At 47.9% G+C, this 66224-nt stretch overlaps 1 protein-coding gene across 2 annotated transcripts; it reads left to right on the top strand.

Annotated features, from left to right (window-relative positions):
• The first annotated feature begins 17811 nt into the window (after window positions 1–17811).
• On the top strand, window positions 17812–49719 carry LOC137309805 (NACHT, LRR and PYD domains-containing protein 3-like). 2 transcript variants are annotated; one of them, XM_067977836.1, is made up of 10 exons: window positions 19049–19132; window positions 34309–34441; window positions 35813–35908; window positions 37941–38107; window positions 40813–40981; window positions 41087–41152; window positions 44075–45812; window positions 47374–47460; window positions 47936–48103; window positions 48277–49719. In XM_067977836.1, the coding sequence occupies exons 3-10, from the start codon at window positions 35845–35847 to the stop codon at window positions 48362–48364; spliced, it is 2547 nt and encodes an 848-aa protein (XP_067833937.1). In that variant the 5' UTR covers window positions 19049–19132; window positions 34309–34441; window positions 35813–35844; the 3' UTR covers window positions 48365–49719. The 2 variants fall into 2 exon arrangements, with proteins under 2 accessions (XP_067833936.1, XP_067833937.1); XM_067977835.1 differs by lacking the exon at window positions 34309–34441 and having other exon boundaries at window positions 17812–19132.
• The last annotated feature ends 16505 nt before the right edge of the window (window positions 49720–66224 follow it).

Here is a 66224-nt window from a genome sequence, read left to right as displayed (position 1 = left end):
CCACCGCCATCATCTCAATCCACCGCCATCCTCCCCCTGGAGAGGATCAGCCAGTCCCCATCCACCGCCATCATCTCAATCCACCGCCATCCTCTCCCTGGAGAGGATCAACCGGTCCCCATCCATCGCCATCATTTCAATCCACCGCCATCCTCTCCCTGGAGAGGGTCAACCGGTCCCCATCCATCGCCATCATCTCAATCCACTGCCCTCCTCCCCCGGATATGAGTGTGAATCAGACGGTTAATCAGACTCATCCATTCCTTTTTCCACCTCCAGTCTCCACTATTCCAATACTCTCCTGCCCGGCCTCCCATCTTCCACCCTCCATAAACATCTGAAACTCTACTGCCCGTATCTGAACTCACACCAAGTCCCATTCACCCTTCACCCCCTGTGCTCACTGATCTACATTGGCTCAAGTCCGGGAACGCCTCCATTTAAAAATTCTTATCCTGGTTTTCAAATCCCGACATGACCCTCGCCCCTCTCCCTCTCTCTGCAACCTCCTCCAGCCCTCCAACCTTCCGAGATCTCTGCACTCCTCCAATTCTGGCCTCTTGCCGATCCCCAGATTTCCATCACTCCACCATTGGCGGCCGTGCCTTCACCTGCCTGGACTCCAAGCTCTGGAATTCCCTCCCTAAACCTCTCCACCTCTCTCTCTCTCCCCTCCTTTAAGACGCTCCTTAAAACCTACCTCATTGACCGAGCACTGGATGGGCTCTGACCGGAGCTCTGTACAGCTGTAACATAACTTCCTCCACTTTATATTCCATCCCTTGAGATAAAGGCCAACACTCCATTAGCCTTTTAGATAACTTCTTGTACCTGCCCACTGGGATTTAGAGATGTGTGTACTTGGAGCCGTAAATTTCTGTGCTCATCCACAGTTCCCACACTCTTCCCATTCAGGAAATATTCCGATTTGTCTTTTTCTGATCAAAGTGGATGACGTCACACTTGCCCACATTAAACACCATCTCCCACAGTTTTCCTCACTCACTCACTCTGTCTGTGTCCCTGGTTTCCAGTTTCCCCAATAGGGTCAGATTCTGTTTTCAGTACAAAGTAACAGGTAATCAAATCTACCCTTTTATTCGGTATATCGAGGTGATATGGAGTTGAGGTACAGATCAGCTACGATATAATAGAGTGGCGGAACAGGCTCGAGGGGCTGGATGGACCCTCCTGTTCCCATGTAACGGGCTCGAGGGGCTGGACGGCCCCCTCCTGTTCCTGTGCACTGTTTATTGGGTGGGGTGTGAAACAAACGGGTAATGACACAGTGTCACACACTTTGCGGAAGGCAATGAACCATGTGAGAGAGACAGTGAGAGAGGATGCCTCTGTATATCAGTGTGTGTGTGAGAGAGGATGCCTCTGTATATCAGTGAGTGTGTGAGAGAGAGGATGCCTCTGTATATCAGTGAGTGTGTGTGTGAGAGAGGATGCCTCTGTATATCAGTGAGTGTGTGAGAGAGAGGATGCCTCTGTATATCAGTGAGTGTGTGAGAGAGAGGATGCCTCTGTATATCAGTGAGTGTGTGAGAGAGAGGATGCCTCTGTATATCAGTGAGTGTGAGAGAGAGGATGCCTCTGTATATCAGTGAGTTTGTGAGAGAGAGGATGCCTCTGTATATCAGTGAGTGTGTGAGAGAGAGGCTGCCTCTGTATATCAGTGAGTGTGTGAGAGAGAGGATGCCCCTGTATGTCAGTGAGTGTGTGAGAGAGATGGGATGCCCCTGTATATCAGTGAGTGTGTGAGAGAGATGGGATGCCCCTGTATATCAGTGAGTGTGTGTGAGAGAGAGGATGCCCCTATGTTTCAGTGAGTGAGTGTGAGAGAGAGAGGATGCCCCTGTCTATCAGTGAGTGTGTGTGAGAGAGAGAGGATGCCCCTGCCTATCAGTGAGTGTGTGTGTGAGAGAGAGAGGATGCCCCTGTCTATCAGTGAGTGTGTGTGAGAGAGAGAGGATGCTCCTGTCTATCAGTGAGTGTGTGTGAGAGAGAGATGATGCCCCTGTATATCAGTGAGTTACTCTGAGTGAGTGTGAGAGAGAGACGCTGTCTCTGTGTTTCAGTTAATGACTCTGAGTGAGTGTGTGTGAGAGAGAGGATGCCCCTGTATATCAGTGAGTGATTCTGAGTGAGTGAGAGAGAGAGAGGATGCCCCTGTATATCAGTGAGTGATTCTGAGTGAGTGAATGTGAGAGAGGATTCCTCTGTTTTTCAGTGAATGACTCTGAATGAGTGTGAGAGAGAGAGGATGCCTCTGTATATCAGTGAGTGAGTGTGTGTGAGAGAGGATGCCCCTGTATATCAGTGAGTGATTCTGAGTGTGTGTGAGGGGGAAGATGCCTCTATACATCAGTGAGTGAGTGTGAGAGAGAGAGAGAGGAAGACTCTGTATATCACTGAGTGACTCTGAGTGAGTGTGTGAGAGAGAGGATGCCTCTGCACATCATTGAGTGGCTGTGAGCGAGGATGCCTCTGTTTTTCAGTGAGTGACTCTGAGTAAGTGTGAGTGTGAGAGGATGCCCCTGTATATCAGTGAGTGTGTGTGTGAGCGAGGATGCCCCTGTATATCGCTGAGTGAGTGTGTGAGCGAGGATGCCCCTGTATATCAGTGAGTGACTCTGAGTGAGTGAGTGAGAGAGAGAGAGGATGCCTCTGTATATCAGTGAGTGTGTGTGTGAGAGAGGATGCCTCTGTTTTTCAGTGAGTGACTCTGAGTGAGTGTGTGTGTGAGAGAGAGGATGCTCCTCTATATCAGTGAGTGTGTGTGTGAGAGAGAGGATGCCCCTGTATATCAGTGAGTGTGTGTGTGAGAGAGAGGATGCCCCTCTATATCAGTGAGTGTGTGTGAGAGAGAGGATGTCCCTGTATATCAGTGAGTGACTTTGAGTGTGTGTGTGTGTGTGTGTGTGTGTGTGTGTGAGATGATGTCTCTGTACATCAGTGAGTGACTCTGAGTGAGTGTGTGAGAGAGAGGATGCCTCTGTATATCAGTGAGTGACTCTGAGTGTGTGGGAGAGAGGATGCCTCTGTATATCAGTGAGTGAGTGTGTGAGAGAGAGGATGTCTCTGTATATCAGTGAGTGACTCTGAGTATCCGTGTGTATTTTGTGTTGGGGACAAGCGGCAGGATGATGAAACCCGACCTTTAACTATCAACAACTTGGAAAATCCTACACAGACTGGGACTGAACAAGTTAAATTGCCAGAAGACACGTGTCCATATCACAGGTTGGATCAGACTCAGCGAGTGGTGTCTCCGTGCAAAGTGCAGAAAGCTCTTCCTCATATCAGCCCAAAGTTTGAGGAAGTGAGTTCCCACAAACGGAAACCGTTCGCTTCTGTCTCTGCAAGTTTCAGCATTTTGCTGTTACTTTGTGTCACTCAGGGGCAGACATTTTGAGACCCACTCAGTTCCCCCTTCAGTTTGATTTTTTTACCAGAAGGTTTATTCAATCCCTGTGTTTTTTAATTAAAGGAGCACTGGGTTTCAATTCAACCCTAACATCCATCTGAGAATAATGGGGTCACCCGCATTTGGTGTTGATTAATTCTCTGCATTAGGTTTTATCTTTAATTCTCATCACCATCTGGTTTCCACCCAGAATCTCATTTCCGTTCCCTGAGCTTGCTGACAACTTACAGCCGCCAAGTGGAAAAAAGTGCTTTGAACTTTGTGTCTCTGCACTTATACTTGTTTTGCATAGAACATATTATAACCCCGCCATTTCTCAACAACGGTATTACTTATGATGATCACTTTGTAATATGAAAGTTACATGACACGCCAGACATGTTCATTAATCTAAAGGGCCTGCTTCTCACTGATGTTTTGAAATCACACATTAAAACACAGTCCTCTATTTACACTGCTAAGTAAAATTAAATATATTTATTAATCGATAAACGGATGGTTAGAATAATCCTTTTAAGATTAATATGCGTCGATAATCTGTATCTGTCTTCACAGCAGAAGACACTAAAAGCATACCGGAAATAGTGGGGAACAAAGAGGCAAATGAGAGTGAGGAACTGAAAACAATTAATATCAGTGGAGAAAAAGTACTGAGAAACTAATGGGACTGAAGCTGATAAATCCCCTGGACATGATGGTCGACATCCGAGGGTTCTAGAAGAGGTGGCTGCAGAGAGAGTGGATGCATTGGTTATGATCTTCCAAAATTCCCTCGATTCTCGAGCGGTCCCAGCGGATCGGAAGGTAGCAAATGTAACCCCGCTATTAAAGAAAGGAGGGAGAGAAAAAACAGGGAACGACAGGCCAGTTAGCCTGACATCAGTCATCAGGAAAATGCTGAAATCCATTAAGGCAGTGGTAACACGGCACTTAGAAAATCATAATATGATTAGGAAGAGTAAACATGGTTTTATGAAAGTAAATTTGTTCAACACGATTTTCCTAAGAGTTCTTTGAAGATATAACTGGCAGGGTAGATAAAGGGGAACCAGTGGATGTAGTATACTTGGATTTCCAAAAGTCATTCGATAAGGTGTCACATAAAAGGTTGTTACTTAAGTTAAGGGGGTTGGGGTTAATAAATTGGCATGGACAGAGGGTTGGTTAATGGACAGAAAACAGAGAGTCGGGATAAACGGGCCATTTTCAGGTTGGCAGGTTGTAACAAGTGGGGTGCTGCAGGGATCGGTGCTTGGCCCTCAGCTATTAACAATCTATATTAGTGTTACGTGGATCGAATGGAGAAGCTGGGGTTGTTCTCCTTAGAACAGAGACGGTTGAGAGGAGATCTGATTGAGGTATTCAAAATCATGGAGGGACTATACAGATAGAGAGAATCTGTTCCCATTGGCGGAAGGGTCAAGAATCAGAGGACATCGATTTAAAGTGATTGGCAAAAGAACCAAAAGCGACATGAGGAAAAACCTTTTTACGCAGTGAGTGGTTATGATCTGGAATGCACTGCCCGAGGGGGTGGTGGAAGCAGATTCAATCATGGCCTTCAAAAGGGAATTGGATAAACGCTTGAAGGGAAAAAAAAATTCGGCCTACGGGGATAGGGCGGGGGAGTGGGACTAGCTGGATTGCTCTTGCATGGAGCCGGTGCAGAGTCGACCGGCCGAATGGCCTCCTTCCGTGTTGTAACCATTCTATGATTTTATGAATTGGAGGAAGGGACCGAGTGTAATGTCTCCAAGTTTGATACAAAGGGTAGGTGGGAAAGTAAGCTGTGAAGAGGACACAAAGAGTCTGTAAGGAAATAATGTGGGGAAATGTGAGGTCATTCACTTTAGTAGGAAGAATAGAAAAAGAGAATATTTTTTAAATGATGAGAAACTATTGAATGTTGGTTTTCAGAGAGATTTGGGCGTCCTCGTTCCATGGTCTGAATACATAGAAACGAGTTTACACTGAATGTTTCATGCTCTGAATATATCGATAGGAGTTTTACACTGAATATTTCATGGTCTGAATATATAGATAGGAGTTTACACTGAATGTTTCATGGTCTGAATATATCGATAGGAGTTTACACTGAATGTTTCATGGTCTGAATATATAGATAGGAGTTTACACTGAATGTTTCATGGACTGAATATATAGATAGGAGCTTACACTGAATGTTTCATGGTCTGAATATATCGATAGGAGTTTACACTGAATGTTTCATGGTCTGAATATATCGATAGGAGTTTACACTGAATGTTTCAAGAACTGAATATATAGATAGGAGTTTACACTGAATGTTTCATGGACTGAATATATAGATAGGAGCTTACACTGAATGTTTCATGGTCTGAATATATCGATAGGAGTTTACACTGAATGTTTCATGGACTGAATATATAGATCGGAGTTCACACTGAATGTTTCATGGTCTGAATATATAGATAGGAGTTCACACTGAATGTTTCGTGGACTGAATATATAGATAGGAGTTTACACTGAATGTTTCATGGTCTGAATATATCGATAGGAGTTTACATTGATTGTTTCATGATCTGAATATATAGAGAGGAGTTTACACTGAATGTTTCATGGTCTGAATATATAGAGACGAGTTTACACTGAACGTTTCATGGTCTTTCGGATATAAATTGGAACCAACGCCTCTTGTACTGAGATCTGACAGATTGTTACCCTGGCAATAGAGGAAATCACTCAACGAAAATAACTGAAACGGAAATAACAAAAACCACCTTCGTGTTGGGAGTTTAGTTCAGATGAAGATTAACCCTGAACAGTCAGACACTTTTTCTAACCATGAAGCTGCGATTCCAATAACGGATTTTTTACACCACAAGACCTGATACTGGGGATTCAGTGAATTCACCATCAGTTTGAGCTCGACAGAACATTAAGCAGCACCGCATCTACAGAAGGACATCGATAAAACAGTCACATTATTAAAAACAGACCCCGTCTGCTCTGAAAATCTGGTTGTCTTAATCACTGCAAACCTGTAACTGTTAGCAGTGACCATTTAAATTACTGCCACAATACTGAATTCGATGGCGAAACATCTGGTCGTCACATTCTTTATACATCTGGAATGTAACAAAATTTGGATAAACGACATTTCTGCAAACTCCAGTTAGTGTTTAAAGGGCTGAAAGACGGTGTTTATATTTTCTGCTAAAAGCAGATTCCCATGACAAGAATATAAGAAATCGCAGCAGGAGTAGGCCATACGGCCCCTCAAGCCTGCTCCACCATTCAATAAGGTCATGGCTGATCTTCAATCGCATCTCCACTTTCCCGCCCGATTCCCATTTCCGTTGATTCCCCTCGAGTCCAAAAATCTGTCGAACTCAGCCTTGAATATATTCAATGACTCAGCATCCACAGCCCTCTGGGGTAGAGAATTCCAAAGATTCACAACCCTGTGAGTGAAGAAATTCCTCCTCATCTCAGTCCTAAATGGCCGATCCCTTATCCTGAGACTACACTCCTTCGTTCTAGATTCTCCGGCCACGGGAAGCAGCCTCTCGGCATCTACCCTGTCAAGCCCCCTCAGAATCATATGTTTCAATGAGATCACCTTTCATTCTTCTAAACTCCAGAGAGTATAGGCCCATTCTACTCAATCTCGCCTCATAGGACAGCCCTGTCATCCCAGGAGTCAATCTCGTGAAACTTCATTGCACTCCAGCTGAGACAAGTGTACCCTTCCTTAGATAAGGAGACCAAAACTGTACACAGTACTCCAGGTGTGGTCTCGCCAAAGCCCTATACAATTGCAGCAAGACTTTCTTATTCTTGTACTCCAACCCCCTTACAATAATCAGCTGATTGTGTTGAAAGAGCAGGGAAATGAATCTGGATTCTATGGGGAAATACATTGCTCTCAGTTTAATAAAAAGAACCCTCGGCCGAGGCCGGGAGCTGGATCAGGTGATCACCCAGAACATTATTCTGATACAAAACACAAAATAATCAATTGGAAGAAATTTTACAAATCACTATTTTAAAAAAAGTAAGATTTACGTCTTATTTTATCACCAGTTTATATTTAAATTATCATTTAATTCAACTGCAATTGTGAAATCCAGGTATAGATTTACTGATGGGAAATAACATTATGTAAAACCCAGTATCCAGTTCAGAATTGTAAGATGATTGATTTTGATAGTTGGATATGAAATATATTTGAATTCAGTAACACTGTCTGGTACTACATTAACACATAATGTAATATCGATATTATGTGGACCACAAAGGTGGGTTCTTTCTGACATGGTGCTGGGGGCGGGGAGACACTGTATATCTGCTGGGCTCTGCCTCAGACTGGAGTCACCTCTTCGATCAAACCCTTTCACTCTAAAACACACACAAGATTAATTTGTGACTGTGTGATGAAGCACAGAATGCATTGTGAACCGAGTGGGAACTTGAGAATTTGGAAAGAGGGGGACTCTGTTCAAGTAGCGGGTGAATTGAAATTAAAAATTTAGTTTAAAATTTAACACAGAACTTTAAAACTTTAGAAGAAACTGCAAGTTCGGTAACAGTTAACAGAAACTGTGATTTAGTGGCAGTTAACGGTCAATCAGCTGTAGGTGATTGTCTGAATAGAGGGTAATTACTGTGAACTGAAAGTTAACTAAGCAGTTGTAAGTGCTGTTCTCAAAAGGTTTATAAAGTAGAAGGTTAACTGCTGAAGCACAGAGTGTATTGTGGACTGAGTGGGAAATTGAGGAGGGGGGAAGGCCAGTGCACAGAGAGGAAGTGCTCTGAGATACCTGAAATAAAAGCATAGGTTAATCGGGATAAGTGAATTAATAATAGAGCATCTATTGGGAGATAAGATAAAAAAAGATTTCTAAATATAATGGAGGGGCAGCAGAGACCCATTGCCTGTAATTTCTGTGCCATGTGGGAACTTCAGGACTTTTCATGTATTCTGGAGGGCCACGTGTGCAGGAAATGCCTCTAGTTGCTCGTGCTCAAGCTGAGGGTTTCTCAGCTTGAGGGGCAGCTGGACTCACTGCAGAGCATAAGGAAGGCTGAAGGTTTCCTGGATCGTACGTTCCAGGAGGTGGTCACCACACATCCACAGAGAGTTCGGGATAGCAAGTGGGTGGCCATCCGAAAGGGTAGGAATAGGCAGGCAGTGCAGGAATCTGCTGGGTGTGAGCCACTCTCAAACCAGTATTAATACCAGTGAGGGTAATAATACCTCGAAGGAGTGCAGTCCTGAGCCTGGCGCAATGGGGCAATGGACTGCACGGGGGGGTGGGGGGCACAGTGAAGTGTAGAAATTCAGTAGTCATCGGGAATTTGATAGTCAGGGGGACACACAGGCGTTTCTGTGACCGCTGACATGAGTCCTGCCAGGGTAAAGGACATCACAGAGAGGGTGCAGAACAGTCTGAGGAGGGAAGGGGAACAGCCAGAATTTGTGGTCCATTTGGGAACCAACGACACAGGAAAGGAAAGGGATGAGTCCGGCGGCTCGAGTTTCAGGAGCTCGGGAGGAAGTTAAAAAGCAGGACCTCAACGTTAGTAATCTCTGGATTACTCCCAGTGCCACGTGCTAGTGAGTATAGGAATAGGAAGATAAGGCAGGTTATTGTGTGGCTGGAGACATGGTGCAAGAGGGAGGGCGCCAGATTGTTGGGGCATTGGGACCAGTTTTGGGGCAGGAGGGACCAGTTCAAGATGGACGGGTTGCATCTCAAAAGAGCTGGGACTAATGTCCTCGCAGGGAGATTCCCTAGTACTGTCGGCGGGGTGGGGGGGGGGGGGTGGTGAAACTAATTTGGCAGGGGGATGGGCATCAGGATGTAGCATTAGAAAGGAGGAACAAGGTGCACATAGGATTGGGAGAGACAGATAGCACTAGAATAAGAAATAGTACAGGATTAGGGGGATCAGACTAAGAGAGAATACGAGAAGGTCTACGATAGGTTTACAGTGCATGTGTGTAAATGCATGAAGCGTGGTAAATAAGGTTGGTGAGCTGCAGGCGCAAATAGCCACATGGAACATGATGTCATGGCGATAAGAGAGACCTGGCTCAAAAAACGGCAGGATTGGGTGCTAAATATTCCTGGATACAAGGTGTTCATGAAAGATAGGGAAGGAAAAATGGAGGGGGGTGGTGGAAGTATTGGTTCAGGAGAATATTGCAGTGCTGGAGAGAGAGGATGTCCTGGAGGGGTCAAGGACAGAATCTATTTGGATTGAGTGAAGAGACAATAGAGGCGCCATTACACTACTGGGTGTATTCTATAGGCCACCAACTAGTAGGAAGGATACAGAAGAGCAAATTTGCAGGGAAATTACAGAGTGGTTGAAGAACTATAGAGTAGTGATTATCGGGGACTTCGACTATCCTAATATAGACTGGGTGAGTAATAGTGTAAATGGCAAAGAGGGGGAGGAATTTCTGAAGTGTGTTTGAGAAAACTTTCTTGATCAGTATGCTTCTGGCCCAGAGGAAGGAGGCATACTGGTTCTGGGGAATGAGGTGGAGCAAGTGTCAGTGGGGGAGCATTCAGGAAATAGTGATCATAGTATCATAACATTTAGATTCGTTATAGAAAAAGACAAAGAACAATCTAAAGTAAAAATACTTAATTGGAGGAGGGCCAATTTCAGTGGGTTGAGATCAGATCTGGCCCGGGTAAATTGGAATCAAAGATTGACAGGCAAAACTGTAATCGAACAATGGGTGGCCTTTAAAGAGGAGATGGTTCAAGTACATTCCCACGAGGGCAACAAAAGCCAGCGCTCCCTGGATGACGAAAGAGATAGAGAGTAAGATGAAGCAGAAAAAGCGGGTGTATGACAGATGTCAGGTTGATAATACAAGTGAGAATCAGGCTGAATTGCAAATGTTACACCCTTGTTCAAAAAAGCGTAAGGATAAACCTGGCAACTACAGGCCAGTCAACCTCGGTGGTGGGGAAGCTTTTCGAAACGATAATTCGGGAAAAAATTATCGTCACTTTGACAAGTGTAGATTAGTTAAGGAAAGCCAGCACGGATTTGTTAAAGGCAAATTGTCTTTAACTAACATGATTGAGTTTCTTGATGAGGTAACAAAGAGGGTTGATGGAATCATAGAAATTTACAGCACAGAAGGAGGCCATTCAGCCCTTCGTGTCCTTGCCAGCCGAAAAAGAGCCATCCGGCTCTTGTTCCGTAGCCCTGTAGGTTAAGGCACTTCAAGTGCACATCCAAGCACCTTTTTAAATGAGTTGAGGGCTTCTACCTCTGCCACCCTTTCAGGCAGTGAGTTCCAGACCCCCACCACCCTCTGGATGAAAAAAGTTCTCCTCAGCTCCCCTCTAATCCTTCTACCAATTACTTCAAATCTATGCCCCCTGGTTATTGACTCCCCTGTTAAGGGAAATAGGTCCTTCCTATCCACTCATAATTTTTTTACACCTCAATTAAATCTCCTGTCGGTCTCCTCTGTTCCAAAGAAAATAACACCGGCCTATGCAACCTATAGCTTTGATTCTCCAGTCCTGGCAATGCCGTCGTAAATCTCCTCTGTACCCTCTCTAGTGCAATCAACATCTTTCCTGTGATGTAGTGACCAAAACTGTACACAGTACTCAAGCTATGGCCTAACCAATGTTTTATACATTTCTAGCATAACCTCCCTGCTCTTAAATTCTCTGCCTTGGTTAATAAAGGAAAGTATCCTGTTTGCCTTCTTAACCACCTTATCTATCTGACCTGTTACCTTCAGGGATCTATGGGCATGCACTCCAAGTTTCCTCTACACCTCTCAGTATCTTCCCATTTATTGTGTACTCCCTTGCCTTATTTGATCTCCCCAAATGCATTACCTCACACTTCTCCGGATTGAATTCCATTTGCCACCTTTCTGCCCTCCTGACCAGTCCATTGATATCTTCCTGCAATTTACAGTTCTCCTCCTCACCATCAACTACATGGCCAATTTTTGTATCATCTGCAAACTTCTTAATCATGCTCCCTACATTTAATTCGAAATCCTCGATATATACCACAAAAAGCAAGGGAACTAGTACTGAGCCCTGCGGAACCCCACTGGAAACAGCCTTCTAGTCACAAAAACACCGGTCGACCATTACCCTTGCTTCCTGCCACCGAGCCAATTTTCGACCCAACTTGCCACTTTCCCTTGGATCCGATGGGCTTTTACTTTCCTGACCAGTCTGCCATGTGGGACCTTGTCAAAAGCCTTGCTAAAATCCATGTAGACTACATCAAATGCGCTACGTTCATCGATCTTTCTTGTTACCGCCTCAAAAAATTCAATCAAGTTAGTCAGACACGACCTTCCCTTAAATCCATGCTGACTGTCCTTGATTAATCCGTGCTTTTCTAAATGATGATTAATGCTGTCCCTCAGAATTGATTCCAATAATTTGCCCACCACCAAGATTAGGCTGACTGGCTTGTAATTACTCGGTCTATCCCTTTCTCCCTTTTTAAACAATGGTACAACATTTCAGTCCGCCATTCCTCCAGCACCACGCATGTAGCCAGAGAGGATTGGAAAATGATGGTCAGAGCCTCCGCTATTTCCTTCCTTCGCCGGGCCTGGCGATCTATCTAATTTCAAAGTTGCGAATCCCTTTAATATTTCCCCCCACACTATGTTTACCCCATCCAATATTTCACACTCCTCCTCCTTAACTACAATCTCTGCATCGTCCCCCTCTTTTGTGAAGACAGATGCAAAGTATTCATTAAGAACCATATCCACATTTTCCATCTCCACACAAAGGTTACCTTTTTGGTCTCTAATAGGCCCTACTCTTTCCTTAGTTACCATTTTGCTCTTTATGTATTTATAAAACACCATTGGGTTTTCCTTGATTTTACTTGCCAATATTCTTTCATACCCTCTCTTTGTTTCCCTAATTTCCTTTTTTATTTCACCCCTGCACTTTTGATACTCCTCTCGGCTTTCTGCAGTATTGAGCTTTCGGCTTTCTGCAGTATTGAGCTTCCCTTTTTTGCTTTATCCTAACCTGTATGCTCCTTGACACCCAGGGGGCTCTAGATTTGTGAGTGCCACCCTTTTTTATGTGGGAACGTATTTGCTCTGAACCCTCACTATCTCCTCCTTGAATGCCTCCCATTGCTCTGACTCTGATTTACCTTGAAGTAACTGTTTCCAGTCCACTTTTGCTAAATCACTTCTCAGCTTAGTAAAATTGGTTTTCCCCCAATTGAAAACTTGTACTCCTATTCTATCTTTGTCCTTTTCCATAACTGCTCTTAATCTAACTGAGTTATGAGGAAGGCAATGCAGTTGATGTTTTGTATCTGGACTTTCAAAAGGTGTTTGATAAAATGCCACATCATAGGCTTATCAGCAAAATTGAAGCCCATGGAATAAAAGGGGCAGTGGCAGCATGGATAGGAAATTGGCGAAGTGACAGGAAACAGAGAGTAGTGGTGAACGGTTGTTTTTCGGACTGGAAGAAGATATACAGTGGTGTTCCCCAGGGTCGGTGCTGGGACAACTGCTTTTCTTGATACATATTAATGACTTGGACTTGGGTGTTCAGGGTACAATTTCAAAATTTGCAGATGACACAAAACTTGGAAGTGTAGTAAACAGTGAGGAGGATAGTGATAGACTTCAAGAGGATATAAACAGGCTGGTGGAATGGGCGGACGCATAACAGATGAAATTTAATGCAGAGAAGTGCGAAGTGATATATTTTGGCAGGAAGAACGAGGAGAGGCAATATAAACTAACTGGTACAATTCTAACACGGGTGCAGGAACACATCAGGGGGTATATGTGCACAAATCTTTGGTGGCAGGACAGGTTGAGAAAGTGGTTAAAAAAGCAAATGGAATCCTGGGCTTTCATCACAAATGACATCCTCTATGACTGTGACCGTGGTAAACTATCTCTCCTCATCCTTCTCGACCTGTCAACAACCTTTGACACGCTGACCCCACCATCCTCCTCCTATGCCCCTCCTCCATCGTCCAGCTGGTTGGGACTGCGCTTATCTGGTTCCATTCTTATCTATCCTGTCGTAGCCAGAGAATCACCTGCAATGGCTGCTCTTCCCGCTCTCGCACCGTTAACTCTGGAGTCCCCCGAGGATCTATCATTGACCCCATCTCTATCCTCATCTACATACTGCCCCTCAGCAACATCATCCGAAAACACGTCAGATTACTCATGTACACTGACGACACCCAGTTCTACCTCACCACCACCTCCCTCAACACCTCCACTGTCTCTCATTTGTCACATTGCTTGTCCACATACTAGATGAGCAAAAATTTGCTCCAACTAAATATTGGGAAGACTGAAGCCCTTGTCTTTGGTCCCCGCTGCAAACTCCATTCCTTAGCCACCGACTCCATATCTCTCTCTGGCCACTGTCTGAGGATGAACCAGACCGTTCACAACCTTGGCGACCTGAGATGAGTTTCTGACCACATTTCTGCTCCATCACCAAGACCGCCCACTTCCACCTCTGTAACATCGCCCGTCTCTGCCCCGGCTCAGCTCATCTGCTGCTGAAACCCTAGTCCATGCATTTGTTACCTCCAGGCTCCACTATTCCAATACTCTCCTGCCCGGCCTCCCATTTTCCAGCCTCATCAGCTCATCCAAAACTCTGTTGCCCGTATCGGAACTCGCACCAATTCCCGTTCACCCATCACCCCCTGTGCTCACTGACCTACATTGGCTTCCGGTCCGGGAATGCCTCGATTTTAAAATTCTTATCCTTGTTTTCAAATCCCTCCATGACCCTCGCCCCTCCCTATCTCTGTAACTTCCTCCAGCCCTACAACCAATGTTCCCTCTATTTTTTTTGGCCATGTGCGGAATGAATTTGGGTTTGTGCACCGATATAAAGGCCGTGTGCACCACCGTAAAAAAAAATCACAACTTTGAACACAAATCTTTTTAGAAAACATTATTCAGGGTATGTAACAAACAGATCAATTTACAAAATAATGGATAATTCTAACAATTTAATGTTATATTGGCTGATACATTTATATAATTTATGAAAAGGGTTTAAGTTGCATTCGGATTGAGCAGACCAGTCTCATTATATTTTAAAAATCAGATGGGAACGATTCCAATCAGCATTTTTTTTGAATCAGCTTAATGACTCTGATTCAAACAGAAATAAATTGTTTGCCATCAGAATTTTTAAATTGAGTTAGAAATACAAAACAGCTGTCAAATCAGTCAGTGTGAATTTGGAGAGGGGCAACAGTTTAATTAAAGATTTCCGCCCCGCCCCATTGAATCCTCAGCAGGGTTTGAACAAATATTGCATTACAGTTGTACATCTTGCAGGTCTCATTTATTCTGGCTGCCTCTGTGTAAGGCAGGGAGCAGTTTGTTCATGAGGAACCTGAACTGAGGGAGGCAACAGACAAAGATAAAAAGTGACAATCCTTGGGGCAACTGATGACTTTTGGATAGTGATTGTATAAAACAATTTAAATCAACTTCATTGTTTTGTTTACAATGTACCAATGTGATTGGAAACTATATTTTAGCACAATCGTAGAAGGATCTTTAATAACAGATGATCTGTCAGAATAACTTAATTTGTAAATATGAAATATGGAAATCGATAAACAATTATTACAATATGCCGGGTAATTTGGGTTCATTTGTAGTTTACTTCAGAAGCTAACGTTGAATAGGATGGTGACAAAAACTGTTAATTGCACTAATCGGAGACTCCCTCCAATGTTATTTGCTACCAATGCCTTAAATGTCTTTGTCTTGAGACTAAAATAATAGTTCTCCACAATTCGCACTGGAGGTGAAAAGCTTTCATTTAATTGAACACATCTCCTCATTATATCTTTACTGAATCCTCGTGTGCTCAAGTTTTCTGATTGGAAACTCAAGTCAGTTATATAATGAAGGGACGAAAATATGTGTATTTATTTATCCAATATACACATGTTTACACTTTAGTCAAGTTAGTATATAATTTTACAATATCTATAAATTTTTACATTTTTTCTTCTGTATCTATAAACTTTAACACTATTTCTTCGATGTATATAAACTTTTACACGATTTCTTCTATATCCATACATTTTTACACTATTTCTTCGACATGCATAAACTTTTACACTATTCTGTCTATATCTCTAAACTTTTAGACTATTTCTGCTTTATCTCTAAACTTTTACACTATTTCTTCTATATCTAAAACTTTTACAATATTTCTTCAATATCTATAAACTTTTAAGCTATTTCTTCTATATCTAAACTTTTGCACTATTTCTTCTCTATCCATCTAAACTTTTACATATATCTATTGATCTATATCTATCTCTCCATCGGACTGTACACTATTTGTGGAGACCGGTCTCTGAGCAGCTGTACCACTGACCCACACCAGACGCCGACATCTGCAGTCCAACACTCCCGTCCGACCTAACTTGAACTCCAACTCCCGCCCTTGCGACAAATTGATTGGTAGCTGACGTCACCTCAGCAGCATCCCCACCAGAGAGCACTGGTTTGGTTAGCAGACGGAATGATGATATGCGTGGCAAACAACAAACTGATGCGCAGCCGCGCCCACCGCAGTTAAGGTGGAATCGTGCCTGCAACCCTCCGAGATCTCTGCGCTATTCCAATTCTGGCCTCTTGCCTATCCCCCGATTTCCATCACTCCACCATTGGCGGCCGTGCCTTCAGCTGCCTGGACCCCAAGCTCTGGAATTCCGTCCCTAAACCTCTCCACCTCCCTCTCCTCATTTAAGATGCTCCTTAAAACCTACCTCATCGACCAGGATTTTGGTCATTTGTCCCAATATATCCTTATCACAATATTGTGAAATTTTGTTTGATAATCGCTCCTTGGGACATTTTACTATGTTAGAGGTGATATATTAATGCATGTTCTTGTTCTAAATAGAGGCATAGAGTACAAAAGCATGGAAGATATGTTGAACTTTTAAAAACATTGGTTTGACCACAACTGGAGTACTGTGTCTAGTTCTGGCCATTCGACTTCAGGAAAGATGTGAAGGCCTGAGAGAGGGTGCAGAAAAGATTTACGAGAATGATTCCACGAATGAGGGACTTCAGTTACGTGGATAAGTTGGAGAAGCTGGCGTTACCCCACTTCCCCCCCACGCCCGGCCCCGTTACCCCACTTCCCCCCGACGCCCCCCTCTCCCCCCAACACGCCCGCTTTCACCCACCACGCCCTGTCCCGGTACCCCACTCCCAACCCACGCCCTGTCCCATTAGCCCACTCCCCCACCACGCCCCCCTCCCCCCACCACGCCCCTCTCTCCCCCACAACGTCCTGCCCCGTTACCCATCTCACCCCACCACGCCCCCTCTCCCCCACCACGCCCTGTCCCGTTACCCCTCACACCCACCACGCCCTGTCCCGTTACCTCACTCCCCCCCACGCCCAGTCACGTTACACCACTCCCCCCACCACGCCCCCCTTTCCCCCACCACGCCCTGTCCCGTTACACCACACCCCCCCACGCACGGTCCCGTTACCCCACTCCCCCCCACGCCCGGTCCAGTTACCCCTCTCCCCCGCACGCCCTGTCCCGTTACCCCACTCCCCCCACGCCCTGTCCAGTTACCGCACTCCCCCCACGCCCTGTCCCGTAACCCCACTACCCCCCACGCCCAGTCCCGTTACCACACTCCCCACCCACGCCCAGTCCCATTAGCCCACTACCCCACCACGCCCCCTCTCCCCCACCACGCCCTCCTCTCCCCCACCACGCCCTGTCCCGTTAACCATCTCACCCCACCACGCCCTGTCCCGTTACCCCACTCACCCCATGCCCTGTCCCGTTACCCCACTCCCCCCACGCCCAGTCACGTTACACCACTCCCCCCACCACGCCCCCCTCTCCCCCACCACGCCCTGTCCCGTTACACCACCCCCCCCCATGCACGGTCCCGTTACCCCACTCCCCCCCTACGCCCGGTCCCGTTACACCACTCTCCCCCACGCCCGGTCCAGTTACCCCTCTCCCCCGCACGCCCTGTCCCGTTACCCCACTCCCCCCGCCCTGTCACGTTACCCCACTCCCCCCACGCCCTGTCCCGTTACCCCACTCACCCCCCAAGCCCTGTCCCGTTACCCCACTCCCCCCACGCCCTGTCCCGTTACCGCACTCCACCCCACGCCCTGTCCCGTTACCCCTCCCCTTCACCACGACCCCTTCCCGCACCACGCCCTGTCCCGTTACCCCACTCCCCCACCACGTCCCCCTCTCCCCCCACCACGCCCTGTCCCTTTACCCCTCTCCCCCACCACGCCCCCTCTCCGCCCACCACGCCCCCTCTCCCCCCACCACAGCCCTCGGTCACGTTATTAACGTGTAAGGAATCTTACAACACCAGGTTATAGTCCAACAGTTTTATTTGAAAAGCACAAGCTTTCGGAGGCTTTCTCCTTCGTTAGGTGAGTTTGGGATTCCACGGAAGGTGCCGCATTTATATTCAGAGAACAATGCCAGGTGATTACAGATAATCTTTCCAACTGCCCGTTGTCAAGGCAATCAGACAGACAGACATTACATACAGGACGACTGAATATACAAACGGTCCGAACCCAAAGACAGACAGAGAGAGAGAGCGAAACATCCGAAAGGAAGTGAAAGACAGAGAATGACCCGTTGTACTAAAAACAGAAAACTTTTTTTTCGCTGGTGGGGTTACGTGTAGCGTGACATGAACCCAAGATCCCGATTGAGGCCGTCCTCATGGGTGCGGAACTTGGCTATCAATTTCTGCTCGACGATTTTGCGTTGTCGTGTGTCTCGAAGGCTGCCTTGGAGAACACTTACCCGAAGATCGGAGGCTGAATGTCCCTGACTGCTGAAGTGTTCCTCGACTGGGAGGGAACCCTCCTGTCTGGCGATTGTTGCGCCGTGTCGTTCATCCGTTGTCGCAGTGCCTGCATGGTCTCGCCAATGTACCATGCTCTGGGGCATCCTTTCCTGAAAGCTTGTGATCTGATATAAAACTGTTGGACTATAACCTGGTGTTGTAAGACTCCTGACATTTCACCACCCCAGTCCATCACCAGCATCTCCACGTCATCTTTATTCACGGGACGGGGCTGTGTTGTGCGCAGGCGCACTGCCTCTTACGGGCGGAGTTTGCTCCGTGCGATCACTGGCGGCCATTTTGTGATCGCGGCCGGCCCGGGTGGAGGGTCGGGCGGGGAGCCGTGATGGCGGCGGCAGAGGATCGGATACAAGCCGTGGAACAGCAGTTCCAGGTCTTGGAGCGGCGGTTCCGGACCATGGTGGAGCGGCAGAAGGCGGCGGTGAAGAGGGGCGGCGGTGAGCAGTGGTTCCAGACCGTGGAGGGGTGGTTGCAGGTGGCGGAGGAGCGGTTCCGAGAAGCGGAGCGGGCCCAGGCCGAGGAGGAGCAGCGGTTCCAGGTCATGATCGGCGATGATGAGGATTGGTTCTTGGATGATGAGGTTTGGTTCTTGGACGATGGGGATTGGTTCCAGGTCTTTCCGAATTTGTACTCGTTCGTGAAGGAGAGGCGGTTCCAGCCCAGGATGCCCAAAGTGGCGGTGATGATGGGCGGCGATGAGGAGCGGAGGGTCCGGGCCAGGGGGCTGATCTCCAGATCGCTGAATCGAAGGCCGCGCGGCATGTGGTTGAATAAAGTGGCAGGTTGGTGCTGCAGGACGGGGAGTGGTCAGTACTGAGAGTGAGGGTGATGAAGCGGGTCAGTTCAGAGAGTGAGGGTGATGGAGCGGGTCAGGACTGAGAGTGAGGGTGATGGAGCGGATCAGCACTGAGAGTGAGGGTGATGGAGCGGGTCAGGACTGAGAGTGAGGGTGATGGAGCGGATCAGCACTGAGAGTGAGGGTGATGGAGCGGGTCAGCACTGAGAGTGAGGGTGATGGAGCGGATCAGCACTGAGAGTGAGGGTGATGGAGCGGGTCAGGACTGAGAGTGAGGGTGATGGAGCGGATCAGCACTGAGATTGAGGGTGATGGAGCGGGTCAGCACTGAGAGTGAGGGTGATGGAGCGGGTCAGGACTGAGAGTGAGGATGAACGAGCGGGTCAGGACAGAGAGTGAGGGTGATGGAGCGGGTCAGTGCTGAGAGTGAGAGTGATGGAGCTGGTCAGTACTGAGAGTGAGGGTGATGGAGCGGGTCAGTACTGAGAGTGAGGGTGATGGATCGGGTCAGCTCAGAGAGTGAGGGTGATGGAGCGGGACAGTACTGAGAGTGGGGGTGATGGAACGGGTCAGTACTGAGAGTGAGGGTGAAGGAGCGGGTCAGTACTGAGAGTGAGGTTGATGGAGCGGGTCAGTCCTGAGAGTGAGGGTGATGTTGCGGGTCACTACTGAGAGTGAGGGTGATGGAGCGGGTCAGTACAGAGAGTGAGGGTGATGGAGCGGGTCAGCACTGAGAGTGAGGGTCATGGAGCGGGTGAGTACTGAGAGTGAGGTTGATGGAGCAGGTCACTGCTGAGAGTGAGTGTGATGGAGCTGGTCAGTACTGAGAGTGAGGGTGATGGAGCGGGTCAGGACAGAGGGTGAGGATGATGGAGCGGGTCAGCACTGAGAGTGAGGGTGATGGAGCGGGTCAGCACGATGAGTGAGGGTGGTGGAGCGGGTCAGTACTGAGATTGAGGGTGATGGAGCGGGTCAGCACTGTGAGTGAGGGTGACGGAGCGGGTTAGTACTGAGAGTGAGGGTGATGGAGCGGGTCAGTACTGAGAGTGAGGGTGATGGAGCGGGTCAGTGCTGAGAGTGAAGGTGATGGAGCGGGTCAGTACTGAGAGTGAGGGTGATGGAGCGGGTCAGCACTGAGAGTGAGGGTGATAGAGCGGGTCAGTACTGAGAGTGAGTGTGATGGAGCGGGTCAGTACTGAGAGTGAGGGTGATTAAGCGGGTCAGTACTGAGAGTGAGGGTGATGGAGCCGATCAGTACTGAAAGTGTGGGTGATGGAGCGGGTCAGCAGTGAGAGTGAGGTTGATAGAGCGGGTCAGTGCTGAGAGTCAGTGTGATGGAGCGGGTCAGTTCTGAGAGTGAGGTTGATGGAGCGGGTCAGTACTGAGAGTGAGCGTGATGGAGCGGGTCAGTCCATAGATTGAGGGTGATGGAGCGGTTCAGTACTGAGAGTGAGGGTGTTGGAGCGGGTCAGTACTGTGAGTGAGGGTGATGGAGCGGGTCAGTGCTGAGAGTGAGTGTGATGGAGCGGGTCAGTGCTGAGAGTGAGGGTGATGGAGCGGGTAAGTACTGAGAGTGAGGTTGATGGAGCGGGTCAGGACAGAGGGTGAGGGTGATGGAGCGGGTCAGCACTGAGAGTGAGGGTGATGGAGCGGGTCAGCACGATGAGTGAGGGTGATGGAGCGGGTCAGTACTGAGATTGAGGATGATGGAGCGGGTTAGTACTGAGAGTGAGGGTGATGGAGCGGGTCAGTGCTGAGAGTGTGGGTGATGGAGCGGGTCAGTACTGAGAGAGAGGTTGATGGAGCGGATCAGTACTGAGAGTGAGGTTGCTGTAGGGGTTCAGTACTGAGAGTGAGGGTGCTGGAGCGGGTTAGTACATAGAGTGAGGGTGATGAAGCGGGTCAGTACTGAGAGTGAGCGTGATGGTGAGGGTCAGTACTGAGAGTGAGGGTTATGGAGCCGGTCAGCACTGAGAGTGCGGGTGATGATGAGGGACAGTACTGAGAGTGTGGGTGATGGAGCGGGTCAGTACTGAGAGTGGGGGTGATGGAGCAGGTCAGTACTGAGAGTGAGGGTGATGGAGCGGGTCAGTACTGAGAGTGAGGGTGGTGGAGCTGGTCAGCACTGAGAATGTGGTTGATGCAGCGGGTCAGCACTGAGAGTGAGGGTGATGGAGCGGGTCAGCACTGAGAGTGAGGGTGATGGAGCGGGTCAGTACTGAGAGTGAGGGTGATGGAGCGGGTCAGTACAGAGGGTGAGGATGATGGAGCGGGTCAGCACTGAGAGTGAGGTTGATGGAGCGGGTCAGCACGATGAGTGAGGGTGATGGTGCGGGTCAGTACTGAGATTGAGGGTGATGGAGCGGGTCAGCACTGTGAGTGAGGGTGACAGAGCGGGTCAGTACTGAGAGTGAGGGTGGTGGAGCTGGTCAGTGCTGAGAGTGAGGTTGATGGAGCGGGTCAGTGCTGAGAGTGAAGGTGATGGAGCGGGTCAGTACTGAGAGTGAGTGTGATGGAGCGGGTCAGTACTGAGAGTGAGGGTGATAGAGCGGGTCAGTACTGAGAGTGAGGGTGATGGAGCGTGTCAGTACTGAGAGTGAGGGTGATGGAGCGGGTCAGTACTGAGAGTGAGGGTGATGAAGCGGGTCAGTACTGAGAGTGAGCGTGATGGTGAGGGTCAGTACTGAGAGTTAGGGTGATGGAGCCGGTCAGTACTGAGAGTGAGGGTGATGAAGCCGGTCAGTACTGAGAGTGCGGGTGATGATGAGGGTCAGTACTGAGAGTGAGGGTGATGGAGCGGGTCACTACTGAGAGTGAGGGTGATGGAGCCGATCAGCACTGAAAGTGAGGGTGATGGAGCGGGTCAGCAGTGAGAGTGAGGGTGATGGAGCGGGTCAGTGCTGAGAGTCAGTATGATGGAGCGGGTCAGTTCTGAGAGTGAGGTTGATGGAGCGGGTCAGTGCTGAGAGTGAGGGTGATGGAGCGGGTCAGTCCTTCGAGTGAGGGTGATGGAGCGGGTCAGTGCTGAGAGTGAGTGTGATGGAGCGGATCAGTGCTGAGAGTGAGGGTGATGGAGCGGGTAAGTGCTGAGAGTGAGGTTGATGGAGCGGGTCAGTACAGAGGGTGAGGGTGATGGAGCGGGTCAGCACTGAGAGTGAGGGTGAAGGAGCGGGTCAGCACGATGAGTGAGGATGATGGAGCGGGTCAGTACTGAGATTGAGGATGATGGAGCGGGTCAGTACTGAGAGTGAGGGTGATGGAGCGTTCAGTACAGAGAGTGAGGGTGATGGAGCGTGTCAGTACTGAGAGTGAGGTTGATGGAGCGGGTCAGTACTGAGAGTGAGGTTGATGGAGCGGGTCCGCACTGAGAGTGAGGGTGAAGGAGCGGGTGATTGCTGAGAGTGTGTGTGATGGTGTGGGTCAGTACTGAGAGTGAGGGTGATGGAGCGGGTCAGTACAGAGGGTGAGGGTGATGGAGCGGGTCAGATCTGAGAGTGAGGGTGATGGAGCGGGTCAGTACTGAGAGTGAGGGTGATGTCGCGGGTCAGTACTGAGAGTGAGGGTGCTGGAGCGGGTCAATACTGAGAGAGAGGGTGATGGAGCGGGTCAGTACTGAGAGTGAGGGTGATGGAGTGGGTCAGTACTGAGAGTGAGGTTGTTGGAGCGGGTCAGTACTGAGAGCGAGGGTGATGGAGCGGGTCAGTTCTGAGAGTGAGGGTGATGGAGCGGGTCAGTGCTGAGAGTGAGGGTGATGCAGCGTGTCAGTACTGAGAGTGAGGGTGATGGTGAGGGTCACTACTGAGAGTGAGGGTGATGGAGCCGGTCAGTACTGAGAGTGAGGGTGATGAAGCGGGTCAGGTCTGAGAGTGAGGGTGATGGAGCGGGTCAGTGCTGAGAGTGTGGGTGATGGAACGGGTCAGTACTGAGAGAGAGGTTGATGGAGCGGATCAGTACTGAGAGTCAGGTTGCTGTAGGGGTTCAGTACTGAGAGTGAGGGTGCTGGAGCGGGTTAGTACTGAGAGTGAGGGTGATGAAGCGGGTCAGTACTGAGAGGGAGCGTGATGGTGAGGGTCAGTACTGAGAGTGAGGGTTATGGAGCCGGTCAGTACTGAGAGTGCGGGTGATGATGAGGGACAGTACTGAGAGTGAGGGTGATGGAGCCGGATAGTACTGAGAGTGTGGGTGATGGAGCGGGTCAGTACTGAGAGTGGGGGTGATGGAGCAGGCCAGTGCTGAGAATGAGGGTGATGGAGCGGGTCAGTACTGAGATTGAGTGTGGTGGAGATGGTCAGCACTGAGAGTGTGGTTGATGGAGCGGGTCAGTACTGAGAGTGATGGTGATGGAGCGGGTCAGTACTGAGAGTGAGGGTGATGGAGCGTGTCAGTACTGAGAGTGAGGGTGATGGTGAGGGACAGTACTGAGTGTGAGGGTGATGGTTCTGGTCAGTACTGAGAGTGAGGGTGATGGAGCGGGTCAGCACTGAGAGTCAGAGTGATGGTGCGGGTCAGTACTGAGAGTGAGGGTGATGGAGCGTTCAGTACAGAGAGTGAGGGTGATGGAGCGTGTCAGTACTGAGAGTGAGGTTGATGGAGCGGGTCAGTACTGAGAGTGAGGTTGATGGAGCGGGTCCGCACTGAGAGTGAGGGTGAAGGAGCGGGTGATTGCTGAGAGTGTGTGTGATGGTGTGGGTCAGTACTGAGAGTGAGGGTGATGGAGCGGGTCAGTACAGAGGGTGAGGGTGATGGAGCGGGTCAGATCTGAGAGTGAGGGTGATGGAGCGGGTCAGTACTGAGAGTGAGGGTGATGTCGCGGGTCAGTACTGAGAGTGAGGGTGCTGGAGCGGGTCAATACTGAGAGAGAGGGTGATGGAGCGGGTCAGTACTGAGAGTGAGGGTGATGGAGCGGGTCAGTACTGAGGTTGATGGAGCGGGTCAGTAATGAGAGTGAGATTGATGGAGCGGGTCAGTTCTGAGAGTGAGGGTGATGGAGCGGTTCAGTACTGAGAGTGAGGGTGATGGAGCGGGTCAGTTCAGAGAGTGTGGGTGATGGAGCGGGACAGTACTGAGAGTGAGGGTGATGGAGCGGGTCAGTACTGAGAGTGAGGGTGGTGGAGCAGGTCAGCACTGAGAGTGTGGTTGATGGAGCGGGTCAGTACTGAGAGTGAGGGTGATGAAGCGTGTCAGTACTGAGAGTGAGGGTGTTGGTGCGGGACACTACTGAGAGTGAGGGTGATGGAGCGGGTCAGTACAGAGAGTGAGGGTGATGGAGCGGGTCAGTACTGAGGTTGATGGAGCGGGTCAGTAATGAGAGTGAGATTGATGGAGCGGGTCAGTTCTGAGAGTGAGGGTGATGGAGCGGTTCAGTACTGAGAGTGAGGGTGATGGAGCGGGTCAGTTCAGAGAGTGTGGGTGATGGAGCGGGACAGTACTGAGAGTGAGGGTGATGGAGCGGGTCAGTACTGAGAGTGAGGGTGGTGGAGCAGGTCAGCACTGAGAGTGTGGTTGATGGAGCGGGTCAGTACTGAGAGTGAGGGTGATGAAGCGTGTCAGTACTGAGAGTGAGGGTGATGGTGAGGGTCAGTACTGAGTGTGAGGGTGATGGAGCGGGTCAGTCCTGAGAGTGAGGGTGGTGGAGCTGGTCAGCACTGAGAGTGACGGTGATGGAGCGGGTCAGTACTGAGAGTGAGGCTGATGGTGAGGGTCAGTACTGAGTGTGAGGGTGATGGAGCCGGTCAGTACTTAGAGTAAGGGTGATGGAGCGGGTCAGTACTGAGAGTGAGGTTGATGGAGCGGGTCAGTACTGAGAGTGAGGTTGATGGAGCGGGTCAGTACTGAGAGTGAGGTTGACGGAGCGGGTCCGCACTGAGAGTGAGGGTGATGGTGCGGGTCAGAACTGAGAGTAAGGGTGATGGAGCGGGTCAGGACTGAGAGTGAGGGTGATGGAGCGGGTCAGTACTGAGAGTGAGGGTGATGTCGCGGGTCAGTACTGAGAGTGAGGGTGAAGGAGTGGGTCAACACTGAGAGAGAGGGTGATGGAGCGGGTCAGTACTGAGAGTGAGGGTGATGGAGCGGGTCAGTACTGAGAGTGAGGTTCATGGAGCGGGTCAGTACTGAGAGTGAGGTTGACGGAGCGGGTCCGCACTGAGAGTGAGGGTGAAGGAGCGGGTGATTGCTGAGAGTGTGTGTGATGGTGCGGGTCAGTGCTGAGAGTGAGGGTGATGGAGCGGGTCAGTGCAGAGGGTGAGGTTGATGGAGCGGGTCAGATCTGAGAGTGAGGTTGATGGAGCGGGTCAGAACTGAGAGTCAGTGTGATGGAGCGGGTCAGTACTGAGAGTGAGGGTGATGGAGCGGGTCAGTACTGAGAGTGAGGGTGATGTCGCGGGTCAGTACTGAGAGTGAGGGTGAAGGAGCGGGTCAACACTGAGAGAGAGGGTGATGGAGCGGGTCAGTACTGAGAGTGAGGGTGATGGTGCGGGTCACGACTGAGAGTGAGGGTGATGGAGCGGGTCAGTACTGAGAGTGAGGATGATGGAGCGGGTCAGTACTGAGAGTGAGGGTGTTGCAGCGGGTCAGTACTTAGAGTGAGGATGATGGAGCGGGTCAGTACTGTGTGTGAGGGTGATGGAGCGGGTCAGTACTGAGAGTGAGGGTGATTTAGCGGGTCAGTCCTGAGAGTGAGGGTGATGGTGCGTGTCACGACTGAGAGTGAGGGTGATGGAGCGGGTCAGTACAGAGAGTGAGGGTGATGGAGCGGGTCAGCACTGAGAGTGAGGGTGATGGAGCGGGTCAGCACTGAGAGTGAGGGTGATGGAGCGGGTCAGTACTGAGAGTGAGGGTGATGGAGCGTGTCAGTACTGAGAGTGAGGGTGATGGTGCGGGTCAGTACTGATAGTGAGGGTGATGGAGCGGGTCAGTACAGAGAGTGAGGGTGATGGATCGGGTCAGTACTGAGAGTGAGGTTCATGGAGCGGATCAGTACTGAGAGTGAGGTTGACGGAGCGGGTCCGCACTGAGAGTGAGGGTGAAGGAGCGGGTGATTGCTGAGAGTGTGTGTGATGGTGCGGGTCAGTACTGAGAGTGAGGGTGATGGAGCGGGTCAGTACAGAGGGTGAGGTTGATGGAGCGGGTCAGATCTGAGAGTGAGGGTGATGGAGCGGGTCAGAACTGAGAGTCAGTGTGATGGACCGGGTCAGTACTGAGAGTGAGGGTGATGGAGCGGGTCAGTACTGAGAGTGAGGGTGATGTCGCGGGTCAGTACTGAGAGTGAGGGTGAAGGAGCGGGTCAACACTGAGAGAGAGGGTGATGGAGCGGGTCAGTACTGAGAGTGAGGGTGATGGTGCGGGTCACTACTGAGAGTGAGGGTGATGGAGCGGGTCAGTCCTGAGAGTGAGGTTGATGGAGCGGGTCAGTACAGAGATTGAGGGTTATGGAGCGGGTCAGTACTGAGAGTGAGGATGATGGAGCGGGTCAGTACTGAGAGTGAGGGTGTTGCAGCGGGTCAGTACTTAGAGTGAGGATGATGGAGCGGGTCAGTACTGTGTGTGAGGGTGATGGAGCGGGTCAGTACTGAGAGTGAGGGTGATTTAGCGGGTCAGTCCTGAGAGTGAGGGTGATGGTGCGGGTCACGACTGAGAGTGAGGGTGATGGAGCGGGTCAGTACAGAGAGTGAGGGTGATGGAGCGGGTCAGCACTGAGAGTGAGGGTGATGGAGCGGGTCAGTACTGAGAGTGAGTTTGCTGGAGCAGGTCATTACTGAGAGAGAGGGTGATGGAGCGGGTCAGTACTGAGAGTGAGGGTGATGGAGCGGGTCAGTACTGAGAGTGAGGGTGATGGAACGTGTCAGTACTGAGAGTGAGGGTGATGGTGAGGGTCAGTACTGAGTGTGAGGGTGATGGAGCCGGTCAGTACTGAGAGTAAGGGTGATGGAGCGGGTCAGCACTGAGAGTCAGAGTGATGGTGCGGGTCAGTACTGAGAGTGAGGGTGATGGAGCGGGTCAGTGCAGAGAGTGAGGGTGATGGAGCGGGTCAGTACTGAGAGTGAGGTTCATGGAGCGGGTCAGTACTGAGAGTGAGGTTGACGGAGCGGGTCCGCACTGAGAGTGAGGGTGAAGGAGCGGGTGATTGCTGAGAGTGTGTCTGATGGTGCGGGTCAGTACTGAGAGTGAGGGTTATGGAGCGGGTCAGTACAGAGGGTGAGGTTGATGGAGCGGGTCAGATCTGAGAGTGAGGGTGATGGAGCGGGTCAGAACTGAGAGTCAGTGTGATGGAGCGGGTCAGTACTGAGAGTGAGGGTGATGGAGCGGGTCAGTACTGAGAGTGAGGGTGATGTCGCGGGTCAGTACTGAGAGTGAGGGTGAAGGAGCGGGTCAACACTGAGAGAGAGGGTGATGGAGCGGGTCAGTACTGAGAGTGAGGGTGATGGAGCGTGTGAGGACTGAGAGTGAGGGTGATGGAGCGGGTCAGTTCTGAGAGTGAGGGTGATGGAGCGGGTCAGTTCTGAGAGTGAGGGTGATGGAGCGGGTCAGTTCTGAGAGTGAGGGTGATGGTGCGGGTCAGTACTGAGAGTGAGGGTGATGGTGCGGGTCACTACTGAGTGTGAGGGTGATGGAGCGGGTCAGTACTTAGAGTGAGGTTGATGGAGCGGGTCAGTGCAGAGATTGAGGGTGTTGGAGCGGGTCAGTACTGAGAGTGAGGATGATGGAGCGGGTCAGTACTGAGAGTGAGGGTGATGGAGCGGGTCAGTACAGAGAGTGAGGGTGATGGAGCGGGTCAGTACTGAGAGTGAGGGTGTTGCCGCGGGTCAGTACTTAGAGTGAGGATGATGGAGTGGGTCAGTACTGTGAGTGAGGGTGATGGAGCGGGTCAGTACTGAGAGTGAGGGTGATGTCGCGGGTCAGTCCTGAGAGTGAGGGTGATGGTGCGGGTCACGACTGAGAGTGAGGGTGATGGAGCGTGTCAGTACAGAGAGTGAGGGTGATGGAGCGGGTCAGCACTGAGAGTGAGGGTGATGGAGCGGGTCAGTACTGAGAGTGAGTGTGATGGAGCGGGTGAGTACAGAGGGTGAGGTTGATGGAGCGGGTCACTACTGAGAGTGAGGGTGATGGAGCGGGTCAGTACTGAGAGTGAGGGTGATGGAGCGGGTCAGCACGATGAGTGAGGTTGATGGAGCGGGTTAGTATTGAGAGTGAGGTTAATGGAGCGGGTCACTACTGAGAGTGAGGGTGATGGAGCGGGTCACTACTGAGAGTGAGGGTGATGGAGCGGGTCAGTGCTGAGAGTGAGTGTGATGGAGCGGGTCAGTACTGAGAGTGAGGGTGATGTTGCGGGTCATTCCTGAGAGTGGGGTTGATGGAGCGGGTCAGTACAGACAGTGAGGGAGGTGGAGCGGGTCAGCTCTGAGAGTGAGGGTGATGGAGCGGGTCGGTGCTGAGAGTGAGGTTGATGGAGCAGGTAAGCACTGAGAGTGAGGGTGATGGAGCGGGTCAGTGCTGAGAGTGAGTGTGATGGAGCGGGTCAGTACAGAGGGTGAGCGTGATGGAGCGGGTCAGTACTGAGAGTGAGGTTGATGGAGCGGGTCAGCACGATGAGTGAGGGTGATGGAGCGGGTCAGTACTGAGATTGAGGGTGATGGAGCGGGTCAGCACTGTGAGTGAGGGTGATGGAGCGTGTTAGTACTGAGAGTGAGGTTGATGGAGCGGGTCAGTGCTGGGAGTGAGGATGATGGAGCGGGTCAGTGCTGAGAGTGACGGTGATGGAGAGTGAGAGTGATGGAGCGGGTCAGTACTGAGAGTGAGGGTGATAGAGCGGGTCAGTACTGAGAGTGAGGGTGATGGAGCGGGTCAGTCCTGAGAGTGAGCGTGATTAAGCGGGTCAGTACTGAGATTGAGGTTGATGGAGCGGGTCATTACTGATAGTGAGGGTGATGGAGCTGGTCAGTACTGAGAGTGAGCTTGATGGTCTGGGTCAGTGCTGAGAGTGAGGGTGATGGAGCCGGTTAGTACTGAGAGTGCGGGTGATGATGAGGGTCAGTACTGAGAGTGAGCGTGATGGAGCGGGTCAGTTCTGAGAGTGAGGGTGATGGAGCGTTTCAGTACTGAAAGTGAGGGTGATGGAGCGGGTCAGTCCTGAGAGTGAGGATGATGGAGCGGGTCAGTGCAGAGAGTGAGGTTGATGGAGCGGGTCAGTACAGAGTGTGAGGGTGATGGAGCGGGTGAGTACTGAGAGTTAGTGTGAAGGAGCGGGTCAGTACTGAGAGTGAGGGTGATGGAGCGGGACAGTACTGAGAGTGAGGGTGATGGAGCGGGTCAGAACTGAGAGTGAGGTTGATGGAGCGGGTCAGTACCGAGAGTGAGGTTGATGGAGCGGGTCAGTGCAGAGTGTGAGCGTGATGGAGCGGGTCAGTGCAGAGTCTGAGGGTGATGGAGTGGGTCAGTGCAGAGTGTGAGGGTAATGGAGCGGGTCAGTGGAGAGGGTGAGGGTGATGGAGTGGGTCAGTGCAGAGGGTGAGGGTGATGGAGCGGGTCAGTGCAGAGGGTGAGGGTGATGGAGCGGGTCAGTGCAGAGTGTGAGGGTAATGGAGCGGGTCAGTGCAGAGGGTGAGTGTGATGGAGCGGGTCAGTGCAGAGTGTGAGGGTGATGGAGCGGGTCAGTGCAGAGTGTGAGGGTAATGGAGCGGGTCAGTGCAGAGTGTGAGGGTAATGGAGCGGGTCAGTGCAGAGGGTGAGGGTGATGGAGCGGGTCAGTGCAGAGTGTGAGGGTAATGGAGCGGGTCAGTGCAGAGGGTGAGGGTGATGGCGCGGGTCAGTGGAGAGGGTGAGGGTGATGGAGCGGGTCAGTGCAGAGGGTGAGGGTGAAGAAGCGAGTCAGTGCAGAGGGTGAGGGTGATGGAGCGGGTCAGTGCAGAGGGTGAGGGTGATGGAGCCCTTCTCCGATGCCCCGCTGACCCGGCCCCTCTCCGGCGGCCCGCTGAATTTAAGGTGAAGTTTGATAAACACATGAGGGAGAAATGAATCGAAGGATATTCTGATGGGGTTCGATGTCGATGTCGGGGAAATGCTCGTGTGGAGCAGTTGGGCCGAATGGCCTATTTCTGTGCTGTCCAACCTGTGTCATTCTGTTTGAAAAGGGGAAGTGATGAGTCTGCTTTTTCTGAACCAGTTTTGTGAAAAGACAACATCGGGAGCTTTGCACTAATTCTGTATCATGGTACTAGAGAACTCCTCTGATGGAACTGGGAGATTCCAGCCAGAGCTTGGAATGTTCTGTAAATGTGAAATGATTTTATCTTCTTCGAGAAGATGAAACTACAAATGAGACCCTTGCATTACAGAGGAGAGGGTTTGAGTGGGTGAATAGTTCAGACACGTGTTTCTCCATCTCCAGCCTCTCTTTCCTTTCAATATTTTGTCACCTCCCAAATTTCTGCCCATCTTTCTGACAACTCCATGTGTGAATCTCTCCAATCAGGTTTCCCCTCCTGTCACAGCACTGAAGTGGCAATAATCAAAGTCACAAATAACACCTACTGTGTCTGTGACTGTGGTAATCTATCCCTCCTCATTCTTCTCCACCTCTGCAGCCTTTGACACGGTCGATCACAATCTCCTCCTCCAACGCCTCGACTCCATTGTCCAGCTCAGTGGGACTGCCCTCATTTGGTTCCACTTTTACCTGTCCAGTCGTAGCCAGAGAATCTTCATCAAAGGTGTCTCTTCCCGCCCCCTCGAGATCTAACCTCGCCCCCTCCTCTTTCTACTCCAAATGCTGCCCCTTGGACACATTATCCGAAGACAAGGGGTCAGCTTTCACGTGCACTGACAATACTCTGTTCTACCTCTCCACCCCTCCACTGCCTCTGCTTTGTCACGCTGTTTGCCCGACATCCAGTCTTTGACCAGCTACAACCAGCAAGTAACATTCACGCCAGACTGCCAGGCAATGACCATCTCCAACAAGAGAGAGTCTAACCACCTGCCCTTGACATTCAACAGCATTACCATCGCCGAATCCCCCACCATCAACATCCTGGGGGTCACCATTGACCAGAAACTTAACTGGACCAGCCACATAAATACTGTGGCTACAAGAGCAGGTCAGAGGCTGGGTATTCTGTGGCGAGTGACTCACCTGAGCAACTCGCCAAGGCTTCTTCGACAGCACCTCCAAACCAGCGACTTCTACAACCTAGAATGACAAGGGCAGGAGGCACATGGGAACAGCACCACCTGCAGGTTCCCCTCCAAGTCACACTCCATCCCGACTTGGAAATATATCGCCGTTCCTTCATCGTCGCTGGGTCCAAATCCTGGAACTCCCTTCCTAACAGCACTGTGGGAGAACCGTCACCAGACGGACTGCAGTGGTTCAAAAAGTCGGCTCACCACCACCTTCTCAAGGGCAATTAGGGATGGGCAATAAATGCTGGCCTCGCCAGCGACGCCCACATTCTCATGAACGAATTAAAAAAATATTTCTCCAAGTAAACATTTGGAAGACGAAAGACACCGTCTTCAGCCCCTGCCATGAATACTGTTCCCTCGCCAGTCATTCCATTCCCGTCCCAGCCAATGTCTCCGATTGAACCCGACTGTTCACAACCTCAGCGTTCGATTTGACATCAAGCTGAGCTTCTGATCTGATATTCTCTCCATCACAAGGACCGCCTGATTCCACCTCTGTAACATCGTCCATCTCCATCCCTGCTTCAGCCCATCTGCTGCTGAAACCCTCCTCCGTGCTTTTATCACCTGTCGACTCGATTTTTCCAATACTTTCCGGGCCGGCTTTGCTCCGTTCCCCCACTGTAAAGTTAAGTGAATCCAAAACCCTGCTCACCGATCACTTCTGAACCTACATTAGCTCTTGGTCCCCCAGCATCTCCAAATTAAAACTCTCGTCCTTGTGTTTAAATCCCTCCATGGTCCCATCTCTCCCTATCTCTAACCGACTCCAGCCCTACAAGCCCCTACCACCAAGATCTCTCTTTCCTCCGACTCTGGCCTCTTCTATATTTCACTCCCTCCTCACCCCATCTATGGCAGTTCTGCTTTAGAATCTTAGAATCATAGAAAATTTACGGCACAGAAGGAGGCCATTCGACCCATTGTGTCCGCGCTGGCCCAAAATGAGACATGCAGCCTCACCCCACTTTCCAGCACTTGGTCCGTAGCCTTTTAGGTTACGGCACTTCAGGTACACATCCAGGTAGTTCTTAAATGCGATGAGGGTTTCTGCCTCTACCACGCTTTCAGGCAGTGAGTTCCAGACCCCCACCACCCTCTGGGTGAAAAAATTCTCCTCAGCTCCCCTCTAATCCTTCTACCAATTACTTTAAATCTATGCCCCCTGGTTATTGATCTCTCTGCTCAGGGAAATAGGTCCTTCCTATCCACTCTATCTAGGCCCCTCATAACTGTATACACCTCAATTAATTCACCCCTCAGCCTCCTCTGTTCCAAAGAGAACAACCCCAGCCTATCCACTCTTACCACATAGCTAAAATTCTCCAGTCCTGGCAACATCTTCATAAATCTCCTCTGTCCCCTCTCCAGTGCAACTACATCCTTCCTGTAATGTGGCGACCAGAACTGTACCAGTACTCAAGATATGGCCTAACCAGTGTTTTATTCAGTTCCAGCATAACCTCCCTGCTCTTACATTCTATGCCTCGGCTAATAAAGGAAAGTATCCCGTATGCCTTCTTAACCACCTTATCCACCTGTCCTGCTACCTTCAGGGAACTGTGGACATGCATTCCAAGGTCACTTTGTTCCTCTATAGCTCAGTATCCTCCCATTTATTGTGTACTTCCTTGCCTTGTTTTCCCTCCCCAAATGCATTACCTCACATTTCTCTGGGTTGAATTCCATTTGCCACTTTTCTGCCAACCTGACCAGTCCATTGATATCTTCCTGCAGTCTAGTTTTCCTCCTCACTATCAACCACACGGCCAATTTATATATCATCTGCAAACTATCATGCTCCCTATATTTAAGTCTAAATGATTAATATATATCACAAAAGGCAAGGTGCTTAGTACTGAGCCCTGTGGAACCCCACTGGAATCAGCCTTCCAGTCTCAAAAACACCTGTCCACCATGACCCTTTATTCCTGCCACAGACAATTTTGGACCCAACTTGCCACTTTCCCTTGGATCCAATGGGCTTTTACTTTTTTGACCAGTCTGCCTTGTGGGACCTTGTCAAAAGCCTTTGCGAAAATCCATGTAGACTACATCAAATGCACCACCCTTAACAACCCTCCTTGTTACCCCCTCAAAAAATTCAATCAAGTTAGTCAGACATGACCGTCCCTTCAATCCATGCTGGCTGTACTTGATTACTTCGTGCTTTTCCAAGTGACAGTTTATTGTGTCCCTCAGAATTGATTTCAATAATTTGCCCACCACCGAGGTTAGACTGACTGGCCTGTCATTACTCAGTCTGTTGTGCGCTCCCTTTTTAAACAACGGTACAACATTAGCAGTCCTCCAATCCACCGGCACTACGCCTGTATCCAGTGAGGATTGGAAAATGAAGGTCAGAGCCTCCGCTATTTCCTCCCTTGCTTCTCTTAACAGCCTGGGAAACATTTTATCTGGCCCTGGTGATTTATCTACATTCAAAGATGCTAATCCCATTAATACTTCCTCGCACTATGTTGATCCCATCCAATATTTCACACTCCTCCCCCTTAACTACAATCTCTGCATCGTCCCCCTCTTTTATGAAGACAGATGCAAAGTATTCATTAAGAACCATACCAACATCTTCCACCTCCACACATAGTAAAGCCTTCAGTTATCCCGGCTCGATGTTCTGCAATTCTCTCCCCAAACCTCTCCACCTCCCTCTGCTCCTTTAAGACCCTTCTAATATCCACTTCTTGAATCAACCTTTTGACCACCCCTTCTTTATTCAGCATCCATCTTTTCTCTGATTCGGGTTCTGTGAAACGCCTTGGGATATTTTTTGATGTTAAAGGCGCTATGGAGATGCAAGTTTTCGTTGTTTATTTATTGTACTAGTGCCAGTGTGAGAGAAACAGCAGGAACTGAATTTTACAAAGTCTCAAACTTGGTTATAAAGTAATGCCGCCGAATAACTTCGAGAGTTTGGAGAAATTACTGATCTGAGACTTAATCACTTTTACATTTCCACAGTGGGGAAAGGAAAGGACACTGACTGATAGTTTGATGGGAAACGCGTGTGTGGGGTCGTACACAAGTGGAGAATCTTCAGAGTAAAACAGCAGCCATATCGACCAATTATATATTGATGGCGTTTTCTGAGATTGTAAGATGTTTAAAGCTATACAACAAATAAATTCTGTGCATCACCTAAGGGTTTAAAGTTACACGAACCATAACATTTCACATTAGTGTTAATATTCGAACAGTGGTAACTCTCCTCACCTCCTACAGTGCTCATTAGTGTTAATATTGGAACATTGGTAAATCTCCTCACCTACAGTGCTCATTATTGATAATATTAGAACAGTGGTAAATCTCCTCACCTACAGTGCTCATAAGTGTTAATATTAGAACAATGGTAAATCTCCTCACCTCCTACAGTGCTCATTCGTTTTAATATTAGAACAGTGGGAAATCTCCTCACCACCTACAGTGCTCATTAGTGTTAATATTGGAACAGTGGTAAATCTCCTCACCTACAGTGCTCATTAGTGATAATATTAGAACAGTGGTAAATCTCCTCACCTCCTACAGTGCTCATTAGTGTTAATATTAGAACAGTGGTAAATCTCCTCACCTACAGTGCTCATTAGTGTTAATATTGGAACAGTGGTAAATCTCCTCACCTACAGTGCTCATTAGTGATAATATTAGAACAGTGGTAAATCTCCTCACATCCTACAGTGCTCATTAGTGTTAATATTAGAACAGTGGTAAATCTCCTCAACTCCGACAATGCTCATTAGTGTTAATATTAGATCAGTGGAAAATCTCCTCACCTCCTACAGTGCGCATTAGTGTTAATATTAGAACAGTGATAAATCTCCTCACCTCCTACAGTGCTCATCAGTCATTTGCTGACACATAAGAGATGTGGTAAATATATTCTAATAGAAGCACCAACCAGGAGACATCTCCCTGAACACATGGACAATGTCACTGCCCACAAACACCAGCGGAATCACACCCAGCTATATATTGTATTTGTGGATAGGTATCATATTCATATTCTGAATTTAATAACGTAGCTCAACAAATCAAAAATATTCAATACATCTGTAAATTAAATGATACAATACCCCCAAACTGTGTAAAACCGAGTGAATGTTCATTTAATTCATCAATGATCACCCTCTCCATATTTCCCTCCAGAATATTCACTACCTCAGGAATAACGCTGGTTCTGGCCTGCACTGTTTGAGTAAATCTTACCAATGGGCACTCCCAGTCCAGAGTCTTGTCCGACGGGAACTGGGTTGTGGAGATCAGAGGGACCCACTGGATTTCACTGAGCAGCTGTCTGTATCACACCTGATGTGGGGTGTTGATCATAACACTCGAGAAATTCTCGATCCCAGAACTAACAGCTGTTGTACTGATGGGGGAGAAGAGACTGGATATCATGTTTAACAAGAGAACGTTCTCATCATTTTAATATTTCTGTCTAATCCTCCCAGTAATATATTTATTACAGAGCATCAGAATCTGGGAACGTTTGTCACCACCATGGCTGAAGGACCAAACAGGGGAGAAGATCCAACATCTTCAACAAGAATGAGAATGGAAACAGGTAGGTTCAGAAAATTCATCAAAATATAATTTCTCTCCTGACAAAGGATCCAGATCAGGAGCAAGAACCTGCAGCTCACACAGGAAGAGGTAACAACACAGATACTGTGTAGATAGAGGGAAGTGAGTGACCATCTGGAGGGACATTGCAGTCACAGGTGGAGGGATCTCCTGAGTACTGGAATTGTCCAATAGATACCTGATGTTGGGGACTGTAAGGTGGATAGAGACAGTGACTCAGAGGATGGGGAGCAGGGGGACACCCCGAGTGGGGTGGGGGTGAGAGGTAGGCGGGGCACAGGAATAGGAGAGTGATAGTGGTGGGAGATTCTATAGTCAGGGGAATAGAGAGTCACTTCTGCTGCCCTGAGTAGGTACCGAATAGTAAGTTGCCTCCCTGGTGCTAGAGTGAACAACATCCTGGAACGCGTGGGACCATCTCTGAAAAGGAAGGGGGATCGGCAAATAGCCATAGTCGGAAACAATAATACGAATACGATTATAGAGGGAATATTAAGATTTAGGCTCGAGACTGTAAAAACAAGCCCTCCGGGTGGTGGTCTCCAAATTGTTTTACACTGGGCTGCTTAGGATGGAAATATGAGTCAGGTCAATGTGTGGCTGCAGGGCTGGAGCAGGAGGGAAGGGTCCACGGTCTTGGGGATCGAGTGAGTTCAGGGAGAAGGGACGGGACGGTCACGGTCTGAACCGACCAACAATGGTTTTACAGACTGGGTGAATGGAGCAGGAGGGAAGGGTCCACGGTCTTGGGGATCGAGTGAGTTCAGGGAGAAGGGAAGGGACGGTCACGGTCTGAACCGAACAACAATGGTTTTACAGACTGGGTGAATGGAGCAGGAGGGAAGGGTTCACGGTCTTGGGGATAGAGTGAGTTCAGGGAGAAGGGAAGGGACGGTCACGGTCTGAACCGACCAACAATGGCTTCACAGACTGGGTGAATGGAGCAGGAGGGAAGGGTTCACGGTCTTGGGGACTAGAGTGAGTTCAGGGAGAAGGGAAGGGACGGTCACGGTCTGAACCAACCAACAATGGTTTTACAGACTGGGTGAATGGAGCAGTGGGACGGTCATCAGCTGATATGACTGGAGGGTGGGAAACATCCGGGCCTGAGACTAGAGAGTGGAATTAATAAAACTGTTGGAGCAGGAACAGAAGATTTATGAAATAATGAAAAGTTATTAGCAGGATAAAAGGTAGGAGGTTTTTCAGTATTGGGAGATAAATTATGGATGTTGAGGGGGGGAAGAAAAACGAATAATGGATAAAATTCCCCAAAAATTGGAGTTTGGATTACGTTTTATGTCTGTGAATGTACAAATCATTCCAAACACATTTGGAAAGTCAGAAGCATAGGAGATATGGTCCAGGAGCTATGAGACCATATGGTTTAGGTTTACACGGGAATCAGAGCAAAATCTTCCTGGTTATAACATTTTGCGGGGAGTTTAATGAAGATTCTAACACTGATGGTGTTGGTGGGAATGTAGGTGTACTGGAGGAGGATGTGGGACCAGAGTTAGAGATAACTAGAGAAGGATTTGGATCTGAGAAGAATAACCAAAGTAGAGATGCCGCTGGACCTACAACCAATGTGGTTAAATGAAGTCAGGGAGGAGACTTTGGATATAAAATCTGCGCTGATGGATTCGAAAGAGACAAAGTAATGTATCTGTTCAAGAAAGAGAGAAGATAAACTGGGTAACTGGAGATCAATTAGTGTACATCAGCAGTGGGCAAACTACTTGAATCTGTAATTCCAGGTGGAATTAATGAACATTTAGAGATATAGGGGATGATCTGTAGACAAGTCGTGTTTCACATAATTAAACACCGGTTTTTAAGAATTGACTGTACGGATTGATGGAATGTAGCACAGGCGGTGTATATGGGTTTTCAGAAGGTGTTTGATAATGTGGCTCACAGGAGGCTTCAGCCGTTTGGTATAAGAGGAAATGTAGCCGCCCGGATAGAAAGTAAATAATGTGTTTAGTTTTCTCCATTTTTGTTCACAGATCCGAACACTGCAATCACTGAGTTCCTGACAAAGTGCGACGATTACCAGCTGTTCCAGTTGACGAAATTCTACCGGGACAGACTAGAACAGGCGATTGAAGAAGGGGTGGAGGGACTCAGTCTCATGTTAACAGGCGAGGACCATTTCAGTGGACAAGAATATCACGTAAGTGGGATGGACACAGAATGAGTTTGGATTATTTAAACGTAACAGAAGTGACAGAATATCACATCTTAGAATCACAGAATGTTACAGAACAGAAACAGGCCAAAAAGAGGAGAAATGGATAAAACTGAAAATTTTGAATCTGAACCAATGATACGAAGAGATGATAATACCCAATGGATCAGTCAGTATCTGTACAGAGAAAGGACAGGGTAACGACAACAGCAACATGCATTTATATCGCGCCTTTAACATAGTAATTCGTCCCAAGGCGCTTCACAGGCGCGATTATCAAACAAAATTTGACACCGAGCCACACGAAGAGATATTCAGAGAGGTGACCAAAAGCTTGGTCAAAGAGGCAGGTTTTGAGGAGCGTCTTAAAGGAAAGGAGAGCGAGGTAGAGAGGCGGAGACGTTTAGGGAGAGAATTTTCAGAGCTTCTGGACTAGGCAGTTGAAGGCACGGCCACCAATGATGGAGCAACGACAATCGGGGATGCACAAGAGTCCAGAATTGGAGGAGTGCAGAGATCTGAGGGGTTTGTAGGGCTGGAGGAGGTTACAGAGATAAGGAGAGGCAAGGCCATGGTAGGATTTGTGCAAAATGATGAGAATTTTAAAATCGATCAGTTTCCGGATCGGGAGCCAATGTAGGTCAGCGAGCACAGGGGTGTTGGGTGAACGGGACTTGGTGTGAGTTAGGCTATGGGAAGCAGAGTTTTGGATGAGCTTAAGTTTACGGAGGCTGGAATGTGAGAGGCCTGCCTGGAGACCATTGGAATGGTGGAGTGTGGAAGTGACAAAGGGATGGTTTCGGTCTTCCCAATATTTAATTGGAGGAAATTTCCTCCGGATGCAACTATTCCGATGCTCTCCTGGCCGGCTTCCCATCCTCCGCTTTCTGTAAACTTCAACACATCCAAAACGCTGCTGCCTGTAACCTGTCCCTCCCCCGTCCCGCTCACCCCTCACTCCGGTGCTCGTTCACCTATCGCAGTTCTCGAATGACTTCAATTTTCAATTCCCATCCTCCTGTTTAAATCACTTCATGGTCTCGCCCCTCACTAGAATTCTCTATTGCTCTGACTCTGGCATCTTGTGCCTCTCCCCATCGCCCGACCAGCGGTGGCCTAGCATTCCGTAGTTTATGGACCCAGGCTCTGGAATTCACTCCCGAAACCCCTCCACCTCTCTATCTCCCTCTTCTCCTGAAAATTTGATTCTTTATCCAGCTTTTGGTCATCCCTAATAATATGCCCTCCTTTGTCTCAGGCCCATTGTCTGATTCCACTCCTGTGAATCGCCGTGGGATATTTTTCTATATTAAAGGTGCAATGTTGTTGTTGATGAATCAAGATGTTCACAGAATATTTTGCCCATGTTCAGAATGGATCAGAACCCGGCCCAGTGATTACTTTATGTGCTCAATAAACTGGGAGATCCATCACGGAGCAGCTCCTTTCCTTCTCATTCTCAGTCTTTGTCTTTCACTCCACTCCTCAATATAAACTGGGAGATCCATCACGGAGCAGCTCCTTTCCTTCTAATTCTCGGTCTTTGTCTTTCACTCCACTCCTCAATATAAACTGGGAGATCCCATCACGGAGCAGCTCCTTTCCTTCTCATTCTCAGTCTTTGTCTTTCACTCAACTCAATAAAAACTGGGAGATCCCATCACGGAGCAGCCCCTTTCCTTCTTATTCTCAGTCTTTGTCTTTCACTCCACTCCTCAATATAAACCGAGAGATCCCATCACGGAGCAGCTCCTTTCCTTCTCATTCTCGGTCTTTGTCTTTCACTCCACTCCTCAATATAAACTGGGCGATCCCATCACGGAGCAGCTCCTTTCCTTCTCATTCTCGGTCTTTGTCTTTCACTCCACTCCTCAATATAAACTGGGAGATCCCATCACGGAGCAGCTCCTTTCCTTCTCATTCTCTTTGGGGATAGAATATAAAAACAGGGAGGTATTGCTGCAGTTCTATAAGGTATTGGTGAGACCGCACCTGGAATACTGCATACAGTTTTGGTCTCCATACTTAAGAAAATACATACTTGCTCTCGAGGCAGTACAAAGAAGGTTCACTCGGCTAATCCCGGGGAAGAGGGGGTGGACATATGAGGAGAGGTTGAGTAGTTTGGGACTCTACTCATTGGAGTTCAGAAAAATAAGAGGCGATCTTATTGAAACATGTAAGATTGTGAAGGGGCTTGATCGGGTGGATGCGGTAAGGATGTTCCCAAGGATGGGTGAAAATAGAACTAGGGGGCATAATCTTAGAATAAGGGGCTGCTCTTTCAAAACTGAGATGAGGAGAAACTTCTTCACTCAGAGGGTAGTAGGTCTGTGGAATTTGCTGCCCCAGGAAGCTGTGGAAGCGACATCATTAATTAAATTTAAAACATAAATCGACAGTTTCCTAGAAGTAAAGGGAATTAGGGGTTACGGGGAGCGGGCAGGAAATTGGACATGAATTTAGATTTGAGGTTAGCATCAGATCAGCCATGATCTTATTGAATGGTGGAGCAGGCTCGAGGGGCCGATTGGCCTACTCCTGCTCCTATTTCTTATTCTCAGTCTTTGTCTTTCACTCCACTCCTCAATATAAACTGGGAGATCCCATCACAGAGCAGCTCCTTTCCTTCAGTCTCAGTCTTTGTCTTTCACTCCACTCCTCAATATATTCATCATTATTCTTTACAGAAAGTCACTGAGCTCGCGGAGAAGGCAAACAGGACGGACAGTTCCAAACTTCTCCTAAATCTGGTGATGGAGAAAGGCTCTCAGGCCCGAAGGAAGATGTGGGAATCCTTTGTGAAAATGTACAGATTACCAAAGTTGGACAAAATACTGAAAGAGATTCAGGAACTTGGTACGGTAAAATCACACACTGAATTCAATTTCAGATTGAAACACTGCATAATTTACTATAATATTACACAGATCTGATTTCATGAAAGCTCATTGATTTAAACAGGTCCTGATCCATTTGATTATATGAACATCGGACGAGGTTTATCTGAAATACCCAATCACCTGAAAGGTAAGTGATGAAATGGAGATTTCAAACCGTTTATTTCACTCCTGAGAATCAGAACGTTTGACTGTAGTCTTTTGTTTAGAGATTGTCAGAATCTGGGAATCAGAAATTCAAAGGATGGAGGAAAGAGAATAAACGTTCATTTCAATTTGTCGTTAATTCTGTGAAACCACTTGCATCTGGCAGGATCCTAATACACTGCAGCACTTCATACACTTCTGTGAGATGCCCTGGTATAGCAGGAAAAACATGTTTTGCGCAGCCTGAAGTTAAAAGTCACAACTTGTTTTGAATTATTGGTAAGTTTGTATTACTCCAGTTAATCCAGCTGCCTACATTCCTGGCAGCATTCTGAAACGCTATGAATCCCCAGACACACCTGGCAGGATCCTGACACACTGTGAATCCCCATACACACCTGGCAGGATCCTGATACACTGCCAATCCCCATACACACCTGACAGGATCCTGATACACTGGGAATCCCCATACACACCTGGCAGGATCCTGATACACTGTCAATCCCCATACACACCTGGCAGGATCCTGATACACTGGGAATCCCCATACACACCTGGCAGGATCCTGATACACTGTCAATCCCCATACACACTTGACAGGATCCTGATACACTGGGAATCCCCATACACACCTGGCAGGATCCTGATACACTGCCAATCCCCATACACACCTGACAGGATCCTGATACACTGTGAATCCCCATACACACCTGACAGGATAATGACACACTGTCAATCCCCATACACACCTGACAGGATAATGACACACTGTCAATCGTCATACACACCTGGCAGGACCCTGATACACTGTCAATCCCCATACACATCCCGGCAGGATCCTGATACACTGTGAATCCCCATACACACCTGGCAGGATCGTGATACACTGTCAATCCCCATACACACCTGGCAGGATCCTGATACACTGTGAATCCCCATACACACCTGGCAGGATCCTGATACACTGTGAATCCCCATACACAGCTCCTATGTGCCACACAGATGTCCTGGGCTGACAATCCATGAGCAATGCCATGAGCCAGATGTTATGGGTTACCTGCGCCCCGAGAAATCTGCCCACCATCAACTGTAGGGAAAGAGGTGGAGAAATGCGAAATATTAAAATGTTTTCATTTCACAGCAGAGAATGATACATTAAAATGTTCGATCTGATCTGAGAAGATGCACAGATGTTCACTCAATAGTTCATTAATCCGTGGAGGATTGTGAGGGAAAGACAATGTTCAGGGTAATTGGGAAGTTATGGGCGAGCTTCAGAATGGCAGTGAAAGAGAGAACCTTATTCCACTGAAAGAATAGTCCTTTAACTCAGGGGTCTTTTTATACGCAATATAATGACTGATGGAAACAGATTTGTAATTTCCCAAACCTTCATTGCAGGAAATTCAGAACAAAATGAAACAACAGAGTATAATTATTGGGAGAACAGTTGAAATGAACTGTGAATGTTTTCTGCTCTAACATTACACTGAGTGATGTGGGCAGTAGTTCTAATTCTAATTCTAATCGATGATATGAAAGGACTGTTCGAAAAACACATTCAATGTAGGTGTAAAACTGCTGCAAAATTGTTGACAATTTCTGAAACACAATATAACAGGAGAGTGAGTAAGACAGAAATGGCCATTTGGCCCAAATAAGCGTGGCCCTGTTGGAGAGATGACCGCACCTACCCCTCCTCTCAGTGTATCCACAGAAACATGTTCAATTGTCTCTTGACCCCACTTACACTGCTCCTTTAGTGTCCTTCCCAGGCTCTCTGGCCCTTTGGGTGAGAAAATTACCCTGACTTCCCTTCCCCGTTATTAATTATTTTGTTGATTGTGAACTTGCTTCCTGTTTCCGATGTGTATATTCAAGACTGAGATCGATAGATTTTTGGGCACTAAGGGAATCAATGGATTTGGGGATCGGGCGGCCAAGTGGAGTTAAGGTCGATCAGCCACCATCTTCATGAACGGCGGAGCAGGCTCGAGGGACTGTATGGCCTACCCCTGCTCCTGTTTCTTATGTTCTTTCTAATGTTGGGAATTCCACTGAAACCTTTCAAGACCGAAGTCTCTTGCCCAAACAAAATACATCACCATTCCCTCAACCTAAACTCCAAAACCTTAAATTATCTTTGAGTCCCATCTGTCACTTCAGAATGGCAGTAACCTTTACCTCTGATCAGGTGACTATAGAAGTGCAGGCAATGCACCAGATAACCTCCCACGTCCAGTTTCTAAAAGGTTCCCCACCACCGAGGTTAAACAGTGAAACTTCTGCCCATTCACAGACTATCCCTCTCCCAGTGCCCACAATATCCCAGATAAACTGCCCGAGGTCTGATACAATAACAGTGGGACTTCTGTCCATTCACAGTCTGTCCCTCTCCCAGTGCCAAAATATCCCAGATAACCTGCCCGAGGTCTGATACAATAAGAGTGGGACTTCTGTCCATTCACAGTCTATCCCTCTCCCAATGCCCACAATAACCTATTTCCCATTTCCGCAAAAGGTCAGCACCACTGACGGTTTCATAAATTATTCCATTGGAAACTCTAGTTTCGTATAACAGAATCATGTGTGGATTTGTAATGAGATGTCCAAGGTACAGGGCAGGGCTGATTGAATTAATCATCAGAGGGAAAATATCACCTTCATAGAAATCTCCATGTTCAGTAAATATTAGAATCAAGTGAGGATTTGAAACTTCTCTCCGCCATGATTCACTTTCAAGCGAGGTTTTCAGTAACTGAGTTTAATTTCCTGCTCACACCTCTATTGAAGCTGTGAATTAAATCTCGGAAAATTTTACTGAATCGTAAAGTGATATTGAGAATTTGTTTTTATGTCAATGCATCTTACATTGAGAACCACTTTCTGTCTGTTCTAATTGAAGATGTTCAACTGAAACACAAGGAAACACTTCGGGTCCAAACTGAAACACTGAGAGTGAACACGATCCTAATAAAGGAGAAGGTTAAGATTTTCCAGCTGGTCAATCTATACACTGAGCTAACGGTCATTTCTACTGTTCGAGATCGGACACTAGTAGAACATGAACTGCTGGCAAGAGGCAGAGACCATGAAGAGTGGAGAGAGAAACATCTCCGGAGAGAACTGGAAAAAATCCGAACTGATCAATTGTTCCAGAGCAGTTTTTCCCGGAGAAAATCCAAATCTGGGAGTTCAGTAGCAGTGAGCGGAGTCGCGGGGATTGGAAAAACAACAATGGTACAAAAGATTGTTTATGACTGGGCCACTGGGAAAATATACCCACACTTTCAATTTGTTTTCAGTTTTAAATTCCGCGAATTGAACGCGATTAACTGCAGAATAAACCTGAGGAATCTGACACTGGATCTGTATCCTTACTTTGGGAATATTCTGGGAGAGCTCTGGAAGAACCCAGAGAGATTACTGTTTATATTCGATGGTTTAGATGAATTCAAGGACAGTATCGATTTTGCTGACAATCGAAGAAATACAGAACCTCAGTACATGTGCACAGATCCTGAAGACTGGTGTGAAGTGTCTGACATTGTGTACAGTTTAATACAGCACAAGCTGCTCCCAGGATGTTCAGTGCTCGTGACCAGCCGCCCCACTGCATTACATTTATTGGAAAAGGCTGAGATCAGTGTCTGGGCTGAAATCCTGGGATTTGTTGGTGAAGAACGGAAGGAATATTTCAACAAGTTTTTTGAAGATCAGGTGGTGGCAGCAGCTGTTTTCAAACATGTGGAGGAGAACGAGATCCTGTACACCATGTGTTACAACCCTTCCTACTGCTGGATCCTCGGTCTGTCACTGGGTCCCTTCTTCACACAAAGAGACAGGAAACATCAGCGAGTTCCCAAGACCATCACCCAACTATATTCCTACTATATTTACAACATTCTGAAAAACCATGGCCGAGAGATTGAATCCCCCCGTGACGTGTTACTGAAGATCGGTGAGATGGCCTTCACTGGAGTCTCCGAGAAGAAGATTGTGTTTAGAAATGGAGATTTGATCAAGTACAATCTGCAACCTTCCCAGTTCCTGTCTGGGTTCATGATGGAACTTTTGCAGAGAGATGATTCTGCCCAGAGTGTGGTTTACACATTCCCGCACCTCACCATCCAAGAGTTTGTAGCCGCACTCGCACAATTCCTGACTCCAGATCCAGGGGACATCCGGAAACTCCTCAGTGAAGCCCACAGCAAGGAAGATGGGAGATTTGAGATATTTCTCCGTTTTGTTGTTGGTCTCTCCTCCTCACAGTCAGCTCGGCCCCTGGAGGAGTTTCTGGGTCCATTTCTTCATCAAACAATCTGCGGAGTGATTGACTGGGTGAAGGAGAAGGTTGAAGGAGAGATTGGAAAGACAGAGAGTGAAACTGGGAAATGGAACCTCCTGAACACATTCCACTACCTGTTTGAGTCTCAGAATAAAACACTGGCTCGGGTCACAGTCGGATCTGTTGAAACACTTACATTTAATGGATTGCGACTGACCCCGATTGACTGTGCTGTGTTGTCTCATGTCATTGGACTCTGTGATACAATTAAATTCCTCGATCTGGAGAACTGCTACATTCAGTGTGAAGCACTCCAGCGGCTGGGACCCGCACTGCACAAATGCCAGGTTTTGAGGTAACTGTTTATTTGTCTCTAACTGTTAGGCCAATTGCAGAACAGTCACGGATTGTATTGTTGCTCGGTAATGAAGAGAAACAAACAGTTCAGTTAAATCAGAGAGAAGCAGATTCAACACAAATATGACAAATAATAAAAGAATCGGTTCGTAATTCCCTCAGGACTGGAGAATCTTAAATGGATCCTGGTGAACCAGTCAGGATTTCACAGCCCTTATCGGATCAGTAAATACAGGTCACTGAAAGAGTCTGATAATTTAATTGTAATAAATTATATTTATTGCTGTTTTTCTCACTGCCTGCGATACGTCCATTGAAGAGATTCCTTCTCACTGTTACTTACACGTAGACTGACACTAATTGCAGCAGTCTGTGTGTCGGAGCATCCCACCCTCTTACCGAGGTGTGGGGGCAAGTGACGGTCACCGGACTGTCAACGTGTGTAGGAGAGGGAAGCAGAAACACCAAACATTCAATAACAAAGAGCAAAACACAGCTTTCGGGCAGTCAACCGCCAGTGGGCGAGCTGAGCTTTCCCCGCAGGAGGTCGGTAAGTTATCTTAACTCATCAATGACACAGCCCTTCACACTCTCCAATACATCCACCATCTCATCACCCAGCTGGCAGCACTCGTGCCTCTGAGTCAGAAGGTCGTGGATTCAGGCCCCTCGCTCATTAATCCAGGCCGACACTTCAGTGGGATTTTGGAACTAAAATCTGTCGGTAAAAACGTTCCAATCTAACGGGTTGTGGGGTATTAGCCCAGGAGTACAGACACACACAGGCCAGCGGTGTGGCCCCACACAAAGCGGGAGACTCCTGGGTTAACCAGGGGGCAGTGAACCCGGGATATTCCCATAATCTGCCCCCGTGTGTGTGAGGCCCCGCTCGGGGAGGGAACTTCAGAAAAATCCCCATAAACTGTCGGGCCCGTTACACCTGAAATAAATATGGAGACAGTTTAATGGGCATAAAGAGAGAGACTCCCCTCCCCTGTAAACAAGGAGCAAATGGACATTTAAAACTTGTACCAGGACAGAATAAACACTCCTTATCACATGAAATCCTGGGGGACGGATTTTACAGCAGCCGTTAGCGCCGTTTCACAAAATAACTCACCCCGAGATATTATACAGATTAATATAATACTGCATAAAGTACAGGAAATCACCGCTTTATTATTTAATTCGGGGAAAATCGCCACATTCCCATAAAATCTGGGATTTAAGCAGCAGCAGAAGTGAGACAAGTTTCCCCAAACATGATGGGATCGGCCACTGACCTCCAGGAGGGTCATTCTGATCATCAGGGAATGAGACCGGACTGAGGGACATTTAAAGGCATCACACAGACAGCACTTTATTTAATAAATACATTTACTGACAGTCACTGAATCTATGGGGAGTTGGACAGAGTGAGATTCATTGTCCGTGACAGGGAAATCTGGTTATTAATTTCCTGAAGATTTTTCAGTGTTTCCTGTAATATCAGAGAGAAATTGTATTAGATCGGGGATTGGACTCAGTTTGTCTCTCACGCTCTGTCTTTTTGTGTTTAGACTGGCGAGCAATAAATTGGGAGATTCAGGAGTGAAACTATTGTCTGCGGCTCTGAGGAACCCGGACTGTAAAATACAGAAACTGGAGTAAGTATCAGACTGTGTGAGATTGTGTTTATAATAACTGGATATGTAACACGGTACATCAATCTCAGTATAAATAATAATAATGCAAATAAATACTGGAAATATACTTTGATTCCTGTTATCTCTGCTCGTCTCTGTCTCTCTCTCTCTCTGATCTCCAGGTTATGTGATAACGATCTCACAGCTTCTTGTACCGAGGATCTCTCCACCGCTCTCAGTACAAACCGGTCACTGACGGTGCTTAAACTGAGTAATAATAAACTGGGAGATTCAGGAGTGAAACTACTGTCTGCGGCTCTGAGGAACCCGGACTGTAAAATACAGGAACTGGAATAAGTCCCAGACTCTGTGAGATTGTGTTCATAACAACTGGATATCTGACACGGTACATTAATATCAGTATAAATAATAATAATACAAATAAACACTCGGGATTTACCATGATTCCTGTTATTTCTCTCTCTCTGATCCCCAGTCTATGGGATGTCAGTCTCTCAGATTCTTGTACCGATGATCTCGTCTCCGCTCTCAGTACAAACCGGTCACTGACGGTTCTGGACCTGGGATCAAATTCCTTCACAGACCGATCTGTCCCCGCTCTCCGCTCCCTCATACTGACCAGCAGGAATCTGGAGCGGATCTGGTGAGTGTTTGCGTTAATGTTCAATGTAATAAATAAAATATCAATGGGATTCAATCCCTTTTTATGGGTAATATTTGTCTGTAATTATTATTGAAATATTTACCCCAGTCTCCCTGTTATTTACACTGTTGTTCAATCTGTTTATTTCCTGTTGAATCTTTAATCTGTTTCAGGCTGTGGGGGAATCAGTTCAGTTCAAACGGAAATAGACACCTGGAGTCACTGCAGGAATTCAGACCCAGACTGAGAGTGGGAGTGTGAACATTTCAATTTATAACCATTCCTGGTCTCATTATATGAACATTTCAATTTATAACCATTCCTGGTCTCATTATATGAACATTTCAATTTATAACCATTCCTGGTCTCATTATATGAATATTTTTGGCCGATTCTCTGTCCCTCCCCTTTAACCGGCCGCGCTCCAGGTTTAAATCCTAACGGCCCTTTAACGGTTTCCAGCTCGAGCTGAGCGAGCGTCGTCTCCCATTGTGACGTCAGAGGCCCAGCGCCAGGGTCACGAGACTCAGTCACCCGGTCCCCCAGCGCTGATTCTGCCGGATATCCGGGGCTGGATGGTCGCCAATGGGGCACTGGGTCAATGGACAGACAGGGAGGGCCCAGGGTGGGGCTCAGTCTGGGCTGCAGTGAGACACTGGGTCAATGTACAGACAGGAAGGGCCCAGGGTGGGGCTCAGTCTGGGCTGCAGTGGGACACTGGGTCAATGTACAGACAGGAAGGGCCCAGGGTGGGGCTCAGTCTGGGCTGCAGTGGGACACTGGGTCAATGTACAGACAGGAAGGGCCCAGGGTGGGGCTCAGTCTGGGCTGCAGTGGGACACTGGGTCAATGTACAGACAGGAAGGGCCCAGGGTGGGGCTCAGTCTGGGCTGCAGTGGGACACTGGATCAATGTACAGACAGGAAGGGCCCAGGGTGGGGCTCAGTCTGGGCTGCAGTGGGACACTGGATCAATGTACAGACAGGAAGGGCCCAGGGTGGGGCTCAGTCTGGGCTGCAGTGGGGCACTGGGTCAATGTAGAGACAGGAAGGGCCCACGGTGAGGCTCAGTCTGGGCTGCAGTGGGACACTGGGTCAATGTACAGACAGGAAGGGCCCAGGGTAGGGCTCAGTCTGGGCTGCGGTGGGGCACTGGGTCAATGTAGACAGGAAGGGCCCAGGGTGGGACACAGTCTGGGCTGCAGTGGGACACTGGGTCAATGTACAGACAGGAAAGGCCCAGGGTGGGACTCAGTCTGGGCTGCAGTGGGACACTGATAATTGGATTCGGTACTCCTGGGTGCCTCTCCCAGTGATGAGTCAGAATCTGGAACGTGTCCCTGAGCACCGCGTGGTCAGCTGCCGAGGCCCAAAGCTCTGGAATTCTATCCCTAAACCTTTCCACCTCTCCGCCTCTCTCTCCTAATTTACTATGCTCCTTAAGACCTCCCTCTTTGACCAGCCTTTTGACCACCTGTCCTAATATTTCCTTATGTGGCAAATTATGTCTGATTGCTCATGTGAAGAACCTTGGGATGTTTTGCTAATATAAAGGCGCTATATAAATGTAAGTTGTTGTCCATATGCTGTGTTAATAAAACTCCACCGTTTACTTCAGCTCCGGCCTGCCCCCCTCATTATTTAAAATAAAATTACTGGTTTTCGTATTTTAAAATATTGAATAAAGGTTCCTGGAAACTACGTCACACATCCTCCAACTGGTACCATAGATATGGCCGGTCGGTCTATTCACCGGGTGGGTCTTACGCGGTGTGGGGGGGGGGGTCTGGATATGCAATTTACACAAATTGTGTGGAGCTCAGCTGGGGCTCCACAAAATGGCCGCCTGACATGCGACTTAAAATGGCCGCAATGCAACGCAAAATGACTGCCATGCAGCTTTTGCAAAATGGCTGCCAAGAACCAGCCAGCAATATCACAGAATGATATTTCCCTGAAGCAATCCATTCGGACCTTCGAGCCTGTGCAGGCTCTTTGCAGTTGGTTCCACTCCTTTCCTCAAACCGAACAATGTGTTCCTTTTCAAGTATTTATTCAATTTCCTTTTGAAAGTTACTATTGAATCTGCATCCAACACCCTTTCAGGCAGTAAATTCCAGAACATAACATCTCGCTGCGTAAAAATAATCCTTCCTCATGTCACCTCTGGCATTTTTGCCAATTATTTTGAATGTGTGTCCCCTGGTTACCGGCCCCCTGCCACTGGAAACAGTTTGTCCTTATTTGCTCCATCAAAATCCCGCAAATGGCCGCTCTGTCCCCTCAAAGTTGTGCCATCTCCCCGAAACACAAGCATCATTTTGAAATTGTAACAAACCCTCGAAGCCCGTTCAGCAGTTCATGTTCCCGACGTTAATCTCCTCTCGGCCCCTGTTTGTCTCACACTGGGTTAACGTGTTTGTTTAACATTGCAGGCCGGGCTACTTTAACCCCAGGCTTTAACCTGGTGACATCAGAACGGTCACAATCGAATGGGAACATATTAAACCGAGGCCCCAAAACCAGAGCCCAGAGAGGAAATTAAACCCCAGGGCAATAAACAGACCGAACTCACGTGGGCCCTGTTTGGTTGCAGCCTGTGGAGGAGGCCTCGGTCGGTCCCCTCTGGGGGAGGCCTCGGTCTGTTCCCTTTGTGGGAGGAGGCCTCGGCCGGTCCCCTCTCAAGGAGGCAATGGGCACCCCAGAATAATCCAGATTGGCACTCTTTATATTTAGGCCACCACCACAATAACTGCTACTACAACAACAATAACTTCTATTCACAATATATATATATATGTATTTACTCATGGCCAGCACGGCAGCAATCTTGGACAAAATGGCGGCAAGTCCGGTGGTCATCTTGCACAAAATTGCGGCAAGTACGGCGGCCATCTTGGACAAAATGTGGGCAAGTATCACGCAGAGTGTCCCCAGTGATATCACAGTATCTGCGGAGTGAACCCAATCACCCCAGTGTTTTAGAGATTGCACCCAGGGATCCCACAGTGCAGCCAATCACCCCGGAGGGATCGCAGAGTGGCAGTGTTTATATTTAGACCACCACCACCACAACAACTACAACAGCAACAACTTGTGTTTATAATATATATAGATATACATACGGCCAAAATGGCGGCATTTTGGACGAAGTGGCGGTCGGTACGGCGGCCATCTTGTACAAAATGGCGGCAACAATTGCACACAGAGTGCTCAGTGATCACGCAATGACCCCAGAGTGCACCCTTTCACACCAGAGTGATTCCAGAGTGCATCCAGTGATCCCAGAATGCACCCAGCCAACCCAGAGTTACCCTCCAGGATGCCAGCGTGCACCCAGTCGCTCCAGGGAACAGCCAGTCACCCCAGAGTGAACCCAGACTGCACCCAGGGCACTCAGAGTGAAGCCAGTCACCCCAGAGTGATGCTGGAATGCACCCAGGGATCCCGAAGTGCACCCAGTCACTCCAGAGTGATAAAGAGTGCAACTAAGAATCCCAGAGTGGCAGTCTTTATATTTAGACCACCGCCATAACTACTGCTACAACAACAGCAACTTCTATTTATTATAGATATATACTATATATATATATATATGTATTTACACTAGGCGAGCATGGTGGCATCTTGGACAAAATGGCGGCAAGAACGGCAGCCAACTTGGACAATATGACGGCAAGTATGGCAGCCATCTTGGACCAAATGTCGGCAAGTACCGCGCAGAGTGTCCCCAGTGATCCTACGGTGACCTCAGAATGTCCCAGTGACCCTACAATGACACCGGAGTGCACCCAGTCACCTCAGAGCGATGCCAAATGACAGTCTTTATTTTTAGACCACCACCACAACAACTACTCCTACAACAACAACTTGTATTTACACGACGGCCACAATGGCGGCAAGTACGGCGACCATCTTGGACAAAATGGCAGCAAGAACGGCCGCCGTCTTGGATAAATTGGCGGCAAGAACACAGCCATCTCGCACAAAATGGCGGAAATACCGTGCAGATTGTCCCGAGTGATCCCACAGTAACCCCAGAATGTCCTAATGAACACAGTGACCCCAGAGTGCATTCAGTCACTTCTGAGTGATCCGAGATTGCACCCTGAGATCCCAGAATGCACCCAGTCATCCAAAGAGTGATACTAGAGTGCGCCAAGGGATTCCAGAGGGCACCCACTGATCCGAGAATGCACCCAGTCAACCCAGAGTGACCCGGAGTGCACCCATGGATCACAGAGTTCACCCTGTCACCCCAGAGTATTTACCCACGGCCAGCATGGCGGCAAATACGGCAGCCATCTTGGACATGAATGCGTCAAACACAGCGACAATCTTGGACAAAATGGCGGCAAGTGCGGCGGCCTTCTGGAAGAAAACGTCCGCAAATACGTCGGCCATCTTAGACAGAAATGCTGTAAATACGGCAGCCATCTTGGACAAAATGGAGGTACGTCAACCATCTTGTTTGAAATGGAGGCAATTATCGCGCAGAGTGACCCCATTGCTCCCACAGTGACCCCACAATGTCCCAGTGACCCCAGAGTTAACCCAGAGTCGCACACTATGATCCCAGAGCGCACCCAGTGAACCCAGAGTGCAACCAGTCACACCACAGTGACCCCAGAGTGCACCCCGGGGATTAGGGTGCACCCTGTCTCTCCAGAGTGATTCCAGAGTGCACCCAGTGATCCCAGAATGCACCCAGTCTAACTAGAGTGATACCAGTGCGCGCCTGGAGATCCCAGAGTAAAAGCAGTTAACCCAGAGTGATCCCAGAGTGCACCCAGCGATCACAGAGCGCATCCAGTCACACCAGAGTGAACCCAGAGTATTATTCCCGGACAGCATGAAAGCAATTACCGCAGCAATCTTGGACAAGATGGCGTGAAGTACAGCGATCATCTTGGACAAAATGGCAGCAAGTAGTGATGCCATCGTGGACAAAATGGCGGCAAGCACGGCAGCCATCTTGGATAAAATGGCGGCAAGCACCGCGGCCATCTTGGACAAAATGGCGGAACGTACCGCGCAGAGTGTCCCAGTGATCCAACAGTGGCCCTACAATATCCAAGTGACCCTAGAGTTAACCCAGAGTCGCACCCAGTGATCCCAGGGGGTACCCAGTGATCCCAAATTAAACACAGTCTCTCCAGGCTGATCGAGAGTGCACCCAGGTATGCCAGAACGCACCCAGTCACCATAGACGGATACCAGTGTGCAGCTGGAGATCGCAAACTAAACCCAGTCACCCCAGTGTGATCCCAGAGTATTACACACGGCCGGCATGGCGGCAAGTACGGCAGCCATCTTAGACAAGATGGCGTCAATTACAGCGGCAAACATGGACAATATGGCTGCAAGCACGGTGGCCATCTTGTCAAAACGGCGGTATGTACGGCAGCCATGTTGGATAAAATGCAGCAAGTACGGAGTCCTTCTTGGATAATATGGCCGTAAGTATGGCGGCCATCTTTGACAATATTGTCGCAAGTGCGGCAAAAATCTTCGACAAAATGGCGGCGACGACGGCTGCCATCTTGGTCGAAATGGTGCCAAGTACCGCGCAGAGTGACAGCAGTGATCCCACACTGACCCCAGAATATCCCAGTGACCCCAGAGTTAAACAAGAGTCACACCCAGTGATCGCACAGGGCACCCAGTCAACCCAAAGTGATCACAGAGTGCATCCAGAAATTCCAGAATGCACCCAGTCACCCCAGAGTTGCTGCAAGTACGGCGGCCCTCTGGGGTAAAATGGCGGCAAGTTCGGTGGCCTTCTTGGACAAAATTGTCAAAATATGTCGGCCATCTTGTCCCAAATGGCGGCAAGTATTGAGGCCACTTTGGACTAAATGGCGGCAAGGACGACGGCCCTCTTCGACAAAATTGCCGCAACCATGGCGGCCATGTTGGACAAATTGGCCGTATAGTACAGCAACCATCTATGACAAGATGTCGGCAAGTACAGCGGTCATCTTGAACAACATGTTGGCAAGTACGGCAGACGTCCTGGGCAAAATGTCGGCAAATACCATCTTGGAAAAAATGGCGGAAATTACCACGCAGAGAGTCGACAGTAACATGAGAGTGACCCCAGAACGTCTCCGTGAACCCACATTTACTCCACAGTACACCTAGTCATCACGGAGTGATCCCAGAGTGCACCTAGAGAACCCCGAGTGCACCCAGTCATCCAAAAGAGATCCCAGAGTGCTCGCAGTATCCCAGAGTGAACCCATGGACATCAGAATGATCCCAGAATGCACCCAGTCACCCCACAGTGATCCCACAGTGGCGGAAAGTACGGCGGCTCACTGGGACAAAATGGCGGCGAGTCCAGCAGTCTTGGACAAAGCGGCCGAATTTTCGGCTGCCATCTTGGTAAAAATTGCTGCAAGTATGGTGGACATCTTTGACAAAATAGCAGCAAGTACAACCGCCACCTTGGACAAAATGGCGGCAAGTGCGCACGCAGCTTGGACAAAATGGCGGAAATTACACTGCAGATTGTCGACAGTGATACCACAGTGATCCCAGAGTGCACCCAGTGAACCCAGACTGCACCCAGGCTCCGCAGATTGATCCCAGAGTGCGTTAGTGATCCCAGAATGCTCCCAGTGACCCCAGAGTGATACCCGAGTGGCATTCTTTATATCGAGACCACAACAACTACTAATAATACAACAACTAGCATTTATAAGTTATGTATCATATCTTTATATATATATATTAACACACTGAGAGCATGGTGGCACGTACGGCATCCATCTTTGACAAAATGGCGGCAGGTACGAGGGCCATCATGGAGAAAACGGTTGTTAGTACGGCGGCCATCTTGGACAAAATGGCGGCAAGTGTGGCGGCAATCTAAGTCAAAATGGCGGCATGTATGGCGGCATGTATGGCGTCCATCTTCGACAAAATGGCCGCAAGTACGACGGCTATCTTGGACAAAATGGCATCAAGTAAGGCAGCCATCTTGGATGAAATGGCGGCAAGCACCTCAAGTCTGTTTGACAGGAACAGCAGGAGGCCATTGAGCCCCTCAAGCCTATTAGATTGGAACAGCACGAGGCTTTTCAGCCCTTGGAGCATGTTATACAGGAACTGGAGGTCATGTAGCCACTCAAGCCCATGACACTGGAACAGGACGAGGCCATTTAGCCCTTCGAGCCTGTTACACACGAACAGGAGGCCAATCTACACCTCAAGCCTATCGGATAGCAACAAGAGGAGGCCATTCAAATTCTCGAGCCTGATACTCAGGAAAAGGAGGCCAATCAGCCCCACAAGCCTGTTAGATAGTATCAGGAGGAGGCCATTCAGCCCCCTAAGTCTGTTATACAGGAACTAAAAGACATTCAGCCACTCGACCCTATTACGCTTGAAAAGGAAGAGGCCATTCAGCCGCTCGAGCCTGATAGGTATGTACTGGAGGGCATTCATCCACTCAATTCTGTTACACAGAAACAGGAGGCGGCCATTCAGCCCTTCGAGGCAGTTACAATGGAACTGGAGGCCAATCAGCCGCTCAAGCCTGTTACATAGAAACAGGAGGAGCCATTCAACCCCTCGAGCCTGTTACAAAGGAATTGAGGCCACTCAACCCTTCAAGCTTGTCAGATAGCCAAAGGAGGAGGCCATTCAGCCCCTCGAGCCTGTTATATGGGAACTGAAGTCCATTCAGCTCCTCGAGCCCATGACACAGTAACAGAACGAGGCCATTCGTCCCCTCGAGCCTGTTACATAGCAACAGGTGGAGGCCATTCAGCCCCTCGAGCCTTTTAAATTGGAGCAATAGGAGGTCAATCAGCTCCTTGAGCCTGTTCCGCCACTCATTTAGATCATGGATGATCTGTATCTTAACTCCATCTACCCGCCTTGGTTCCAGAACACTTAATACCCTTGCCGAACAAAAATCTATCAATCTCCGTTTTGTAATTTCGTATTGGCCCCCCGCCTCAACAGACTTTTGTGGGAGAGAGTTCCAGATTTCCACTATCCATTTGTGTGAAGAAGTGTTTCCTGACATCACCCTGAACAGCCAAGCTCTAATTTTAAGGTGATGCCCCTTTGTTCTGGATTCGCCACCAGGCGAAGTAGTTTCACTTTATCGACCCTATCAACTCCTTTAATCATCTCAAACACCTCAATTAGGTCACCCCTTAATCTCCTATATTCAGGGGAATACAAGCCGAGTCGATGCAACCTGTCCTCATAATTTAACACTTTTAGCACCGATATCATTCTGGTGAATCTGCGCTGCAGCCCTTCCAAGGCCAATATATCCTTCCTGAGGTGCAGTGCCCAGAACTGAATGCAATCCTCCAGATTCTATTAAAAAGCATTTGGACAGTTACATGGGGAAGATGGGTATCGAGGGATATGGGCCAAGTGCAGGCAATTGGGACTAGCTTAGTGGTATAAACTGGGCGACATGGACATGTTGGGCCGAAGGGCCTGTTTCCATGTTGTAACTTCTATGATTCTATGGGCTCTAACCAGAGCTCTGCACAGCTGGAACATAACTTCCACCCCTTTATATTCCAGCCCTCTTGAAATGAAGGCCGACTTTCTATTAGCCTTTTTAATTATTTTTGTAACTGTCCACTAGCTTTTAATGATTTCTGTACTTGGACTCCTAAATCTCTCTGCTCCTCCACAGTTCCGAGCTCCTCACCATTTCGAAAACTCTCTGATCTATCTTTCTTAGATCCGAAGTGGATGACCTCACATTTCCTCACATTGAACTCCATTTACCACAGTTTTACCCACTCACATAATCTCTCAACGTCCTGGGAATGCTTGGTGATTTATTTTGGTTGGAGAATGCTATATATCAGATTTTTATTTTAAAAAGATTACAATTGAATTTTATTTTGTACAGTTTGAACAAGATCATTATTCCCCGATCAGTAAAATGTCGGTGGTTTTCATATACTGGTGACAGTTCAGAGATAGTTGCTTTTTTGCCAAATTGAATGAAGTCAATTTTTTCTTATTTAAAATCAGCTGAATTTCCAAGCTTTAAAAAGCAGCTGCTCTGTTACGTGAGACTTCACTCCCAATGTCTCAGTGTTTCCGCTTGTCCTGATATCAATGTAACATTTCAAGGGCTACGGGTAATGAACAGGGAAACCCCTTCAGATTATCTCAGCCCACTCGTTCTATCCAGTGCCGAATAGTGCCTGCTCTTCAGGGGGTGACAGATTCACACAACACTAGACCTTGTTTTAGACTTTATCTGCCAAACAAATTGATGAAACAGTAAGAGAATAAACAAATAGGAGCAGTAAGGCAACAGCTTTACTGTAAAGCTCATCCAGATCCTTATTGGAAAATAAAATAATAAATAATTTACAAATACTATACGAAACTGTGACCGAACTTTATAACATCCTGGTTTTTTGTTGTCTTTTTCTCACAGACTATGGAAGCTGTCGACTTGATTAACATTCTCAGAGATTCCAAACAGACTCACCAGTTTGAAAAAGACAGGCTGATAAATGCCTTCAAACCAGTGACTGGGAGCCAGTCATTTTCAGCAATGGTCTGTTTAATTCAGAAGAAGCTGCCAATCAAAACTGCACAAGAACAAATGACCCCGAAGGTTTGTATCTGAATCAAATGTTTGACTTTGCGATGTGCAACCTGCCTTGAAGAGCTGCAACCTGCCTTTAAGAAGTGCTAACGACTCACGCAATATCTGGGCCCCCTCTGTTGGTGAGAAGCTGCTGAACAGCGCAGCCAGGCCTGACCGCTCGCAGGAATCAGGGAAATCACCAGGCAGCACCAATCTCACGGACTGTCTGCATCTCAACGACCGGGTTCAGGTTAATCACGTGGGGGTTAATCGACCCCCGCGCCCGGATTCGGGGGTTTATCGAATTTAATCCCGTACATATCTTTATATATATTGCAGAGAATACAGCACGGCACAGAAACAGGCCATTCAGCCCATCAGGGTAAAGAAGTTTCCCTGAATTTCTTATTTGACAAGAACTTCTGTAGTAGAAAATATAATACAGTGTATAATCTAATAATATATTGACATATATGTAGTATCGACAGCACAGAGTTCATTCGGCCCGACTTCTATTTCTATCTTACAACTACTTCTTGTATGTATAATACAATATCATATATATTTGTATAAATATTACATAGAATGCAGCACGTCACAGAAAAAGGTCATTCGGTCTTTGTGGGTAAAGATTTTCCGCTGAATTCCTTATTTGACAACAACAACAAGTTCTTGAATATGTAATACAATATAATATATAATATCATTATGTAGTTATATATATTTTACATTGAATGTACAGTATAGCACAGTATAGATCAGAGGCCATTCGGCCCAACTGCTATTTCTATTTTACAACAACATCTTCTTGTATATATATATATATAATGCATACAAGAAGATGTTGTTGTAAAATAGAAATAGCAGTTGGGCCGAATGGCCTCTTTCTGTGCCATGCGAAATTGTATGCTATATAGTATATATATAGCATACAATGCAGCATGGCACAGAAAGAGGCCATTCGGCCCATCTGGGTAAAGAGGTTTCTCCGGGATTCCCTGTTTTACTACAACAACAACATTATATAAATTTGTATACTACATCGAATTACATGGAATGCACAGTGATCCCACCGTGATCAAGTGATCCGACCGTGCAACCAGTTATCCCACATTGATCGCAGTGGCCCAGTGATGCCACAGTGCACCCAGTGATAGTGCCGCAGTGATCCACAGTGTCCCAGTGATCCACAGTGCACCCACTGATCCTACAGTGATCGCAGAGTTACCCAGTTACACTACAGTGCACCCAGTGATTCCACAGAGCACCCAATGATCACAATGTCCCAGTGATCCACAGTGCACCCAATGATCCCACAGTGATCGCAGAGTGACTCAGTGATCCAACAGTGCACCCCGTGATAGTGCACCAATGATCCACAGTGTCCCAGTGATCCACAGTGCACCCAGTGATCCCACAGTGATCGCAAAATGACCTGTGGTCCTACGTGCACCCAATGTTAGTGCCCCAATAATGGGCAGTGCACCCAAAGATCCCACCGTGATCCCAGAGTGACCCAGTGATCCACAGTATCCCAGTGATCCCAGTGCACCCAGTGATCCAACAGTGCACCCAGTGATAGTGCACCAATGATCCACGGTGCCCAGTGATCTACAGTGCACCCACTGATTCCACAGCGCAGCCAGTGATTCCACAGTGCACCCAGTGATCTCAGTGTCCAAACTGCAGCTGTGTAAAAGATTGAGGGACAGTCTTGATATACAACAACTTATGTATATAAAATAACATTTATATTATATAGATTTTATACATATAATTACATAGAATGGGTGAAGAAATTTCTCCTGTAATGCAATGAACCTGAAAAAAATGGCGGCCATTAAGGCGGCCACCTTGAACAAAGTGTCCACCATGTCCCACTTAGCTCACAGCTTCCCAGTGATCCCACAGTGTGGTTAATTTTCATCTGCCACATGACCACCCATGCCACCAGACTTTCTATATCCTTTTGAAGTCTATCACTATACTCTTTACTGTTTACCACCCTTCCAAGTTTTGTGACATCTGCAAATTTTGAATTTGTGCCCTGTGCACCCAAGTCCAAGTCATCAATTTATATAAAGAAAAGCAGTTGTTCCAGCAATGACCCCAGGAGAACACCACAGTACACCTCCCTCCAGTCCGAAAACAACCGTTCCCCACTACTCTCTGTTTCCTGTCCCTTAGCCAATTCTGTATCTATGTTGCGACTGCACCCTTTGTTCCATGGGCCGTAATCTTGATGATAAGCCTACCGTGAGGGAATTTATCAGACGCCTTTTGAAAATCCATATGCACCTTATGTACAACTGCATTGCCCTCATCCACCCTCTCTGTTACCTCATCAAATAACTCTATCAGGTTAGTTAAACACGTTTGGCTTTAACAAACCCGTGCTGGCTTTCCCAAATCAATCCACACTCGTCCAAGTGACTTTTAATTCTGTCCCGGATTATCATTTCTAAAAATTTGCCCACCAGTGAGGTTAAACTGACTGGCCTGCAGTTGGTGAGTTTATCCATACACCCTTTTTTGAACAAGGGTGTAACATTTGCAATTCTCTAGTCCTTTGGCACCACCCCCGCATCTCAGGATGTTTGGAAGATTATGGCCAGTACCTCCGCAATTTCCACCCTGACTTCCCTCAGCAACGTAGGACGCACCCCATCCGGACCGGGTGACTTATCTACTTTAAGTACAGCTAGCCTTTCAAGTACCTCTTCTTTATTAATGTTTAGCCTATCCAGTATCACAACTATATCTTTCTTTACTGAGACTCTGGCAGCATCTTCTTCCTGGGTAAAGACACATGCAAAGTACTCCTTTAGTATCTCAGCCATTCCCTCTGACTCAATGAGTTGATCTCCTTTATTGGCCCTAATCGGCCCCACCCCTCCTCTTACTATCCGTTTACTGTTTACATGCCTGTAGAAGACTTTTGGATTCCCTTTTATGTTGGCTGCCCGTCTATTATCCTATTCTATCTTTGCCCCTCATATTTCCTTTTTCACTTCCCCTCAGAACTTTTTATATTCTGCCTGGTTCTCACTTATGTTATCAACCTGACATTTGTCATACGCCCCTTGTTGCCATTTCATCTTACTCTCTATCTCTTGTGTCATCCATGGAGCTCTGGCATTAGTTGCCCTACCTTTCCACCTCGTGGGAATGTGCCTGAACTATACCCGAACCATCTGCTCCTTAAAGGCCGCCCACTGTTCAATTACTGTTTTGCCTGTCAATCATTGATTCCAATTTACCCGGGCCAGCGCTGATCTGATCCCATTGAAATTGGCCCTCCTCCAATTGAATACTTTTATTTAGAGTGGTCCGTGTCCATTTCCGGAGCTGTTCTAAACCTTATGATACTATGATCGCTGCTCGCTAAATGCTCCCCCACTGAAATTTGCTCCACTTGGCTTATCTCTTTCCCTAGAACCAAGTCCAGCAATGCCTCCTGCCTCGTTGGGCCGCAAACGTACTGGTTACGAAAGTTATCCTGAGCACATTACAAAAATGCCTTCCCCTCTGTGCCCCTTATATTATTATTGTTATCCCAGTCTATATTAGGATAGTTGAAGTCCCCAGTTATCACTTCTCTATAGCTTCAGCACCCCTCTGTAATTTCCCTGCAAATTTGCTCCTCAAAATCATTCCCACCAGTTGGTGGCCAAGAGAATACATCCAGTAGTGTAATGGCACCTCTTTTATTTCTTAACCCTAACCAAATAGATTCTGTCCTTGACTCCTCCAGGACATCCTCTCTCTCAAGCACTGCAATATTCTCGTTAAACTATACTGCCACTCCCCTTCTTTCTTTCCCTCCCTATCTTTCCTGAACGCCTTCCATCCTGGATCACTTCCTCCTCCTCTACCCCTGGGACCCGGATCACGTTCTACTCCTGTCCTCCTTAGACCCGGATGAGGCTTTCCTCACTGAGACATTTAGAAAATCATAATATGATCAGGCAAAATCAAAATCGTTTTATGAAAACGAAACCGTGTTTGACAAATCTATCAGAGATTTTTGAGAAAGTAACTAGCAGGGTAGAATAAAGGGGATCCAGTAGATGTAGTATATTTGGGTATTCAAAAAGCATTCGATAACGTGCCACATTAAAGGTTTTTACACAAGATAAGGGCTTACGTGGTTGGGGCTAATAAATTAGCATGGATGGAGGATTTGCTAACGGGGAGAAAGCAGTGAGTAGAGATAAACGGTCATTTTCAGACAGGCTCTAACTCGTGGGGTGCTGCAAGGATTGTTTCTTGGGCCTCAGCTAATTGCAATCTATATCAATGACTTGGATGAAAGAACCGAGTGTAATATAACAAAGTTTGCTGACGATACGAAGCTAGGTGGGAAAGTAAGCTGTGAGGAAGATTCAAAGAGTCTGCAAAGGGATATTAGACAGGTTAAGTTAGTGGGCAAGAAGCTGGCAGATGGAGTATAATGTGGGGAAATATGTGGTTATTCACTTTGGTAGGAAGAATAGCAAAACAGAATATTTTTCAAATGGTGAAACATTATTACATTTTAGTGCTCAAAAGGATTTGGGTGTCCTTGTGCACGAAACACATAAAGTTAACATGCAGGTACAGCAAGCAATTAGGAAGGCAAATGGTATGTTTGCCTTTATTGCAAGGCTGTAGGAGTACGAGAGTAAGAAACTCTTGCTGTAATTATACAGGGCTTGTGAGACCGCATTTGGAGTAATGTGTGCAGTATTGGACTCCTTACGTATGGAAGTGTGGAAAACTATAAATGTGGAAAACTATAAAGACCACATTAATGTAGAAATACATGAACAGTTACTTGACCAAAAACAAAGAGAAAAGCATGATGGATATTTGACCAAGTTAATGCATTGTGTATAATAGGTAATTAAGTTTTCGACAGAAGGATATACCTGCCTTAGAGCCGGTGCAACAAACATTCTCTGGATTGATTCCTGGGATGAGCGGGTTGTCTTATGAGGAGAGATTGAGTAGAATGGGCCTATACTCTCTGGACTTTTGAAAATGATAGGTGATCTCATTGAAACATATAAGATTCTGAGAAGGCTTAATTGAATAGATGCTGAGAAGATATTACCCATGGCTGGAGAGTCTAGAACTAGGGGCATAGTCTCCAGATAAGGCATCGGCCATTTAGGAGTTTGATGAGGAGGAATTTCTTCAACAAAGGGTTGTGAATCTTTCGAATTCTCTACCCCAGAGGGCTGTGGATGCTGAGTCATTCAATATATTCAAGACTGCGATCGATAGATTTTTGGACTCTAGGGGAATCAAGGGATATGGGGATTGGGCAGGAAAGTTGAGTTGAGGTCGAAGATCAGCCATGATCTGATTGAATGGCGGAGAAGGCTCAAGGGGCCATATGGCCGACTCCTGCTCCTATTTCTTACGTTCTTTTGTTCTTTAGTTTGAAGGGAGTGTTTAGTGACAGTGTGGGTACTTCCGGTTTTTGTTCAACACGTGACGTCGACATGCGCCGGGGCAGCCGATGATATCACTCTTAGCATGTTGAAAAGCTACGGCTCCGTTCGTGACGCCGCTTCCAATGACGCCACTCTCACCCGTTCTCGTTGAATGAAATGCGTTCTCTCTGAACCAACCTTACAGCTCAAATTATGTAAAATAGTCAATGCTGTAGATTTATCAAATTCAGCCTCAGAGCTATGGTTATAACTCCCCGCATGATCTTGCAGTGCCCGTTCACTGGGCCCAATATTTGAAGGGGCCCACAAGTCAATTGCTGGGTTGGCCTGACTTGGAGTGTTTTCAGAGTCAATTCGAGGTGGGAGGCTGCTCAATGTGGAGGCCTCACTTCCCCAGCAGACGGGAGTTTGGTGGGAGTTTTTACAGATCATGCTGATAACATTCGACAAGGTTCCACATAAGGGACTTTTAAGCACTGGTTAGGCCACAGCTGGAGTACTGTGTGCAGTTCTGGTCGCCACACTACAGGAAGGATGTGATCACTTTGGAGAGGGTGCAGAGGAGATTCACCAGGATGTTACCAGGGCTGGAGCGCTTCAGCTATGAAGAGAGACTGGGAAGATTGGGTTTGTTTTCCTTGGAGCAGAGGAGGCTGAGGGGGGACATGATTGAGGTGTACAAAATTATGAGGTGCATAGATAGGATGGATATTAAGGAGCTTTTTTCCCTTCCTTGAGGGTTCTATAACAAGGGGGCATAGATTCAAGGTAAAAGGCAGGAGGTTTAGAGGGGATTTGAGAAATAACTTTTTCACCCAGAGGGTGGTTGGAGTCTGGAACTCACTGCCTGAGAGGGTTGTGGAGGCAGGAACCCTCACAACATTCAAGAAGCATTTGGATGAGCACTTGAAATGCCATAGCATACAAGGCTACGGACCAAATGCTGGAATATGGGATTAGATTAGACTGGGCTTGATGGCCGGCGCGGACACGATGGGCCGAAGGGCCTCTATCCGTGCTGTATAACTCTATGACTCTATGACTCTAAATGAGAGCACATGGAATTGGAGGCAACCTATTGGCTTGAATGGGGAATTGATCAGTAGGAATTGACAGAGAATAGGAATAATGGATATGTACTCAAATTGGCAGGATGTTACTAGTGGTGTCCCCCATTGATCTGTACTGGGGCTACGGCTTTTCACTATATTTATAAATGACTTGGATGAAGCATTAGCTGTATATCTAAGTTTGCTGATGAAACTAAGTTCGGAGGCACAGTAAATAGTGTGGATGGGAGCAGAAAGTTGCAACGGGATAGAAATAGATTAATTGAGTGGGCAAAATTGTGGCAGATAGAGTTCAATGTGGGAAAGTGTGAGGTCATCCCCTTTGGACCTAAGAAAAATAGATCAGAGAATGTTCAAAATGGTGAGAAGCTCGGAACTGTGGATGAGCAGGGAGATTCAGGGTCCATGCACAGAAATCACTGAAAGCGAGTGGACAGGTACAAAAAATAATTTAAAAGGCAAATAGAATGTTGGCCTTTATCACGAGAGAGCTGGAATGCAAAAGGGTGGAAGTTATGTTCCAGCTGTACAGAGCTCTGGTTAAACATCTGGAGTATTGTGTTCAGTTCTGGGCACCGCACCTCAGGAAGGAAATATTGGCCTTTGAGGGGGTGCAGCACAGATTCACCAAAATGATCCCGGGACTAAAGGGTTTAAAGTATAAGGACAGGTTGCACAGTCTAGTCTTGTATTCCCTTGATTATAGAAGATTAAGGGGTGAGCTAACGGAGGTGTTTAAGATGATTAAAGGATTTGATTAGGGTAGATGGAGAGCACAGAACAAGTGCCCATGGCCTTAAAATTAGAATGAATGCAGTCAGGGGTGATGTCAGGAAGCACTTCTTCACACGAAGACTGGTGGGAATCTGGAACTCTCTCCCCCCTAAAAAGTTGTTGATGCTGGGGGTCAATTGACAATTTCAACACTGAGACTGACAGATTTTTGTCAGACAAGAGTATTAAAGGGTCTGGAACCAAAGCAGGTAGATAGAGTTAAGATACAGATCAACCATGATCAATAAAAACAGCAACAACTTGCATTTGCATTGCGCCTTTAACGTAGTAAAACGCCCCAAGATGCTTCATAGGAGACATTACCAAACAATATTTGACACCGAACCACATAAGGAGATATGAGGACAGGTGACTTGTTCAAAGAGGTAGATTCTAAGGAGCGTCTTAGAGGAGGAGAGAGAGGTAGAGAGGCGGAGACGTTTAGGGAGGGGATTCCATAGTTTGGTGCCTCGGCAGCTAAAGGCACGTCAGCCAATGGTGGAGTGATTAAAACCAAGGATGCACAAGAGGCCAGAATTGGAGGAGCGCCGAGATCTCGGAGGGTTGTCGGGCTGGAAGAGGTTACAGAGATAGGGAGGGGCGAGGGCATGGAGGGATTTGAAAACAAGGATAGAATTTCAAAATCGAGGCGTTCCCCGACCGGCAGCCAATATAGGTCAGCGAGTACAGGGGGTGCTGGGTGAACGGGAATTTTTGCGAGTTAGGATACGGGCAGCAGGGTTTTGGATGAGTTCAACTATATGGAGGGTGGAAGATGGGAGACCGGCCAGGAGAGCATTGGAATAGTCAGATCTAGAGGTAACAAGGGCATAGATGAGGGTTAAAGGAGCTGATCAGCTGAAGAAGGAGCGGAGACGGGCAGTGTTACGGAGGTGGAAACAGGCGGTCTTGGTGATGGAGCAGATATGTGGTCAGAAACTCATCTCAGTTCGCCAAGATTTTAACGGTCTGGATCATCTTCAGACAGTGGCCAGGGAGAGGGATGGAGTCGGTGGCTAGGGAATGGAGGTTGCAGCGGGAACCAAAGACATTGGCTTCAGTCTTCCCAATATTTAGTTGGAGGAAATTTTTGCTGATTCATTGCTGGTTGTTGGACAAGCAATGTGACAAATGAGAGACAGTGGAGTGGTCGAGGGATGTGTTTGTGAGGTAGAGTTGGGTGTCGTCGGTGTACACGTGGAACCTGACGTTGTGTTTTCGGATGATGTCACCGAGGGGCAGCGTGTA

The sequence above is a fragment of the Heptranchias perlo genome, unplaced genomic scaffold (assembly GCF_035084215.1).
Source record: "Heptranchias perlo isolate sHepPer1 unplaced genomic scaffold, sHepPer1.hap1 HAP1_SCAFFOLD_181, whole genome shotgun sequence".
Lineage (NCBI taxonomy): Eukaryota > Metazoa > Chordata > Chondrichthyes > Hexanchiformes > Hexanchidae > Heptranchias > Heptranchias perlo.
The sequence above is the reverse complement of the archived record's forward strand: the minus strand, read 5'-3'. Positions and strand labels throughout refer to the sequence as shown.

Coding starts and splice junctions, on each gene's coding strand:
- LOC137309805 (XM_067977835.1), top strand. CDS start 18,676: ATGGCGGCGGCAGAGGATCGGATACAAGCCGTGGAACAGCAGTTCCAG. Junction 41,153..44,074: donor AATACCCAATCACCTGAAAG/GTAAGTGATGAA, acceptor TTCTAATTGAAG/ATGTTCAACTGAAACACAAG. Junction 48,104..48,276: donor AGGAATCTGGAGCGGATCTG/GTGAGTGTTTGC, acceptor AATCTGTTTCAG/GCTGTGGGGGAATCAGTTCA.